Below are 71,183 nucleotides of genomic sequence, written 5' to 3' on the forward strand. Positions count from 1 at the left end.
CATCGCCGCATCACTGACCTCCAACAGCTCCATGGCCATCTCATAGCTTTCAATCCACGCCCCGGGCTGTAAATCAGCCGTATAATTTGGCACCTTTCGGGGTCCCTTGAAATCCTTGGGCAGACGCTCATTACGCAAAGCCGGCACCAAACAAGGAACGTCGCCGGTTCTAGTGGCCACTCCTGCCTCAATAGCAGTCGTTGGATAATCCGGGAAGGTTTGGTGAGCCGCCTGCTGAGCCGCCTGCTCATCCTCTCGACGTATCCTGTCCTGTACTGGATTATACCCACCGGGCTGGTTACGGCGCTGGGCGTTGCTTGACAAGGCCTCCGAATCCATATGTCTGCTGTAACTTGGGCTCCGGCTTGGGCGAGGAGTCGAATGAATCCTGTCTCGACTATAGGAATAAGCCTCCTGCTGAGCCAGAGCCGTCTGAAGAAGTTCTCTGACCCTTCGCGTCTCAACTGCTGTTGGAGAGTTGCCATCCACCGGGAGAGCCGCCAAACGTGCCGATGCAGCGATCAGGTTCTCCAAGGGGTTGGGAAAATGACCCGGTGGTGTTGGTACGTAGCGAGGCGGGGCCGTATTCACGTGAGGAGGTTCCATCACCCGGGGCTGAACCGGTGCCCCTGCTCCGGATGTTACAAACTGATTTGCCTCCGGCGAGTTACTAGGGCCGGCTCCGGGCGTGCAGAAGAGATCCCGAGGATCATAAACCGGAGGCAAACGGGATTGAGCCTTCTGGTGCCTCCTCCTCATCACCTCGTTAGATGCGTTCAGGCTCATCGTAAGCTGGAAAGCCTCTGACTGGATCTGTTGAGCCCGAGCATCCAAAGCCGCCCGCTCCGCGGCCAATCTGGTGTCCTCAGCTGCTAGGGCTTCTTTGGCTCGGGCTATCTCCTCAAGTACCTGTGCCACCTCTGCATCATGCTCAGCTTGACTCGCCGGAATAACTGTGGCGGTTAACAGGGTCATCAATTTGTCCATGAGATCAATCAACACCTGAGCCGGCGGGCGCACAGGGCCTCCTGCCCCGGCCGCTCCTGACCCGGAAGTTATTGTTGCCGCAGCCGTAGAGTTTTGGCCGGGTTGAGTGCCAGCCATGAAGATCCCTACTCTACTCGGCGGCTCAAAGGGGTCCGGAATACTGTTGCCATCGGAACAGCCCCCAAGCCCGCCATCTTGCAATTGGTATAACGAATCCGTCTCACCAATGGACGACTCACCATCGGAGTAGACGGCCGTCTCACCGCCGTCCGCGGATCCTTCAGAAAGTTCTCCTCCATGGATGCAACCCACGAAGGCACGCTTCACGACGAGCCCGGGCGGGTCTCGCATGCTGAGCCGTCTCGATGATGTCGGTGCAGATGTCCGGCTCAGGGCCCGGCTCGCCAATCCGGCCGATGAAGACGTGGATTCTGCCGAAGGGGACCCGGTACCCGTACTCAATTGAGCCGGCGTCGGGACCCAGCCGACGTCGTCGATGTAGAGCTTGCCGCGACGACTCTTGGTCATCCGGCCCACAGTGTATCCCTTGAGCCCTTCGAAGCTGCCCTTCAAGAACTCAAATCCACCGTGCGCTGGCCCCACGGTGGGTGCCAACTATCGTGGAATTGTCACGGCAGATGTCCTTGTGAAAGGACTTAGTCGTGGAGCCATCGCAACTAGGAAGCTTAAAGGGGTTAAAGTGGGACAAAGAACACGAGGGTTTATACTGGTTCGGCCCCTTGCGGTGAAGGTAAAAGCCTAATCCAGTTGAGGTGGAATTGCTAGGGTTTCGATGACCAGGGAGCCAAATCTGCTATGCCTGGCTCTCGATTTGATGTTACTTGCCCTAAGCCGCCGGCGGGTCGTCCCCTTATATACACGGGTTGACGCCCCGCGGCCTACAGAGTCCCGGCCGGCTCGTAAACAGTGTCCGGCTCAGTGACTAGTTAATCTTGCCTTACAACACAAGTCATGCCATTACGGCGGTTTATCACTACGGGCCTTAAGTCGCCAGCGGGCTTTAGGCCCTTTATTGAACCGCCATCTTAAAGCTTGATATTGGGCTTCATATGATAAATCGTCATAGCGTAACCCGGCCCCTCCTGGGCGGGTTACACTAGTAGTTATATCCCCAACACCACGCGAGGTAGAAGGTATGCATGCCGTATTTAGCATGTTCGACCGCGGTTCGTGCAGATCCGGGACCGAGCCGCTTCCGCTTGCCGACTCCGAAGACGACCTCCTCTATGACATCATCTGCTAGTCCTTCACCTCGGCAAAAGCGAACGCCTGCCGCCGGCACAAAAATGCCAAGGTATTGCGGCTCGGCATCGAAGAGTCCAAGCGGCTAGCCCGACAGAGGGCGGTCAACCAGGCGAAGGCTCAGCGCCTCGTCAAGGAGGAGGTCGCGCCGCCGGGCGTCTGGCCAGGCTCCTTTGCTCATCTTTATCCTCCTCCAACGACATCAGCACCACTACTGACGAGGACGACACCCCTCCAACCACCGACGCCTACACTGCGGAGTACTACTTCTGATCCAGAGACCGCAAGGGGAAGGGATTGGCGAGGAAGTGGTGAAGCCCAGCGCCCCCTCTCACTATCTTATATATATCACTAGTACAAATGCCCGTGCGTTGCAACGGGCGAAATTGCTCAAAAAGTGCAACGGGCGAAAAACACTTTAAACCTGTTCGGTGTGCCATTATGCGCCATTTCCTATATTGATTTCTGATAAACATCGGTAATAAGGTTACACTATTATCGTTTTTCGGAGCACGAATTGTGGACATGAAGAAGCCACCTAAATATCTTTCATTCGGTTTTATTTTTTGCTTTTTGGAAAAACACAAATATTTCTTTGTTTTCTTAAAAAATGAACAAATTTGAATTTATGTGTTTTTGTTAGAACTGAAACATATTTTGAAGACGAACATTTTGAACAAATGATTTTTTTGAAACACAATTAATATGGATCGGGGGAGTATTAAGATTTTAAATTTTGTGAACAATTTTGAATGTACTTTTAAAAATGGACTATCTTTTTGAAATTTTGAGAATTTTTTTAAAAGCATGAACATGTTGAAAAATGTGAATATTTTTTGAAAGCAAGAACAAATTGAAACACTCTTTTTTTTAAATGCACTCTCGGTGTCCGTAGTTAAAAAAGGATTTTTGGTGTCCACTTGATCACAAACCAGTCCGAAGATGGCAATCCAAAGACAATGAGCTCGGCGAGAAAAATGTAAAACTAATTTGTAATTCCACAGAAATGACCCTTGCAGAATCCATACAAAACGCAATCCAGCCAACCATTTTATAATGATATATTTAAAAGAAACTGAATGACGCTGCATGTTGTTTCAGAATCACGTTTATATTCTCTCCCATAGAAGAATTACTTCAGTTCTTTCAAGACAGAACCATACAACAAAATGTTTCAGATGTCAGAATACTCTGAATCAGTTTATACACTCGAAATATAAATTCAGGCCATATACATCCCGCTTCTGCAGCTAACCTAGCAAGTATTACACTTCTAGAACCAAAAACTTGAAAGTGGAATAGCACAGAATTAGTAAAGAACTAACCTCCATTTGAAGGCAATTGCATGCATTTGTGAATCCAAGCATAGTTATCTTGAAGAAATAATTCTGCAAATACAATATGGATCAAAAATTCAGAGATCTCATGAGAGGTGGACTGATGCCCAATATATCGGGAAACAATATGCGTGTTTCACCATGTAGCTAGAAATGAAGCAAATTATCTAGAAGGAATAGAAAGAGAAATTAGTTCATGATCCAGGGACCAAATTGGTAAACAATACTATTATATTGAAAAGAAACATCAACATCCGTAAATTTCACAATGACACAACTACAGTCTTGTGCCATATTCGGTTACACGCCATGAAATGGAAGAGAACTGCACATAGTGGTGAGCAGCTGGCTTTGCCTGACCGAGCAGCGGGAAACAAAATTTGCAATTTTTTGCTAATTTCTATTTTTTTAAGTAAACATCGGAGCTTGAAAAACATAGTACAATGAAAAGGATAGAAGAAGATTGCCAGCTAACTTTAAGGATCTTGTCAACTGCAGCATAAAACCACAGTTGCAATAAGCTAAATTACGTAAAATAAAGATAAAAGTAACCAAAGTAACATGTTTCTTTCTAATCCCTATTTATAAATTTAGTCACATCTTGCTACTGGCAAGGAGGGTGGGATTTCCAGAACTCAGCTGCACTACTGCTTATAAGACAATTAAGCAGAGACCATATGTGGCTTCGGTCCAGGATTTGGTTTAGCGCCAAAACAACGCTTGGATCCGTGAAACAAACAATTCATCTCAGCCAAAGCAGCTACAAATATTGTATTGGGTCATGTAAAGAGAATGGGCAGATAACACCAATCAGTTCAAGATTGATCCAAGGCCACACAGAACTGTCCCGAGACTCACAGCTGCCAGAATGGAGCAGATGCATTTAGTTAACCATGAATATTTGCCATGTGCTTCCACAGTATGCACTGTACGTACTTTAGTTAAGTATGGATATATATCTGAACTTGCAAAATATACATTGGTCAGTGCTATTCTTTTCGATTCAAATTGTGTGTTCCACCATGATATAGAAATTGCATATAAAATACAGTTCAAAACAGGTGATGTAAATGAAATTACATATATTTATCACCGTTGTATGTTCAGTAAGTGTTCATAAATATATTTTATTTACCATATATTTTTACACAAACACAACACGGCAACATCCGGTTGGTGCGGCCCGGTGGCGAGGAGGCAGCGTTTTCCTTAGCACCAATAACTGGAGATGCACACTACGGCGTGGATTGAGCTACAATGGGTGTGGGATCCAGGAGAGATGATGAATGGGAGCAGTAAGGAGGGAGCGTGTGGGAGTGGGGGACCCGTGAGGGGCGATGGAATAGAGGAAGAAAATCCTTTTAATATAACCACTGCTGCTCCTTATATAGGTGCAGCTACGACCCATGCACACCTAACGCTAGGTTACAGACAAAATCATGGTATAAGCACAGGGGTTCTTATAGAGCAGACATGTCCAGTTCCTAAAGATTGCTTCTATTTTATCCTTAAGATGTTTAGTGCCATTGGAATTTAGAGCATATCTATTCTGTGACATAAAGAAAAGCATGATCTTTGGTATACTATAGAACAAACATAATCACTATTCAGAGCTTGAAAAACATCATCTTGAAGAATGATTTTTTTTCTTCAGGAATTCGCCACAAGAATCCTGTACAAAACACTGCGATCCAATATGAGGTCGGTGGAACTACATACATGACATGACAAAGAACATATCACTCACCTAGGATTGTTTTTAAGTAGCCTCGCTCATGAGCAGGATAAGTGGCCTTCAGTGGGATGTAGTCCAATTCGTCACCAAAGAATCTAAAATCGACACAACACAGGTTGTTATCGTGGTGGACGGCAACAACACCCTCCCTAACGTAGATATCGCCGCAAGGTGCATTGGTTTGTCCGCTGCCGCCGCCCATCGTGGCAACATCAGGATGATGGTGAGACACAACACAGGTTGTTATCGTGGTGGACGGCAACAACACCCTCCCTAACGTAGATATCGCCGCAAGGTGCATTGGTTTGTCCGCTGCCGCCGCCCATCGTGGCAACATCAGGATGATGGTGACTCGGGCCTGGTTGCCCCTGGACTGGAAGAGCCTGATGGCTTGCGCCTAGAAAAATATCAAACTACATCTTAAGCAATGTCTACATTCCACCAAAATGGAAAAAGGATGCAAACAGAAATTTAGTATAATTGCAAGGAAATATGTGCTAATGAATTTTATGCAGAGTAAGTGCACAATTAGGAAATAAAAAATATAAGCAGTCAAATACATGACCAAATAGCCGTAAAGTTCATTGACAAGAAAATTTCACCACTCGTAATAATAGTGATCTTATATTTGTATTGCAAAATGAAGTTGTAGAAATGAAGATAAATTTTAGAAAATCTAAGCAGCGTGGACTCCATATCTAATACATGAAAGAAGAGCAAGCCCATGTAAGTTCCTGACCCCTGAACCACTCAGGCAAGGTATTGCTGTAGCAAGACAAAATGGAGCTGCAAAGCAGGTTAAATTGCAACTCCACATCCAAACTTAGCATGGCACTACATCTTTCTTGTTCAGAAGTAATTGAAAGATATCCAAACATTGGCTAACATACTTTCAGAAAAGCGCAGTCCCGATCATACTCACAAATAGAAGTTTTGGTTTTCAACTGGCAGTGATTTTCCCCCTACCGCAAGCCTCTGCCTACAGCTTTAAACTGAACCAACAAGTTATCATGTCATTTATTTACGAAGTAATGCTTAGAAGACTAATTTCCCGAGGGCAAGAGCCCAATATACTTTCAGAATGTGCAGTTTAGATTATCTTTTCTAGTACCAATTCTGAACATAGCACAACAGTTTAGCTCCTGTTATTTAAGCTCGCAGTATTTAAACCGAGAATTGCTCGCATGTCATGAATTTTTTTTGTTAGCCGTAATCCCAGTAGTATTTACTCGCGCATTTAGGAATGTCATAGTTAAAGCTAAAGATGAATTGTCCTAGCATAATTTACATTTCAGAAGCTTACAGTAGTAATGTAAATACAGATGGTTGAGAAGGAAGGAAGGAGCTGATGCTGCTGCTCCAGACCGAATCAAATCAAGGTGGTGCATTGTAGACCCTGCAATCTATCCATCCATTCAATCCATATACAATCAGGTATTTGCACAGAAGGTGCAAACAGTCCACTGTAGACACTGCAGCAGAGAATAGATAGAGCTTCACCTGCAGAGCAGAGAATCCAATGGAATCCAACAGAGAGGGGAAGAAAAGAAGGAAGACCTGCAGATGGTGGAGGCCTCAAGGATGACGACCTGAAGATGGTGAGGGAACCCCATCACCATCAGGAAGAAGAATGCTTGAGCTACTGGTCCATGGCGATGTTGGGTGTGTGCCTGCGTGAGGGAGAGAATATCATCAGGGAAGGGGAGGAAAGAAGAGCAGAACCATGGCGTCGGCACTCCCCTCTCCTCACGGGATTCAAGCGGTCGCCGAGGGAGAAGAGAAGGGGCGGAGGGGTTTCTAAGTCATACCGCCGTCGTCGAGGTAGCCACCACCGTCATCATCGCCCTCGGTCACCATGGCCCGGCGGCTAGGTTATCCAGCGCGAGGAATGAGGGGGGGAGGGCGGATCTGACCGCTGCCTGAGCTGCCGTGGCCACGGAGAGAAGGGGAGGGGTCGCCGCGGCCATGGAGGCCCGCCTCCAACTACAAGGACTTCGCGCTGCCATGCCGGATCCTTCCGTCTCCCGCGCCCGTCTGCCATCACCCGGCTCCAGCGAGCATGCCTGGGTCGCCGCACCGCCCCTCTTTTCTCCCATCTTTTCTTCCTCACCACCCTGTCTCTTTTCTGCCATGGATCCGTCCGGGAAGCCGCACTCCGGCCTTCCTCATCGTCACCGGCGACCCCTGCCTCGCCGCTCGCCACCGGATCCGCCTCCCAGCCCCTGCCGTGCACAGATCCGCCGCTCCAACCGCCGCGCCCCCAGCAGCTCGAGCCACCGCGTTGACGTAAAAAATATCACGGGTTGAATATACCAAACTACAGGGTCCTTTTAGTAAAACCGAAACGTTTCCCCAAATTAGCCACTTAAAACGGGACTGCGGGTTGAATAAGCAAAACCTCAGGGATGTTTTTGCAAAACTGATGACGACGTCCGACCCGAAGCAACAGCCGGTTTATTAGTAGGTAAAGATAAAGGTAAAGATAAAGGTAAAGATAGGATGAGCTTTTATGAATTTGCTATGTCGTGTCCTGTATGCTATGGCTGGTTATAAATTAAACTTGCAATATCTGATCTATGTTATGTTTAATTTATATATGTGCTATTTTAATCACATTGCAAGGTTGCATGGATTTGGAGTTTCGGATATTAGGGGGGCGGCTCTGACGCGGCCAAATGAGAGGTGACCAGGCACTGTCTAGGGACGTGTCCATGGACGTTTTCATGTTTTAATTGAACACTTCCAATTTATGATATGATTAAACGAGAAGATTGCTTATTTACCAAACATATGCAGATCAAAATCACGTCTTATAATAACAAGAAATCTTTCTCCATATCAAACGGATCCTTTTCGAGTTTCCATTTCTTCATTTGGAATCTGGGTTCTTCTATCTTCGACTTATTTTTCTTGCTTTATATACAGAGGGTCAAATTAGGACATCGCGGTTGTAGATGCTCTCAAGTAGTCTAGTAAAAATCTTCTATCGGGTTTATATACGAAACAAGAGTTCCAACCCAACTGTTCAGAATTTGGAATTCAAATGCAAACAAAACAAGTTTTCTTCAACGGACCGAAAGTATATAAAATAGAAGCATGGTAATTAGGACTTTACACTGATGAATTTAGGGCAAGGTAATGATAAGTGTTTAAGTGAACTACTGAACATGAAAAAACGCAATGAACATCTCACGGAGGTCAAAACTTTGATTCCGATCGAACAAGGCACTGAAAAACGCAATAAAGTTTCCAAGAACATAAAATCTTTCTTGATTGCTGCCAACAAGCAAACAAACACGAACTGAACAAGGAAATTGCTAAAGTTTGAGTTGTTGATTACCAATGGGCAAGGAAATTACAAGTTCAGAATTACACTAACTTCAGACTTTCTTGATTGCCTAACCAACAAGCAAGATGATTACAGAAAATTCAGAGTTCTCTTGACACCAAGATCCACAGCTCACCCATTACAATGGCGTCCAAACTTTCTTGATCACGCCCTCATGCACAGCTCTACAAGTCAAATCCCACTAGGAAATTCCCCATGATCAGCAACAAGCAAGATGGAAGAACAACGAAGTCACGCAAGAAGACTAGAATGAATCTACATCCGGTAAGCCTGGAGCGGCATTACGTCGAACACCACTCTCGCCGCCGACCAGAGCCTCAGCTCGGTGAGCGGGTCGCCTACTCCGCAAGTCATGTCACTGGGCGGCGCCGCAGCAGCCGCATTGGCCCTGATATCCCCGGGCGCCAGAGGGAACATCTCGAGGCACTCCCTCGCCGTCGCACATGTCTCAGCCTCCGACACGTCCCCGGTCGAACGAGGGGACATCCTGACATCCCCGCTCGCCAGAGGAAACAATGGCAGACACCCAGGCGTGACCTCGGGGCTCACAGCCTGTCGGGCGGCGGAAGGAGCCCACGGGCGCGGGTGCCCCTGCACTGTTGGTAATCGTAGCATAATTTTAAAATTTTCCTACGCTCACCAAGATGCATCTATGGAGTATACTAGCAACGAGGAGAAAGGAGTGCATCTACATACCCTTGTAGATCGCGAGCGGAAGCGTTCCAATGAACGTGGATGACGGAGTCGTACTCGCCGTGATTCAAATCACCGATGACCGAGTGCCGAACGGACGGCGCCTCCGCGTTCAACACACGTACGGTGCAGCGACGTCTCCTCCTTCTTGATCCAGCAAGGGGGAAGGAGAGGTTGATGGAGATCCAGCAGCACGACGGCGTGGTGGTGGATGTAGCGGGATGCCGGCAGGGCTTCGCCGAGCTTCTACGAGAGAGAGAGGTGTAGCAGGGGAGGAGGGAGGCGCCCAAGGCTGTAATGCTACTGCCCTCCCTCCCCCCCCCCTTTATATAGGCCCCTGGGAGGGGGGCGCCGGCCAAGTCCCATCTAGGGTGGGGGGCGGCGGCCAAGGGGGGTAACTTACCCCCCAAGTCAAGTGGGGCGCCCCCCCACCCTAGGGTTTCCAACCCTAGGCGCAGGGGGGAGGCCCGGGGGGGGCGCCCAGCCCACTAGGGGCTGGTTCCCTTCCCACTTCAGCCCAGGGGGCCCTCCGGGATAGGTGGCCCCACCCGGTGGACCCCCGGGACCCTTCCGGTGGTCCCGGTACAATACCGGTAACCCCCGAAACTTTCCCGGTGGCCGAAACTTGACTTCCTATATATAATTCTTCACCTCCGGACCATTCCGGAACTCCTCGTGACGTCCGGGACTCCGAACAACTTTCGGGTTTCCGCATACTCATATCTCTACAACCTTAGCGTCACCGAACCTTAAGTGTGTAGACCCTACGGGTTCGGGAGACATGCAGACATGACCGAGACGCCTCTCCGGTCAATAACCAACAGCGGGATCTGGATACCCATGTTGGCTCCCACATGTTCCACGATGATCTCATCGGATGAACCACGATGTCGAGGATTCAATCAATCCCGTATGCAATTCCCTTTGTCAATCGGTATGTTACTTGCCCGAGATTCGATCGTCGGTATCCCAATACCTTGTTCAATCTCGTTACCGGCAAGTCTCTTTACTCGTACCGTAATGCATGATCCCGTGGCTAACTCCTTAGTCACACTGAGCTCATTATGATGATGCATCACCGAGTGGGCCCAGAGATACCTCTCCGTCATACGGAGTGACAAATCCAAGTCTCGATCCATGCCAACCCAACAGACACTTTCGGAGATACCCGTAGTGTACCTTTATAGTCACCCAGTTACGTTGTGACGTTTGGCACAACCAAAGCACTCCTACGGTATCCGGGAGTTGCACGATCTCATGGTCTAAGGAATAGATACTTGACATTGGAAAAGCTCTAGCAAACGAAACTACACGATCTTTTATGCTATGATTAGGATTGGGTCTTGTCCATCACATCATTCTCCTAATGATGTGATCCCGTTATCAATGACATCCAATGTCCATAGTCAGGAAACCATGACTATCTGTTGATCAACGAGCTAGTCAACTAGAGGCTTACTAGGGACACGTTGTGGTCTATGTATTCACACATGTATTACGATTTCCGGACAATACAATTATAGCATGAACAATAGACAATTACCATGAATAAAGAAATACAATAATAACCATTTATTATTGCCTCTAGGGCATATTTCCAACAGTCTCCCACTTGCACTAGAGTCAATAATCTAGTTACTTTGTGATGAATCGAACACCCATTGCGTCCTGGTGTTGATCATGTTTTGCTCTAGGGAGAGGTTTAGTCAACGGATCTGCTACATTCAGGTCCGTATGTACTTTACAAATATCTATGTCTCCATTTTGAACACTTTCACGAATGGAGTTGAAGCGACGCTTGATATGCCTGGTCTTCCTGTGAAACCTGGGCTCCTTCGCAAGTGCAATAGCTCCAGTGTTGTCACAGAAGAGAGTCATCGGGCCCGACGCATTGGGAATCACCCCTAGGTCGGTAATGAACTCCTTCATCCAGACTGCTTCCTGTGCTGCCTCCGAGGCTGCCATGTGCTCCGCTTCACATGTAGATCCCGCCACGACGCTTTGCTTGCAACTGCACCGGCTTACTGCTCCTCCATTCAAAATATACACATATCCGGTTTGTGACTTCGAGTCATCCAGATCTGTGTCGAAGCTAGCGTCGACGTAACCCTTTACGACGAGCTCTTCGTCACCTCCATAAACGAGAAACATATCCTTAGTCCTTTTCAGGTACTTTAGGATATTATTGACCGCTGTCTAGTGTTCCATGCCGGGATTACTTTGGTACCTTCCTACCAAACTTACGGCAAGGTTTACATCAGGTCTGGTACACAGCATGGCATACATAATAGACCCTATGGCCGAGGCATAGGGGATGACACTCATCTTTTCTCTATCTTCTGCCGTGGTCGGGCATTGAGCCGTGCTCAATTGCACACCTTGCAATACAGGCAAGAACCCCTTCTTGGACTGATCCATATTGAACTTCTTCAATATCTTGTCAAGGTATGTACTCTGTGAAAGACCAATGAGGCGTCTTGATCTATCTCTATAGATCTTGATGCCTAATATATAAGCAGCTTCTCCAAGGTCCTTCATTGAAAAACACTTATTCAAATAGGCCTTTATACTTTCCAAGAATTCTATATCATTTCCCATCAATAATATGTCATCCGCATATAGTATGAGAAATGCTACAGAGCTCCCACTCACTTTCTTGTAAACACAGGCTTCTCCATAAGTCTGTGTAAACCCAAACGCTTTGATCATCTCATCAAAGCGAATGTTCCAACTCCGAGATGCTTGCACCAGCCCATAGATTGAGCGCTGGAGCTTGCATACTTTGTTAGCATTCTTAGGATCGACAAAACCTTCCGGCTGCATCATATACAACTCTTCCTTAAGGAAGCCGTTAAGGAATGCCGTTTTGACGTCCATCTGCCATATCTCATAATCATAGTATGCGGCAATTGCTAACATGATTCGGACTGACTTCAGCTTCGCTACGGGTGAGAAAGTCTCATCGTAGTCAACCCCTTGAACTTGTCGGTAACCCTTAGCGACAAGTCGAGCCTTATAGATGGTCACATTACCATCCGCGTCTGTCTTCTTCTTAAAGATCCACTTGTTTTCTACGGCTCGCCGATCATCGGGCAAGTCAGTCAAAGTACATACTTCGTTTTCATACATGGATCCTATCTCGGATTTCATGGCTTCTAGCCATTTGTCGGAATCCGGGCCTGCCATCGCTTCTTCATAGTTCGAAGGTTCACCGTTGTCTAACAACATGATTTCCAGGACAGGGTTGCCGTACCACTCTGGTGCGGAACGTGTCCTTGTGGACCTACGAAGTTCAGTAGTGACTTGATCCGAAGCTTCATGATCATCATCATTAACTTCCTCCACAGTCGGTGTAGGCACCACAGGAACATTTTCCCGCGCTGCGCTACTTTCCGGTTCGGAAGGGGTGACTATCACCTCATCAAGTTCCACTTTCCTCCCACTCAATTCTTTCGAGGGAAACTCCTTCTCTAGAAAGGACCCGTTCTTGGCAACGAAGATCTTGCCTTCGGATCTGAGGCAGAAGGTATACCCAATGGTTTCCTTAGGGTATCCTATGAAGACGCATTTCTCCGACTTGGGTTCGAGCTTTTCAGGTTGAAGTTTCTTGACATAAGCATCGCATCCCCAAACTTTTAGAAACGACAGCTTAGGTTTCTTCCCAAACCATAATTCATACGGTGTCGTCTCAACGGATTTCGACAGAGCCCTATTTAAAGTGAATGCGACAGTCTCTAAAGCATAGCCCCAAAATGAGAGCGGTAGATCGGTAAGAGACATCATAGATCGCACCATATCCAATAGAGTGCGATTACGACGTTCGGACACACCATTTCGCTGAGGTGTTCCAGGCGGCGTGAGTTGTGAAACGATTCCACATTTCCTTAAGTGTGCACCAAATTCGTGACTCAAATATTCTCCTCCACGATCTGATCGTAAGAATTTTATTTTCCTGTCACGTTGATTCTCAACCTCACTCTGAAATTCCTTGAACTTTTCAAAGGTTTCAGACTTGTGTTTCATTAGGTAGACATACCCATATCTACTTAAGTCATCAGTGAGAGTGAGAACATAACGATATCCTCCGCGAGCCTCAACACTCATTGGACCGCACACATCGGTATGTATGATTTCCAATAAGTTGGTTGCTCGCTCCATTGTTCCGGAGAACGGAGTCTTGGTCATCTTACCCATGAGGCATGGTTCGCACGTGTCAAATGATTCGTAATCAAGAGACTCCAAAAGTCCATCTGCATGGAGCTTCTTCATGCGCTTGACACCAATGTGACCAAGGCGGCAGTGCCACAGGTATGTGGGACTATCGTTATCAACTTTACATCTTTTGGTATTCACATTATGAACATGTGTAACATCACGTTCGAGATTCATCAAGAATAAACCATTAACCAGCGGGGCATGACCATAAAACATATCTCTCAAATAAATAGAACAACCATTATTCTCGGATTTAAATGAGTAGCCATCTCGAATTAAACGAGATCCAGATACAATATTCATGCTCAAAGCTGGCACTAAATAACAATTATTGAGGTTTAAAACTAATCCCGTAGGTAGATGCAGAGGTAGCGTGCCGACGGCGATCACATCGACCTTGGAACCATTCCCGACGCGCATCGTCACCTCGTCCTTCGCCAGTCTCCGTTTATTCCGTAGTTCCTGTTTTGAGTTACAAATATGAGCAACCGCACCGGTATCAAATACCCAAGAGCTACTACGAGTACTGGTAAGGTACACATCAATTACATGTATATCACATATACCTTTGGTGTTGCCGGCCTTCTTGTCCGCTAAGTATTTGGGGCAGTTCCGCTTCCAGTGACCACTTCCCTTGCAATAAAAGCACTCAGTCTCGGGCTTGGGTCCATTCCTTGGCTTCTTCCCGGCAACTGGCTTACCGGGCGCGGCAACTCCCTTGCCGTCCTTCTTGAAGTTCTTCTTACCCTTGCCCTTCTTGAACTTAGTGGTTTTATTCACCATCAACACTTGATGTTCTTTTCTGATCTCCACCTCCGCTGATTTCAGCATTGAATATATCTCAGGAATGGTCTTTTCCATCCCCTGCATATTGAAGTTCATCACAAAGCTCTTGTAGCTTGGTGGAAGCGACTGAAGGATTCTGTCAATGACCGCGTCATCCGGGAGATTAACTCCTAGCTGAGTCAAGCGGTTGTGCAACCCAGACATTCTGAGTATGTGCTCACTTACAGAACTATTTTCCTCCATTTTACAGCTGAAGAACTTGTCGGAGACTTCATATCTCTCGACCCGGGCATGAGCTTGGAAAACCAATTTCAGCTCCTCGAACATCTCATATGCTCCATGTTTCTCAAAACGCTTTTGGAGACCCGGTTCTAAGCTGTAAAGCATGCCGCACTGAACGAGGGAGTAATCATCAGCACGCTGCTGCCAAGCGTTCATAACGTCTTGGTTTTCTGGGATTGGTGCTTCACCTAGCGGTGCTTCTAGGACATAATCTTTCTTGGCTACTATGAGGATGATCCTCAGGTTCCGGACCCAGTCCGTATAGTTGCTGCCAGCTTGGTTTTCTCTAGGAACGCATTGAAATTGAGGACAACGTTGGCCATTAGATCTACAAGACATAGTGTAAAGATTTTAGACTAAGTTCATGATAATTAAGTTCATCTAATCAAATTACTCAATGAACTCCCACTCAGATAGACATCCCTCCAGTCATCTAAGTGAAACATGATCCGAGTTAACTAGGCCGTGTCCGATCATCACGTGAGACGGACTAGTCAATATCGGTGAACATCTCCATGTTGATCGTATCTTCTATATGACTCATGCTCGACCTTTCGGTCCTCCGTGTTCCGAGGCCATGTCTGTACATGCTAGGCTCGTCAAGTCAACCTAAGTGTATTGCGTGTGTTCCGAGGCCATGTCTGTACATGCTAGGCTCGTCAACACCTGTTGTATTCGAACGTTAGAATCTATCACACCCGATCATCACGTGGTGCTTCGAAACAACGAACCTTCGCAACGGTGCACAGTTAGGGTGAACACTTTCTTGAAATTATTATAAGGGATCATCTTACTTACTACCGTCGTTCTAAGCAAATAAGATGCAAAAACATGATAAACATCACATGTAATCAAATAGTGACATGATATGGCCAATATCATTATGCTCCTTTGATCTCCATCTTCGGGGCACCATGATCATCTTCGTCACCGGCATGACACCATGATCTCCATCATCATGATCTCCATCATTGTGTCTTCATGAAGTCGTCACGCCAACGATTACTTCTACTTATATGGCTAACGCGTTTAGCAACAAAGTAAAGTAATTTACATGGCGTTATTAATGACACGCAGGTCATGCAAAATAATAAAGACAACTCCTATGGCTCCTGCCGGTTGTCATACTCATCGACATGCAAGTTGTGATTCCTATTACAAGAATATGATCAATCTCATACATCACATATATCATTCATCACATCTTCTGGCCATATCACATCACATAGCACTTGCTGCAAAAACAAGTTAGACGTCCTCTAATTGTTGTTGCAAGTTTTTACGTGGCTTGTATAGGTTTCTAGCAAGAACGTTTCTTACCTACGTAAAACCACAACGTGATTTGCCAATTTCTATTTACCCTTCATAAGGACCCTTTTCATCGAATCCGTTCCGACTAAAGTAGGAGAGACAGACACCCGCTAGCCACCTTATGCAACTAGTGCATGTCAGTCGGTGGAACCTGTCTCACATAAGCGTACGTGTAAGGTCGGTCCGGGCCGCTTCATCCTACAATGCCGCCGAAACAAGAAACGACTAGTAGCGGCAAGAAGAATTGGCAACATCAACGCCCACAACTTCTTTGTGTTCTACTCGTGCATAGTAACTACGCATAGGCCTTGCTCATGATGCCACTGTTGGTAATCGTAGCTTAATTTTAAAATTTTCCTACGCTCACCAAGATGCATCTATGGAGTATACTAGCAACAAGGAGAAAGGAGTGCATCTACATACCCTTGTAGATCGCGAGCGGAAGCGTTCCAATGAACGTGGATGACGGAGTCGCACTCGCCGTGATTCAAATCACCGATGACCGAGTGCCGAACGGACGGCGCCTCCGCGTTCAACACACGTACGGTGCAACGACGTCTCCTCCTTCTTGATCCAGCAAGGGGGAAGGAGAGGTTGATGGAGATCCAGCAGCACGACGGCGTGGTGGTGGATGTAGCGGGATGCCGGCAGGGCTTCGCCGAGCTTCTACGAGAGAGAGAGGTGTAGCAGGGGAGGAGGGAGGCGCCCAAGGCTGTAATGCTACTGCCCTCCCTCCCCCCCCTTTATATAGGCCCCTGGGAGGGGGGCGCCGGCCAAGTCCCATCTAGGGTGGGGGGCGGCGGCCAAGGGGGGTAACTTACCCCCCAAGTCAAGTGGGGCGCCCCCCCCCCACCCTAGGGTTTCCAACCCTAGGCGCAGGGGGGAGGCCCAGGGGGGGCGCCCAGCCCACTAGGGGCTGGTTCCCTTCCCACTTCAGCCCACGGGGCCCTCCGGGATAGGTGGCCCCACCCGGTGGACCCCCGGGACCCTTCCGGTGGTCCCGGTACAATACCGGTAACCCCCGAAACTTTCCCGGTGGCCGAAACTTGACTTCCTATATATAATTCTTCACCTCCGGACCATTCCAGAACTCCTCGTGACGTCCGGGACTCCGAACAACTTTCGGGTTTCCGCATACTCATATCTTTACAACCTTAGCGTCACCGAACCTTAAGTGTGTAGACCCTACGGGTTCGGGAGACATGCAGACATGACCGAGACGCCTCTCCGGTCAATAACCAACATCGGGATCTGGATACCCATGTTGGCTCCCACATGTTCCACGATGATCTCATCGGATGAACCACGATGTCGAGGATTCAATCAATCCCGTATGCAATTCCCTTTGTCAATCGGTATGTTACTTGCCCGAGATTCGATCGTCGGTATCCCAATACCTTGTTCAATCTCGTTACCGGCAAGTCTCTTTACTCGTACCGTAATGCATGATCCCGTGGCTAACTCCTTAGTCACATTGAGCTCATTATGATGATGCATCACCGAGTGGGCCCAGAGATACCTCTCCGTCATACGGAGTGACAAATCCAAGTCTCGATCCATGCCAACCCAACAGACACTTTCGGAGATACCCGTAGTGTACCTTTATAGTCACCCAGTTACGTTGTGACGTTTGGCACAACCAAAGCACTCCTACGGTATCCGGGAGTTGCACGATCTCATGGTCTAAGGAATAGATACTTGACATTGGAAAAGCTCTAGCAAACGAAACTACACGATCTTTTATGATATGCTTAGGATTGGGTCTTGTCCATCACATCATTCTCCTAATGATGTGATCCCGTTATCAATGACATCCAATGTCCATAGTCAGGAAACCATGACTATCTGTTGATCAACGAGCTAGTCAACTAGAGGCTTACTAGGGACACGTTGTGGTCTATGTATTCACACATGTATTACGATTTCCGGACAATACAATTATAGCATGAACAATAGACAATTACCATGAATAAAGAAATACAATAATAACCATTTATTATTGCCTCTAGGGCATATTCCAACATGCACCTGCAGGGAGGGCGCGTGCTTGTGGAGGACGGAGTTCCAGCGGTTCTTGATGGCATTGTCGGTGCGGCCGGAGAGGAACTCGGCGATGGTGGACCAGCGGTTGCCGTAGGTGGCCTGGTACTTGACGATGAGCATGTCCTCCTCATGGGTGAAGGGCTTGACGGCCTCCACCCTGGGGTCGAGGTGCTGGCACCAGCGGAGGCGGCACGACTTGGAGTTGTGGCCGGGCAGGCCTCGGCAGATGGAGTCCCAGTTGTGCGGGCCGCCGCACCGACACACCTGCTCCCGCAGCAGGTCGTCCTCTCTCTTGGTCCACATCTTCTTGGCCGCGTGCGGTAAGCCGTCGCCGTCGGAGGCGACGGCGTCGGAGACCGATGTGGCCGGGAAGGACGACGGCGACATCACCATCCCCCTAGCTTGGATCGCCTCTGATGGATGGTTTCTTGCGGGGTGGAGATGTTGCGTGCGTGCGGTGAACGCGATGCGGGTGGTCCGAGCAGGAGTCCAAACTGCGTCTTTTCTTTTTCTTTCGGCTTCCGAAACGACTCCTTGGCGATCGATTCCGATCGCGCTCGTCGCTCCGCCTATTCCCTTTCCCTTTCTAGCCTTTTTCCTTTTCTGGAAAACCCAGCCGTGCGCCAATTCCCTTTTCCTTTTCCATCCCCTCCTCCTCCACTGCAGCTACCTTGCTGCTTCCCCTCCCCCTCCTCGGCGAGGTCAGCGCGGGTGCCACGCCCGCACGAGCGCCGCGAGGGAGGTGGCCAATACGGCGAGGCGCCGCGCCCGCACGAGCGCCGTGAGGTCAAAGTGCAGCAGCGGCCAATACGGCGAGCCGCAGCGACCGCACGGGCTCCGCGAGGTCCAGGGGCGGAAGCAGCCAATACGGCGAGGCGGTGCCTGTCCGGTGACCGTAGGGCCTCCGCGGCGTGCTCGACCTTGCTCCTACGCCTCCTACCCGGGCTGGACCTCCCCCCGTGCGTCGTCCCCACCCGCATCACCAAGCTTCCCAATGGCGTCCGCGACTCCGCGTCGCCTCCGAGGATGTCCGGGTACTACCTACCTCCCCCTACCCTCTTCCTTCCGATGAGTCCATGGCTGACAGCGGCCACCGTCTCCGAGCTCACGAACACCCAGATTTGACAGGGAGCAGCACAGGGATGGCGATTTTGGCAGCTCTGCTCTGATGATGCCGTCAAAGCACAGATTGCTCGTTTTCAGCATGAGGAAGAAGATGATTTAAAGGTTTTGGAAGGACTAATCCAGTGAGGATGGTGGACAAGAAAATAGAAGGAATGTGTATGTCAAAACTGAAGAAAAGCATACCACCTTGGTGGCTCTGTTCTCACAAAAGAAGATTGTTTACTGTTTCACACAAAATCAGATTTTTGCCAGCAACTCATCCACCTTGGTCTCATCTTTCGTTGACGGCCGAGCATCAAGTAGCAGTATCTCTGCGAAAATCCATAGAAGTATCGGAACCGGCTGTGGATATGGGAAAAAGAAAATGCTTAAATGCATCTCTGAAACAATGGCATTTTTTCAGTGAATGAACTGAGACTAGCAGTTCATTTTTATTCTGTTGGGGGAATCTATTTTGGACGAAATTCTGAACACTTTTCAAAGAGATGGCAGCTGCCACTGTTCAAGAATTTACTAATTCTCTGAAAATTGATTTGTTTTTCTGTAGCAAGTTGTCGTATGGGGACGCACGGCGGGAGGTCGACGGCGGCCATCGTCTCCGAGCTCATGAACACCCAGATTTGATAGGGAGCAGAACATGGATCTCGATTTTTGGCAGCTCTGTTCTGCTAGCATGGTTAGGTAGTTCCCGTCACGCACAGCTTTCTCGTTTTCAGCATGAGGAGGAGGAAGATTATTTAGTTTTTTTGTATGGACTAATCCAGTGAGGATGCTGGGCAAGAAAATAGAAGGAATGTGGATCTCAGGACTGAAGAAAAGCAGGCCTCCTTGGTGGCTCTGTGCTCAGAAAAGCAGATTCGCAAAACTCTGATTTTTCGACAGAAACTCATCCGCCTCAGTCTCGTCTTTCGTTGACGGCAGAGCACCACGTAGCAGTGTTCGGGAGCGCATCTTTGCAAAAATCTATACAAGTATCAGAACCGGTTGTGGAGATGGGAAAAAGGAAATCCCTAATTGCATATCTGAAACCATGACATTTTTCGTGGAAGGGCTGGGCGTTTCGGCACCAAGGGGATCACCATAACTTTTGTTTCGCCAGCCTCGGACTCAGATGTCCTTAACCAAGCAGGTCTATCTGTCTGTCTGACTCTGTTTTTTGGTATACCTGATTTTGATCAAGTGGAGTAACAAGAAGATTGTTGTATGAATGAAGGTGCAAGAACGGTTTGAGGTGGACATCAAGGAGCTGCATGAGCAGATTGACACTTCAACATACAGTAAGTGCCGCATACAGAGCTGGTGGGTTGTTTGAAATGTAATATGTCTCTGATTTGTTTTTTGTCCATGACATGATATTACAGTGGCTTCATAGACGACGACCCGGACATTGCAAGGACGACAGAAGGAGAAGATGGAAGATGGGATCCTTGAAAGTTTGCTTCAAGTGATGTTGTTTTTTGCCTGCCTGCCTGCCTACTCTGCTGCCAGCAGCGCCGGTCCTGGAGTTTTGGTGGCCCCGGGGCGAACTCAAATGAATGGGCCCAGTGACAGCATTGGAGGAAAAAATTGATTCCATACATTGATTAAAAAAAATTGCAAAGCTATAATAAACAACAGTAATTTTCCTTGGTAAATAACACTCCAAGTCATAAATAATAATTTCATACTTTAGGTGTAAATCAAACATCATAGAAGTCACAGAGCATAACAAAAAAAGAAATGACACACTAGCGAACCTCCAAGCCTTCAGTAATCATGAGAAACGGCTCCGTGCATTTTTTGATGCAAAATCATTAAATGAAAACGTCAAGATAAATGTAGTCCGTTTCAAACAAAAGATGTTGTTCCCTTGTAGGCCTTTTTCAATCAGAATATCTCTTGATTTATTGTCAAGAGCGTCCCAGTTTATAGGGTCATAGATATCAAAAGGAGAAGATCCTTGTTCATCTACACTTTGCAGGATTCTCACGGCCACTCAAATATTTAGGAGTCTCATATGGGCATTGTGTTCCTCAATTGTGGTCTCATTCTCAGCAGGTTGTTGTTTTTCAGCACCATTGACATCTAATTCCTCAAAATTGTCAGTAGTGTCATTCCTCACAACAATTTATGCATAGCTCCCTTCTGATTTCCAATAAACTTATCTGTTCTTTTCCTCTTTCTTCTTTTCTTGGAACCAGATACATGTTTTTTAGGCAGCATGTTTGGAAGAAAAAAGGAGTGAAGGTACCTGAAGGCCGCTGTAAATCAGTGACAATCTGTATTCTTCAGGCTGCAGCTATCCAAAATCAATCAAGGAATCAAGAAGTCCAGGACCAAGCCGGCAACAACATACGATCCAACCCTACTCCAAGGCCACTACTGTTGTAAAAACAAGAATATAAATTAATAAGTGGATTAAGATTGAGGGCTCAGATAAATGCATCAGATTTACCTTTGTCTCCTGCTGTTCCTCGTGAACGTGCCCTATGCGGCAGCCGGTGTCGCAGATCTCTGGGAGACGAACATGCGAGAAAAACGAACCGGCGTTGTAGACTGAGGAGGAACAGAGTCGCTGGCCTTGTGCCCCTTTTTTCTTGAGCAACTTTTTTTTTTGAGACAACCTCGCGAAGCTTTTATTAAGACGTCACAATGTTTATAGGGACGAACGAAAGTTCTGCGGGTTGCCCTAACCAAACATGGCGGCCAACCCCGAGAGATAAAGCATGCTTCCCTAAGTTGTGAGCTTCGAAATTCGAGCTCCTAAACTCATGACTAAATTTACATATCTCAAAATCATTCGATCGGCGGACTATCTCATGTATAATGGCACCATAACCCGATGAATTTTCCTTCTTCAGATCGTCGACCACCACCTTGCAGTCAGATGCAACATGTATTCTCCTTTGATATAAATCCTCTGACAAAGCTTTTTTTTAGGCTAAAACACACGCTTTATTACTCAAGAATGTTCTGAGGAATACATCTCAAGTTTGGAGGTTGAAGCAGCCAAACATGGCGACCAATAGACAGACTAAGCGTGTATTTAGCGAGGCTATGTGCCTCAATATTTGTGATTCTACGTTCAAAAATAACAGAACAAGATTGAAATTCAGACTCCATTTGCTTGATCTCCCGGATAATATGTGCATGTGTTCCTCCATTGCCTTCAGAAATATTGGAGACCACTTCCTTGCAGTCCCATGCGACCACCACTTGTGTTTGCATTAGATCAGATGCTAAAGCCAAAGCCTCCCTGCAAACTAGGGCTTCAAGAGACGCCGGGTCAGAGACACCCGCAAAACATATAGCTGAAGCTCCCATGAACGAGCCATCAATGGCTCGACAGATGACACCGACTGATCCGCGTCTTGCTGATTTGGTTGTAGCCCCATCCACTTTGATCTTGCAGTGGCCCGATGGCGGAGGAAGCCAGCGTTGAAACAACGTTGGAGCTCGCACCTGGTTTTGTTGCGTAGGCCTCGATGCTGATATCTCTGAGATGAAGCGATCAACAAAGATGTGCGTACCCGCTGGACTTTGAAATATATTTTCATGGATTGCCTTCCGACGAGCATGCCAAATAGCCCATAGAGTGACTAGAGCTCTGATAAAATCTGACGATGATAATTTCTCCATTATAGTGAAGATCCATCTGCGTGCATCAGGTTCTGTTACCTCACTTAAAGCCGACAGCATATGCTCTTCCTCCAGCGCCCACACGCACCTCGACATGGTGCACTCCAACAACGAGTGACGCCACGAATCCTCATTGCCGCAAATTCTGCACCGGCTTGTCGTCGCCATTTTCCGATGGTGGAGCAAGTCTGCAGAAGGTATAGACTGTTGTGCTAATCTCCAAAGAAACACTCGGATTTTTGAAGGAACCTGGATCTTCCAGAGTTGGCACCACGACCGTTCCTCTGAATCCATATTCGACGTGTCGCTCCGTCCTTCCAGCCAAGCTTCCCTCCTGATTTTGGTTGCTACCAACATGCGGTAGGCTGATCTTACTGTAAATATACCCTTACGCTCATGGCTCCAAACCCAGAAGTCATCAACAGATCTTGTACACACCGGAATGGATAGGATAGCATCAGCGTCGAACTTGATAAAAACGCTTCGGACTAGTCCCCTGTTCCAGTCGCCCACATTATGCAAAATGAGCTCGTTCACCATCTGTGGAGGATTCTGTATCAAACTTGTGATTGGCCTCATGTTATGCTCCCGGGGTAGCCAATTATCCCGCCGTATGTTGGTAGTAACTCCATTACCAACTCTTCGGATTAGACCCTGAGATAAAACTCCCTTGCCTTCATATATCGCTCGCCACACTTGAGAGGGCGAACTCCCCAACTCAGCTTGTAAAAAATCTGTGTTCGGAAAATATTTTGCTTTCAAGATTCTTGCACTAAGGGAAGTGGGTTCCTGAAGAATACGCCAAGCCTGCCTCGCCAACAGAGCAAGGTTAAAAAGTTCTATATCACGGAAACCCAAACCTCCCATGTATTTTGGTCTTATCATGACTTCCCAAGACACCCAAGCAGCCTTTCTTTCCCCCTCCTTACTTCCCCACCAAAATTTCCTGATAAGAGAATTTATATGTTGGCAAAGGCCTCTAGGGAGTAAGAAGCAGGACATTGAGTAAACAGGAACAGCCTGAGCCACACTTCTAATGAGCACCTCCTTTCCACCAGCAGATAATAACTTTTCCATCCACCCTTTCACTTTGCTCCAGACTCTGTCCCTCAGATATTTGAAAGCCCCATTTTTTGAGCTTCCCACATCACTAGGCATACCCAAATACTTCTCAGAAAGTGTTTCATTTGGGACTTCCAGCACATCTTTAATCTCATTCCTTAGAGTAGTAGGGCACCCCTTGCTGAAAAAGATAGATGATTTTGACCGATTTATTTTCTGCCCCGACGCTTTACAATATTTGTCCAAAACTGAGGATAACTCTCTAGCTCCATCACCATGTGCCTTGAAGAACAGCAGGCTGTCATCTGCAAAGAGTAAGTGGCTTACCGGCGGAGCCGTTTGGGCCACTTCAATACCACTGAGGTGCGATGACTCATTATTTTTTAGGAGGCACGAAAGGCCCTCCGCTGCCAGCAAGAACAGGTAAGGAGATATCGGGTCCCCCTGCCGGATACCTCGGGTAGGTTTAAAATTCTCAAGCTTATTACCATTCATCAACACTGAGAAATTAACTGAGCTTACCATACCCATGATCAAAGATACCCAAGATGGTGCAAAACCCAGCTTGGTCATTATGGCTTGCAAATAGCTCCATTCAACTCTATCGTAAGCCTTCATCATGTCTAATTTTAGTGCAGCAAATCTGTTTTTCTTTGCCTTGTTGCGCTTCATAAAATGTAAGCACTCATAAGCCGAGATTATATTGTCTGTAATAAGACGTCCGGGAACAAAAGCAGATTACTCTTCTGATATAATGTCAGGTAAGATTAGCTTTAACCGATTTGAGACAACCTTGGAGGCTATCTTGTAGAGGACGTTGCACAGACTTATAGGACGAAATTGAGACAGTGAGTTTGGATTGGCTACCTTTGGGATCAGCACTAGGACAGTCTCATTGAGCACTTCCACGCTTTCCTCCCCTCGAAGGATTCTTAACACAATATTTGTCACCTCGTTTCCAACAAGGTCCCAATGCCTCTGGAAAAAATGTGCAGGATATCCATCCGGCCCCGACGCTTTGGTTGGAAACATTTGAAAAAGTGCCTTTTTAACCTCTTCAGGTGAATAGGGAGCAAGGAGTTGCTGGTTCATACCTGGTGTTACTTTGACTGGAACTGTATTAAGCACCTCATCCATTCCAGACGTGCCCTCTGCCGTGAATAAATCCTTGTAGAAGGAAGTCGCCAATTGCTCCATCTCGGCTGGATCATCTGTTACAGTACCATCGGCACGCATTAGTTCCTTTATTTTATTTTTTCGCCGTCGCATGCTAGCACGCTGTTGAAAGAACTTGGTGTTCCGATCTCCCTCCGAAAGCCAATCAATACGTGATCTCTGCCGCTGCATGATCTCTTCCATGTGGTATAACTCAATGAGTTTATCACGTATTTTAGTCTCTGCATGTGATGGCATAGTTCTGGAGGGTGAATTCTGTAAAACGTCCAACTCCTTTTTAAGCTTCTTTATTTCTCGCCGGACATTGCCGATGTGACTGGCTGACCAGGAGACCAGTGCGCCGGATAAATTACTCAGCTTTGTCGCTAGCCCGGTCGCTGACATCGCTACAGGTTCCGCGTCCCATCTCGATCCTAGAGAGTCTCTGAATTGCTCGTGTCTCTCCCAGAATATTTCATACCTGAACTGTCTCCTTCCCCTCTTCCCCCGGGATTCCGGAGTAAATTCCAGACAGATCGGAGCATGATCCGAAGAAGCTGCAGTTAGATGTTGCAGATTTGCATTAGGAAACAGGTTCGTCTAGTCAGCATTTGCTAGAGCCCGATCAAGTCTCACTCTGCAATAGGCACCGCCCGATATTTTCTTTTCAAAAGTCCAACTCCTGCCTGTGTACCCCAGGTCAGCCAGCCCACAAACATCAACTGTGTCCCGAAACCCTGCTATCTGCGCTGGACGACTGACAAAGCTAAAGCCTCCCTGATGGCCAGGGCCTCGAGTGTCTGGGGATGGGCCTCCCTGCCTTCAGGCCTCTTGGCAGTTGGGCTTCTGCTAGAGATGGGCCTCCCTGCCTACAGAATCTTTCGTTTTTATTTAGCATTTCATCAAGGCCCATATCTATATATACACTGCAGCACACTAGGTCGGGGCCCCTAATTTGGCTGGGCCCCGGGCCGTCGCCCCTGCTGCCCTGGCCCAGGGCCGGCCCTGGGAAAACAATCTCAAAGAAGAAGCGCCGCCATTTTCTCGGGCGCCGCACATGCAAGGACTAAAAAACCCTAACTGGAGCGGAGGCACCGGGTTTCCCCTCCTCGCTGCTGGAGCGACATGCAAAGGGGAGGCGAATCCACGGGCTTGGTGGTGAAATTTGGAGGCATGACTAGTTTTTTAATGCCGCATACATTTTTTAAATGGTACGGAACATTTTTTTGAATCTTGTGATTTTTTTACATTGTATAAACATTTTTCTGAATGTTATCAACATTTTCTAAAAGTTGCATGAATATTTTTTAACACCGCATTAACATTTTTTATCGTGCTATTTTGACTTTTGAAAATTCAGTAAGTAAATTTGGAATATATATTTACTTTTGGGAAATATAAAGAAAAGTTTAAAATAAAAAATAAAAAAGTACATAACGTGGCTGGTGTGTGGCAGTGTGTACTGTCCCGCACTGGGGCCTAGCTCATTTACATGGGGCGCTGAGGCGAGGCACTCTTCCAAAAAAACAAACTCGCTACAGGCGAGGTATAGGCGTGCCCAACAAATGGCACAGGTACCCCTAAAAAAAATGGCACAGGTTTGGGAGGGTCGGAGAGATTTCGAATAAACGGACCTGATCATCAAGCTCAAAAAAGAAGAAGAATAAACGGATCTGATCTTCTTCAGGACAAATTATACCATTGCTCTAACCTGTACCTGATCCGAGTCCAGTTCCCCTGCTTCACCCCCTATTCCATGGCGATGCCGCCGCCGCTCCTCCGACTCCATCCTCACCGCCTCCTCCCTCGCCTCCGCCGCTTCACCTCTGGCCCCGTCCTTCTCCGCCTCAACCCCAAATCCCTCTACGCCACTGCCTCCACCTCACAAGCCGCCCCTACCCCGCCTCCCCAACCTCCTCCCCACGGCCCCTCGCTCCGCCGCGGCCGCCCAACGACCGGCCATCCTCCCGAAGCGCCCCTCTCCTTCTCGCGCACATTCGACCTCGCGGCCCTCCGCGTTCCCGCCGCCGCCTGCGCGTCCCTCGAGCGCCGCCTTCGCGGACACTTGCTCAACTGGCCCCGGGTCCGCAACATCGCCCGTCTCCCCAACGACGACGGCGACGGCCTCGTATCTCTCCCCACGTCACCCGGGTCCTCCTCCGCCCTCCCGCCGACCGCGGTGGCGCGCCGCGAGAAGCTGGCCCGCGAGTTCAATGCCCGCGGCTTCGTGGAGTTCCCCATCCTCGCCAAGATGTCACGGCCCGCCGGGCGGACGCGAAGGGAGATGAAGGGGAGAGCAGCCGGCGGCAAGGAGACCAAGCACGAGAAAGACAAGGTCTATGTCGTGGAGGTGCTGGAGCAGGGAGGGGAGGACGACGAAGACGAATGGAAGGGGTTAGTCGGGGAGGAAGGGTTCGGGAAGGGCGCGTGGCGAGGGGAGCCCACCCGGCTGCTGCTGCTGGATGAGGGTCACGCCAATAGGAGAGTTGATGAGCTCCCGGAGGCCGTCAAGGTGATGATATCTGGTGCCTTTGTAACAGTATCTGTTCAGTGTAGAAACACATCTTAGGGAAGTTCCTATTGAATGTTATTGTGGAGATTGAACAATGGCTGAATGAAGACTGGGGCAATATGCGCTGGTGCTCAGCAGTCAGCACATTGTACATCCTTATACATTATTCAACTGCAGATATGTTACTGGTTTTAGTTACCACTTTTGCAGGTTGTGTTAGAACACGAAGCCAACCAGGGTGGACCTTTTGCCTATGAGCTTGTGCAATGTCAGCTAACCCTGTTCTATGATTACTGGCCAATGAATGAGGTACCATAACTTTTTTTTACATCAGATCTGTACTTCTATATTTTTTTCTTTTGGAAGTCAGAAATATATTTGTTCCCTTTAAGCAACAACAACAACAACAACAAAGCCTTTAGTCCCAAACAAGTTGGGGTAGGCTAGAGGTGAAACCCATAAGATCTCGCAACCAACTCATGGCTCTGGCACATGGATAGCAAGCTTCTACGCACCCCTGTCCATAGCTAGCTCTTTGGTGATACTCCAATCCTTCAGGTCTCTCTTAACGGACTCCTCCCATGTCAAATTCGGTCTACCCCGCCCTCTCTTGACATTCTCCGCACGCTTTATCCATCCGCTATGCACTGGAGCTTCTGGAGGCCTGCGCTGAATATGCCCAAACCATCTCAGACGATGTTGGACAAGCTTCTCTTCAATTGGTGCTACCCCAACTCTATCTCGTATATCATCATTCCGGACTCGATCCTTCCTCGTGTGGCCACACATCCATCTCAACATACGCATCTCCGCCACACCTAACTGTTGAACATGTCGCCTTTTAGTCGGCCAACACTCAGCGCCATACAACATTGCGGGTCGAACCGCCGTCCTGTAGAACTTGCCTTTTACCTTTTGTGGCACTCTCTTGTCACAGAGAATGCCAGAAGCTTGGCGCCACTTCATCCATCCGGCTTTGATTCGATGGTTCACATCTTCATCAATCCCCCCATCCCCCTGCAGCATTGACCCCAAATACCGAAAGGTGTCCTTCTGGGGAACCACCTGGCCATCAAGGCTAACCTCCTCCTCCTCACACCTAGTAGTACTGAAACCGCACATCATGTACTCGGTTTTAGTTCTACTAAGCCTAGACCCTTTCGATTCCAAGGTTTGTCTCCATAACTCTAACTTCCTACTTACCCCTGTCTGACTATCGTCAGCTAGCACCACATCATCCGCAAAGAGCATACACCATGGGATATCTCCTTGTATCCCTTGTGACCTCATCCATCACCAATGCAAAAAGATAAGGGCTCAAAGCTGACCCTTGATGCAGTCCTATCTTAATCGGGAAGTCGTCAGTGTCGACATCACTTGTTCAAACACTTGTCACAACATTATCGTACATGTCCTTGATGAGGGTAATGTACTTTGCTGGGACGTGTTTCTCCAAGGCCCACCACATGACATTCCGTGGTATCTTATCATAGGCCTTCTCCAAGTCAATGAACACCATATGCAAGTCCTTCTTTTGCTCCCTATACCTCTCCATAAGTTGTCGTACCAAGAAAATGGCTTCCATGGTCGACCTCCCAGGCATGAAACCAAACTGATTTTTGGTCACGCTTGTCATTCTTCTTAAGCGGTGCTCAATGACTCTCTCCCATAGCTTCATTGTATGGCTCATCAGCTTAATTCCACGGTAATTAGTACAACTCTGAACATCCCCCTTGTTCTTGAAGATTGGTACTAATATACTCCGTCTCCATTCTTCTGGCATCTTGTTTGCCCGAAAAATGAGGTTGAAAAGCTTGGTTAGCCATACTATCGCTATGTCCCCGAGACCTTTCCACACCTCAATGGGGATACAATCAGGGCCCATCGCCTTGCCTCCTTTCATCCTTTTCAAAGCCTCCTTGACCTCAGACTCCTGGATTCGCCGCACAAAACGCATGCTGGTCTCATCAAAGGAGTCGTCCAGTTCAATGGTAGAACTCTCATTCTCCCCATTGAACAGCTTGTCGAAGTACTCCCGCCATCTATGCTTAATCTCCTCGTCCTTCACCAAGAGTTGGCCTGCTCCGTCCTTGATGCATTTGCTCCCTTTAAGCAATTGAGAAAAATTATTTTTACAATCTAAATCCCCCCCCCCCCCCCCCCCCCCCCTTTACAAAAACTTGAGCATGATTTGTGTTGAGGGTTTAAACTCCTGAAACTGGCTTCATGTTGCGTCTTATTTCCAACAGAATTCACAAGTACATTGAAGCTGATGTACAAACTTGCTCCAGCATCAAACAAAGATAGTTATACATTTTGTTTCTTTGGGCAGTGTTACCTAGGCATGGCAAGACTACTCAGCTTCTGTAACAAACATTAAGATTCACAAGGAACTGACAGTTTCCTAGGATCCACAGTTTACTAATGAAGGAAAAAAATTGCCATTGTAAAGCTCTTTTCATTCTATTTTGTAAATGTTTTTCCTCTTCGAGCTGTTACTTAATAGGAAAACTGATACATCAGTAACGCGCACACACCGGCCCCAAGGCTGTGCACAAGTCACCCAAGCTAGCAGATCCGACATCCTACAACACCACGTCGGTTGAGCTGCTGCTCTGGCTTCTGAAACATTGCGGTTTCGGAAGCCGCTGCCCTGGTTTCCTCCCATCGCATCCACCATCCCCACCGGCAAACTGACAATGGGAGGAGACCTGAGGCCCTTCCAACCATGGGGAGGCTGTCGCCTGCTTCTTTAGAACCAGAGCTTGGATCTTCACCCAGGGAGCTAAGATCCCATCAGAAGGAGCGAGATCATAGCTCTGCGATGATGCCTCCAAGGAGGGGAACAACACCTAAGGCGCTGTCATCGCTAGGGCCGACTAAGGTCAGAGCTATGTTTTCACACCAAGTTCGGATACATTTGCTAAAATAGCCGCACCAGCCTGGCCGTACAACTTACAATGAGCCATCGGCATCATCGACCACTCCGTCAATCCCAGGAAGCAACCACCATGGCACCTCATGCCCCAATGTACCACCGCCATGCCCTCGAAGGCGCGTGCTGGCACACCTCCATCTGGATCTGTAGGTCTCTCCGGCCGCTACATATAAGCAGTCGACATCATCTGTGGACCACAGCGATGCACTGACCTAGGGCTGCTGCTCTGGCTTACAACGCACCCTCAACAACCATTCCTCGCAGGCCCCAGCCCACAACACCACACCGGCGCTGCCGAGCCTAGGATCTGGGTCACCAGCACGCCCACACAGCTCTGCGTTCCCGTCGTGCGCCCACAACAGCCACCACTGCAAGCCCAGCCTGCCCACGCGCGGCTGCAGAGCCTCCGCCACCGCACGCTAACCATGCCGCTAGTCTAACTCCGTCGTTTCTCCACTGAGTTCAATAGAACGACGTGGCGTCTCCTCTGTGAGCTCTGCTGCCCACAAGCGCGCAGCGCCGCTGCAACAAGCTGACCAAGCCCCGCTGCCGCTGTAGCTGCATGGGTTTTGCCTGGGGGCGTCTTCGCCAGCGGCGATGGGAAGGAGTAGGTCGGGGGGGGGGGGGGGGGGGGGGGGGGGCAGCTGTGGGGATTGGTTCACGGCCCGAGTCCCCTAGGTTAGAGCAACACAGGGGCCGGTGTCGTGAGAGTATTCCCCAGGTTAAAGGAAAATATCAACTGGACACTGATGGAAATTTAGCATAATAGCCTTTTTTATTAATTCTAGTATATTGGCTTTTTTTTTTAAGTTTGTGGGTGTTCTAGAACCCTAACTTGTGGAAATTGAATTGTTGGGCTTCTATTTTGTATTTGCATCTGATGCTTGTGTTGTCCAGGTAACACTGCCTTTGCAAATTCAGGATTCAGGAAAAACATCAACCTGTTCAGGTAGATTTAACTGTCATTACACTGGGTCAGTTTCTAGTTGTGGTAATGTTCAGTTCTTAGTTCAGAGATGTGTTCACAGAAAATGCGATCAATATATCTTTTTGCGTCATCGTATTGGCAAGAAAAAAGATATGGTCAGATAGTTGCCACTTGCCACCTATGAAGTGTTGTCTGACTAATATTTCTCTACTGATATGGCAAGTCTGCGGCATTTGTTTTCTGTCCAGAAGCTAATGCATCATGACAGAAATATCTATAAATTCAGATATTCACGTGAATGTTCTGGAAATATGAGACTAAAACTATCATGTTCTCGCATCATTATTTGTCCATTCCATGATCTATGTGATCCACATGAAGAATTTGCATTATTTTCTCCCTTGTTCTGCACCTTGTATATTGTTTAAATAATTTGATTTCAGTTTATGTTGTGTAGGTCTTGGAGGCATTACTTCCTGAAGGGATAATCATTCCTGCAGGCTTTGAGACAGTAGGACATATTGCCCACTTGAACTTGAGGGATGAACACTTACCTTATAAGACACTTATAGCTCAGGTAATTTCTGAGTACATAATGGTATGTTGTTTCTTAACCATATTTTGGATCTTCTTTTTTAATTCGAACACAACTTGATTCGACATGCAGGTCGTTCTAGACAAAAACAAGCCAAAGATCCAAACTGTTGTCAATAAGATTGATGCTATTCAAAATGATTACAGAACTATGCAACTTGAAATCTTAGCTGGCCACGATTCCCTTGTTACAACAGTTATTGAGAGTGGCCTTCGTTTTCAAGTTGATCTTGCAACAGTGTATGTTCTTATCCATACCTCTTTTGTTTGTTCTGGCCACATTTCGAATTTTTTGTCATTCTTAAATCACAATAAAGTTAGTGAATTGTTAGCATAAAAAGATGCAAGTTCACTAATGTGAAGCCTTCGTTTTTTATGATGTGTTGCTGTGAATAGAGATTGAGAGTGGCCTTTGTTTTCAAGTTGATCTTTTTACAGTGTATGTTCTTATCCGCACCTGTTCTGTTTGTTCTGTCCACATTTCGGAATTTATGTCATTCTTAAATCTTAAATCACAATAACATTAGTTTCATTGTTAGCATAAAAGGATACAAGTTCATTTGCAATTAATGCGAAGCTTTCAGTTTTTATGATGTGCTACTGTGCCATAGTTTAGTGGCTAAGAAGCTACTTTTTTCTAGTCACGATTGTTAAAAAACCCTAATTTTCCTTTTTTATTCATAAGCTATTAAGAAGTCAAGCCTTTGTCAAATTCATCCTAATCTAGATAACCTTGGGTATGCCTAGCGTCTAAAACTGTAAATAGGTCAATTGAAAATGTAGTGCATTCTCATGTCCATCATGAGGATTTACTGCTTCTGTTAAAAAACATGACATAACATGTACTAGTTAATTATTCTAACTTTTACCACCAATAAAAGCTACATAAGATGGGTATGTGAAACTGGTAATACTTTTTGTCGGACATACATTTTTGTTTACTAGTTAACTATTTTTTCCTAGGGTATAAATATAAAAGTGATGCTCAAGTTACATGTTGGAGAACATTCCAATGTCCAGTATGTTGTTTTCTGAACGGAAGGAGTAGCATGCAGATAGGCATGAAATGATTTGCTAACGCATGGTGCAAAATCAGGCAAGTTCTAATGCCTCAGGAGCAAAAACAATAATGGTTCTTTTTTCCACACTTCGCCAATACGAAAGGATTAGACTTAATTAATATGTCTGGCTTCCTAGGCTTGATTTGGTCAGTACCAGACTACCATGCATTGCTGGGCCAAACTGGGCTGTTAACAAACAAAATTTATCTAGAGCGTCATAAATTGCAACAGTAGTAAAAGATGCTTTGGTGGGTCAGTAATTTTCACAAAATGACATATTGCTTGGTTAAGGATCCTAATTCATCAAGCGTGATACAGGCAAATAGTGGCTTATAAAAGTTTTTTCCGGATGAAAGAAGCAGCTTACTTTTAGATTGTTGTCATTGGAGCAAAATTGCCTTCAATATTATTGAGGAAAACTGGGAGACGGTGTCTGGTTCAAAGTATACTTGTTTCTGAAGTGTGAATTCCATTTGCTTGGGCCTTGGAGAGTGGAGAACTGGAGACGGCAGCACTGAATACACAATACTCTATGCTGTTGACACAATGTCTGAACCTGAAAACCTGTTACTATAATCTTGTGTCTTGCTCGTGCCTGGTTTCTAAAATTAAGTAGTCCCTCCGATCCAAATTACTTGTCCCTGAAATAGATGTATCTAGATGTATTTCTGTGCTAGATACATCCCTTTGAGCGACAAGTAATATGGATCGGAGGGAGTATGTTTTTATCTTCCTTAAGTAGTAGCGCTGATTAAGTGTTAATTTTTTTGTTTGTTTTCCAATTTTATAATGTTTTTCTTTCCAATATTAATGACTTATGATGGCTGGTACAGCTATTGGAATTCTAGATTATCAACAGAAAGGCAGAGGCTTGTCAACAATATCTTTCAAAATTCTGATGTTGTATGTAAGTTCCAGCTCTGCTTGTTTTGAGTATATATAGTTTTGGTGAATGCTGGTGTTAGTTTACTGAACTTAGTTTTCGTAGTCCCACAATATAACATGATGGAACTCCGCTCAGGCTACATTGCCCATATTGGCCCTAATTCATGCATCATTAAGTTGTAGAATAATTGTCAATAAACTATAGAACTTAATGTTGCTAATGTCGTGTTGAAACTGACCATTTCGCTAAACTGAGCTTTTCGCTTAACCTTGCTTCCCCTTGCACAACTAACTATTTGATGTTTTATCCTCATGCAGGTGATGTATTCTCTGGTGTTGGGCCAATAGCAATTTCAGCTGCAAAAAAAGTCAAATATGTTTATGCAAATGACCTAAACCCAGCTGCAGTCGAGTACCTTGAGCAAAACATTGTTCTTAACAAACTTGAGAGAAAAATTGAGGTAATTGCCACAATTGTACTTCAAAATATGCTAGGGTAGCACCAGTGCATTTATTTTGTTTGTCTAGATCTATGTGGGAGATGTAGGCCACTTATTAGCATTAGCTGTGCTAGTCGTTATAGTTAGCTGCAGTATTTATTTGGATAAAATTATATTATCTATTAGATATATACTATTGAGTTCTATCAGGGCTAATATAACTATCTATTTGGTAGTTGACCTACCTTTCAGAATTAAGCAATAAAATAGATCAATCTGGTTTTTCCCAAGGCTCTTCCTCATAGTCCATGATCTCCTCCCTTCAAGCCAAGCAGGCCATCTTCTGTATGGTACCTACCATGCTGACTAGTGTTGATAAATATTGTTCCTAGCTTTTAGTTATACATCCCATAGAAGAATTGAAGATACTGTCCAAGGGGATAAGATCAGAATCCGTATATAAAGGAGGACGTATACTCCATTATCAATGAAGCGATGAATGAATCTAAGTTATTTTCAGTCTTCTTTCTTAGCATAATTAGCATTAGTATTCTGGTATGGACGAGAGTATATGCCAGGTATAATTCAATGTTTAGTATTTTTTGCGTCTTCATGAGTTTGAGGTGAAAGTTGCTAGTAATCTTCTGTTAACCAGGTATATAACATGGATGCCAGAAGGTTTGTTAATGCGATGTACTCAAGCCAACATGTGCATCCAGTCACACAAGTAGTAATGAATTTGCCCAAGGATGCTGCAGAATTTTTAGGTGATTGTACTTTCCTGAGTAGTTACCTATTTTCTTTTTAATGGTGTAAGCCGGATTGGCTTTACTATTAATAATTTTCCTGGGTGAAACCTCGTTCAACATGCTGTGTGGGATTTTGGAAATTATACTGCAAAGGATCATATGCACTGAGTTAACCTATGTCTCCTCCGTTGCTCACTCTTTCTCATCACCTTAGGTATTTATGTTTTATTAAGATATACGAGAAAAACAAAAGTGCGCTTGTTTGGACTGTTTGGAGTTGCTCTAGTCTGCAAGCCACAGCTCTGGCACATGAGCAGCTTTCTGCGTAGCCAGCTTGACCTAAGGGAAAATTAACATGTGAAATGAAGAACACGCTGCTCTAGATTGAACTTCTATAGTTGAGGAAACATGTTGTAAACACAAATTTGTAAAATCTATCAGAGTAGAAGCATAAATACTTTTGTTTGTGATGTGACAAAGAAAGGCCCTTGCTCTGGTGGTCCTAGTACTGGATTCGACTTCCTTTGAGACCTAAAGTTCATGGCCTAGTTGCTGTCGGCGGGGTCAAAGACGGGGTTCCCTCGGGTCCTTCCTGGGGAAGCCACCATGGTGCCACCGTACTTGAGGTCTGGCCCAACGGACTCTGAAGGGGTGCTCGGGGGATCCCCGTCAGGCGTTCTCCCCTTGAGGAGCAAGGACCACCCGTCATGTCCAATCATCCCCGAGGACAAAGGGAGGACATTGTTGAAGAAGGCCATGCTATGGCAGGTGCGACGTCAGGATGCGTGTCGGAGTAGGCAAGTGTATGAAATGTGTCCTGACCTTTGTGAGTAGACGATTGATGGGAGGTCTCGAAGGCCAGGTGAGCCTGCAGTGGTGCACATCATGGTATGGCCTCCTTTCTGACCGTCTGGACTCCGAATCGCTAGGGCCCTCCAAGTACAAAAGGGGCAGATGCCATTTGTAGCAGTGTAATAGGCTAGCTGAAATTCTACCAGATCAATAGACACAAAGAACACAAGGGCAAGAGTAGGGTGTTACACCTCGCCGGTGGCCCGAACCCGAGTAAATTGCCTTCCCGTGTTGCGCGGAGTGAGGGAGTGTTTTAACCCCTAACCGGACGATCTAAGAGTTGCATCATAGCTCCGATATCGACGATCACCCGTCGACATCTGGCGCGCTAGGTGGGGGGTTAAGGCTCCAATCTTCTCCAGCAAACATGCCAGCTTGAGAACCACGCGTGTAGCGATGCCGACGCCTAGTGCCGACAACCCGCTGGGGCATCTCTAAGGGTGGAGCAACATCACGGCGCGCGTGGCAACTCGCGTGCGGGGTGCGCCCCCCGCTCGTGGCGACTGTCGTCGCCTTGGCGCGACGGCTCACAAGCGCAATACGGCGGTGGCACTTCAAAGCTCGTTGGCATAGGCCCCGGGGGCTCCCTTGACTCTTGTGTCCCTGCAAGGGACCCTGTGCGTCTCAGGGACGACCGTGACACCAGGCATGGCAGCTTCGACTCTTGAGGACAAAGAACGTGGTCCTGAAGGGTCGCTTCGGGCAGAAGTACCATGTGTGCACCCATATGTTTCTCCTTCGATTATGCATTGCATTAGTTTTGGGGTCTTCACCTATCGGCAGATCATTGTCTATGGCCAGCTGTAGGCCCTGGTCTCAACAAAAGGCTCGCCATGATCAAGCTAGCATGAGAAATGCATGGCCTTTCCCCATAACATGGCAACAAGGTGACTGTGCTTGGGGTTGACCTCGGGCACCACTGCGCTCTCTCGGGCAGTGTCGCGACGTGTTAAAGGAACCTGGTGTTCTCTATGATAGTTTGATCGGTCAGCCCAAGTGATGGCCGACCTCACAGCGGCATAATAGCCGCCGTTAGGGCACTTTCTGCATGTGTAGGAACACATGAGAAGGTGCAGAAGGCGACCTAGGCTGAGCCGCGACAACGTCGGGGCCTGATCCGAAAGCAGAAACCTCACAGGACAAAATCTTGCAGTTTTTTCCCTCGCCCAAGTTTGCTTGTTTGATGTCATTCCGCTCACTGCCGTACGCTACCTGTCAGAAAGGGCGCCCTTGGACAGGCGCGTCCGGGGGTGCAACACCCCTGAGAAGCGATGCTCTCCTCGGTTTTGCTTTCAAGTCTGGCTTAGGCATCTCGCGGCAGGCACACGTGCTCGGGGCCCAAAGAGATGTGGGGGGAAAAGTGACATAAGATACCGCAGAGGATGGATGTCAATGGCTGTTTGTAATAACAGCCGAACCTCCACGTTCATTACAGATAAAAGAGAAAATGCACACTAACCATGAAGTAGCGAAGAGTCGCGCGATAAGTTTTTTTTACACAAGCTCTCTGGCCCGAGAAGCAAGAAGAAAGAGTGAGGGAGGTGGTGCGCACTAGCGCACTCAGGAGTGCCCCTGGGCACTATCGTCAGCCTCGACAGTGGCTCCACCCGACCCCGCAGATTCACAACGACAGAAGCGGCGGGCAACCTCCGTGGCGACGGCCCAGACTGCTTCACGATCACGAGTTGCCGCCTCGTGTACCGGCCCCAGGTGCGTTGGCTCCACCGTAAATTGGGAGTCGCGATCGTGGTAACTGGCTAGCACGTGCTCAACCACCGTGGCGGCCAGGCCGCGACACTCCTTGTCCGTCACCTGTCGGATGGTCGTGAAGAAGGCACGAAGACCAGTTGCAAATCTCTCAAGGCCGTCTGCGATCCCCACAATGCCCTCCATTGTTGTGCGTATGACGATGAGCTCGAACTCAGCCCCCATCACGTCGGCATCCACGCGGCTAAAGGAGAGGCGCAACGCGACAAGACTCTCCGTCCTCGCCGTGCTAAGCTCCCGGTACAACCGTTGGTGGGTGTCAGCCCTCTCCTTGTGCCCCTCCGCTTCGGTACGCTGGCTCAACCTCCTTGTACAGGTCTTGCTTGGCGTGGTCGCTGATCGACAGGAGGGCACCAAGGTCATCCCGAGCTTTCTTGGTTGCCACCAGCTTCTTCTCCAGGGTCTCGGTGTAGCGGCTCTTCTTTGCCTGCCCCTTCTCTATGCGACAAACCTTCTCCTGGTGTCAAAGCTCCTGGCTCTCGAGTTTTGAATCGAAGGAGCGGCACACGTCGGTAATACGAGCTTCGACAAAGCCCTCGAGCTCGAGCTCCCGTGCCTTGAGGCTTCTCTCCTTGGAGAGTTGTACCGATTACTGGGCTAGCTCTTCCTCGTTCGGATGGCAGCCTCACGAAGGGATATCAGATCCTCCCGTTGGGACGCCCACTGCTCACGCTCAAGTACACAGGCGTTGCATTGGGCAATCACTTCATCCCACACACATGGACATCTGCCTCGAAAGCAGTCAGGCGCTGCGCCTCAGAGAGAATCTCCTGCTCCTGCTCGACGACCTCCTGGATCCTCTGGGAAAAGGCCTTCTGCCTGGAGTTTTTCAGAGTCCGCAGAGAGACGAGCATGGGTGGCGGCCAGGCGTTTTTGGAACTCTGCCTCAAGGGCAGCCACCTCGGCGAAGAACCGTTCAAGCTCCCACACAGCTTTGTGGCCTCGATCGAAAAGCTCGTTGGGGGGAGGCGGCGGCCATGCACCACCAGATGGTGCGTGCCTGGTATTGCTGGGCATGCACAAATCAAGCAAGGATGGATCCGCGACAACCCCAGGCGGCGTCGCCATCGAGGCTCCTGATGGTCAGGGCGGCGTCCCAACCCTGCTCCCGTCCACGGCGGCGGGCATAGTCATCACCCTGCCCCTGACAGCGCTCGGTCAATTCCTTGGAGGGGCTTTGATCCTGCCATCTCCATCGCCGAAGCCTTGGCCGTAACGTCCTCTGGGGATGGCGCTGACGCCGCTGCTGTGGCCTCAACACCAATCCGCTGCAACCTTCTCAAGGTTCCCATCCTCCTCGACTCCTACCCCCGCGGCGACCATGGAGAAGTCTCCGATCGGGGCCACAAGAGGGGATCATCCTCAGGTTCGGCCTTGGCGTTTTCCCCCATACCGATAGTTTCCGCACCCCCAGTTGATAGGATCACTCTGCGGGTCTCCACCGCCTTTTTCCTCGTGTCCGTGGCATCGAGGGTGGTGCTCGTCAACACCGAGGAGGTTAGGAGGGCGCATCATCTCCCACACCGGTCGCGTCCGCGACTCCGACCACCGTCGCGATCTTCGGCGACCCAGGCGGCGCGGAGGCTTCCTCCGTCACTTTCTCCTGAGTCGCGTCGTCTAGGGGCATCGCCATGGGCCCAGGGGTCTTGTTTCCTTCATGGTGCGTCGAGAGTGAAGGGGTCTGTTCGGGTCCATTGGCCTCTGCAAGTGGTACCTTTGGCCCCAAGGATGCCTCGGTTTTCACTGCCGGCTCCAAGGCCTCCCCACGTGCCCTCTCTACCTCGTTGTCCCCAGCCCCTGGGTGCTCGGGCTCCATGTCAGGCGCGGGGACATGCTGTCAGGACTAGGAAGTCTGGGATCCCCGACAGGCAAGGGGACCTCCGGGAACTCCGTGTTCGCGTCATTCGCGGGGGTGTTCAGGGGCTCAGGGGCTGTGACGGTCCCGGATGTGGCTTCCCCGGGCTAAAGAGCCCTCACCCTCTTGGCCAGCCTGGGTGGTATGACGAATGTCAGCAGCTCCTCGACGTAAGTTCCAAGTCACAGAAAAGAGAAAGGATCGGAAAGCTCCTGCGACCAGGCGATGAACCCATCGAGAAGCATTGCCGCTCTGACCATCTTCTCCCTCCAGACCCTCGGTTGGGGCGGGTGGCGACGGGGAGGGAGCTGTCGTCGGAACTTGTTGGTGTGGTCTCTTCGGGTGGCCCAGGCGAGCGGCAGGGTCATGCTGGCCCTACACCGTTGGCCCCGTCGCCGGCGGGTCACAAGATTTTGGTCTGCTAGTGCTCGTATTCCGCGAGTGTCGAGGAAGTCCTCGACGAATCATGGTGCTGGTGGGATCGTCGCAAAGGGGCAAGACATTGGCCAGAAGGGTGGCGCTCTTGTGCGAGCTGAGCAACTGCCAGTGGTAAAGCTGTTGCCTTGTGATTATGAGGTCACGGGTTCAAGTCCTGGAAACAGCCTCTTACAGAAATGTAGGGAAAGGCTGCGTACAATAGACCCAAAGTGGTCGGTCCCTTCCCCGGACCATGCGCAAGCGGGAGCTACATGCACCGGGCTGCCCAAGGTCGAGCACACTGTCGGGCCCTAGAGGGGAATGTGACCGACATCCTCGATTCTGGTTTACTACCGCGCGGGGCAGTTACTGTCCTGCAGCAACATCAAATGGCGGTGGAGGAAATCCGCCACCACCATCTCACAGTGCACCCGCGCCTTTTGAGCTCCATGATCCGCGTCGTGATCGGGCTCAGCTGCTCGTCGTCCGAGGACTCAGCAAGCGGAAGCGCCAGGCGAGGTTGCCGCAGGCGGGGGGGGGGGGGGGGGGCTTGATGTAGCACCATTCCTCAGCCAAGGTCTCCTCCCATTTGCTCCGGAGTGTCTGATCGATGTATTGGGCGTCGAGCTTATTACGGAAGCGGAAATAGCAGCAACCAACGGCGCTCTCCCCGCTTGACATGCGGAGAGTGAAGTAGTGGCGGAAGAGCGCCACGAAGGGCATAACCCTGACGAACATCTCGCACAGATGGGCGAAGGCGGACAAGATCACGGCGGAATTGGACAGAATTGGGGGTGAGGTGAAGAGTAGATGTTGTAGCTCTCCAAGATGGCAATGAAGAAAAAGAGGGGAGAAGGCCGGCCACAATATGGCCCATGAATATCATGGTCTCATTGGCGTCCGGGCGGGGTGGGAGAGTCGTTGGTAGAACCCCCATTGCTCGAGGGCGGCCGGTAGAAACAATCATCAGCCGCATCCCATCTCGCGCTTCCTAATTCGGGAAGCGAGATTTGGGGAGGAGAGCGTCCCCAAACCGCGGCGAAGGTGGCGGAGAGGGGGGAACACTGCCGGTGGACGACGGCGAGGCACCGAGAGCCTTGCCTTTGCCGCTTTGGAGGAAGGTTTTGCAGGGGCCATGACCCTAGTAGGGAGAGATGAAGACCAAAGGCGCGTTCGGATGTGCTGGTTTGGGCTAAAGTTTGGAACCAATGGATGACCCGCGAGATTGGAGCGCCTGGTTATATGCAACAGAGGGGCGGGGGGGGGGGGGGGGGTTCTCGTACTAGAAGTCCCTCCCCCATTATTGCTTCCACGTCCGCTTTTCGTGGAGGTGGATGGCGGTTCAACGGTGCGTGCCCAAGGATCGAGGAGACGCCTCGTTTAAGGTAGCACCCACTGTTGGTGTGAACTGGATGGCGCCGGCATCGGCTTCCCCCTTATGGTGGGCCCACCCACCCTTCCACAACAACCGTTGTCTATGCAATCATGCCCGAGTGGTGGGGCCGGGGGCTACTGTCGGCGGGGTTCCCTTGGGTCCTTCCCGGGGAAGCCACCATGGTGCCACCGTACCTGAGGTCCAGCTAAACGGACTCTGAAGGGGTGCCCGAGAGATCCGTCATTGGGTGTTCTCCCCTCCTTGGGGAGCAAGGACCACCCGTGAAATCCAATCATCCCCGAGGACAAAGGGAGGACATGACTGAAGAAGACCATGCAGTGGCAGGTGCGACGTCAGGATGCGTGTCGGAGTGGGCAAGTGTATGGATGTGTCCTGACCTTGGTGAGGAGACAATTGATGGGAGGTCTTGGAGGGCAGGTGAGCCTACAGTGGCGCACGTCATGGTATGGCCTCCTTTTTGGCCATTCGGACTCCGGGTCGCTGGAGCCGTCGCCATTTGTAGTAGGCAGGTTGTAATAGGCTAGCTGAAATTCTATAAGATCAATAGACACCAAGAACACAAGAGCAGGAGTAGGATGTTTCACCTCGCGGTGGCCCGAACCCGGGTAAATTGCCTTGCCGTGTTGCATGGAATGAGTGGAGTATTTCAACCCTGGCCAAACAATCTAGGAGTTCATCGTAGTTCCGATATCGACAATCACCCGTCGACGGTTACTATGCCGATACAAACAACAACAGGGTGAGAGGTTGTTTAACTTCTGAAATGTCTGCGTCCTAAAAAAGCGGAGAGTTATGTGTGGTTGTTGGTTCTCTGAACATTTCTTAGGGATGACTCGTACTAGTACCCAATGATAGATGACGAAAATATCTGTTGAATTTCACCATCTGAAACATTTAGTGTGTGACCGGTGGCTAGGACCAAATGAGCCAGTTCCCGTGGGACAAGACAATAACAGGTTCATTTCATGCAAATACATACATATTGTTTAACAGGGATTGAAACACATTCTCTCCTGTCTTGTCTCTCTCCCCTCGTTTTCCTTCACCCAATTCCAGTTGCCTCTCTCTTCTTCTCTGCCAGCGCGTCTCGGCATTCCAGACCCCTGTGTTAATCCGCTTAGTTTGCTTCCTAAACGGCAGCTTTTCGGTGCTGATTGTGGATTGGAGGCGGCTCTGCGCACTGGTCATGGTTATTCTCGGCGTCGCCGCTCCTCAGATTCAGCTCTGCCATAGTTTGCCTGGTATCCCTTCAATAACCTCATCTGCTCTGCTGGATTCAATTCTTCTTCCTTCCTCTTGGCTTGCTGATGGGGATCGGAGCTTGGGCCTGTGCCAGCAGCCTGTGGTCATCCTCTCTCCCCCTTTTTGTGTCCATTAAACCCCCCTGTTTCTGTTCTTGCTTCTGTACCTGGTTGTCTGATCTTGAAATCCCACATCTTTTCCCCCGACGACCTGCTTACTTTGCTTCTAATTTGATTTCCAAGAGTTTAGTGCGGATTGATTTCAGGCCTCGGCACGTTTGCTCTGTTTAATCCATGCCTTTGGCTCCAGCCCTTGCCTCAGAAGGTTTCATCCTTATCTTCTGCATTGATGAGAAGTTGATCTGCGTTTCTCTGTTGAGAAATCCTAATCCGAGTCAGCGGACACTGGTGACCTGTGCTTGTACTTCTCTGTCATCTGTGGCGACATTGACTCGTTTGGATACTCAAAGCTTTTAATCTGCGGCGAGTTCTCTGTTCCTCGCTTAAGCTTCTGTCTGGTTTTGGAAGGTTTGTTCAGGAGAGAAGCATACTCTTCTATTCAGATCCACAGCCCCTTTCCTCTTTTCCCTGGCAATGCTTCTTATGCTTTCTCTTTGCGCTGGAGATGCCCTTCCTCTCCTTCGGGCTGGAAGTTCATGCCCAGTGCAGGTGCTTTTTCGATCTGCTGTTAGCTGTGGCTGTCTGAGCCCTTCTATCCTTCTCTTCCCAGTGGACGCGTTGACATCGGAAGGTCCAAGAGTATCATCCTTCATTTTGAGCGTCTCGGGTGCTCTTTTAGCCCTTTCGATCGCTATGGCATGGTGTTCAACAAATTCATTGGCAACAATGTATATCCCTTTCCCTCCTTGCTTGGAGACACTCTGTCCGTCATCATCCTCGTTTTGCCGGCGGTGACCAGGTCTGAAGCACGTGATCTCTGTTTCGCCAGTGGTGGCCAAGATATTGTTGCTGATCAATTTTCCTCGGTCGGCGGCCACGGGTTGCTTTTGGGCATATAGGCTAATAAGTGGCTGCCAGCGGCGAGACTTGGCGACGAGGAGCCTGTGTGGATGCGCGGAAGACAGGGAGTGTCGCGGTGGCAGTTGGCAGGAGCGGAGCCACGTTGGAGCCAACCTGGGCTGTGGCCTGCCCAGCCAGTTGACTGTAGCTCCACTGGCAGTTGGAGATATGTTTCTTGAGGCATGGTGTTCAATGCATATAGTCACAGTTTATGAGGGGCATACATGTAATTTCCTTTTTTCATGCTGCTCACTTTGTAATTCTGGATGTAACTCTGTAGTCTTTGTGCTCAATATAATCACAGTTGACGTTTGCCAAAAGAAAATTGTTTAATGCATCATTGTCCGGATAACAACTATTCAGTGAAAACTACGAAGCCAAATAGTTAAATGGGGGACAAAATATTGAACTGATAGGAAGGCATCATCTAATTACATTCTTCGATATGAATTATACTTTAATTATTTGGCACACAAGCTAATATCAACTGTTCTCTAGGATTTTAAATCCAAAGTTGTACATAGGGTCTCTTTTATTTGAAGGATTTCCAAAGGATTGTGGGAGGATTGAGGATTCCCAAACACCATTCGAGTCATGTACTCCCTCTATCCCATATATAAGATGTTATTGGTTGTAGTAACATATATTATGGGTTAGTATTCAAAATGGCATGGTGTTGGCTCAATCCTGTGTTTCGGTAATCCTGTGAATCATACAGGTCGGCCTGATTGAATGTCAAGCCCCCCCCCCTCGCGCCGCCTTCCCCACGGGCGACTTTGGAGGCGACGCAGCCCCCGAGCGCTCCCTCCCCTCCTGCTCCCCTTCCACCTGCCGCCGCCGGGCAAAGCCCTGGCGGATCCGGCGGCGGCAGGATTTCGCTCCCAGGCGGCCTCCCCCCTCGGAGCGTGGGGCTCGACGAGGCTGACGGAGCTGTGCTTCTTCGGGCCTAGGGTTTCGCGACGGCGGCCCCAGATCCAGAGGGTCGGGCCTCTGGACCTGGCATGGCGAGCACGTGGGCGGCGCGGTGCTACCCTTTGGAGGCGCGGCTGCGGCTGCTTGGCTGTGCCCCGGCGGATCCGGGCGGCGGAGGCTGTGGGCCGGTGCGGCGGCGGCCATGGACGGCGACGGCAAGGTGCATGTGGCAGGTCCCCGCGACGGTGCCACTAGCCCTGCTCGACGCGTCCCCCTGCGGTGGCTGGCCTTGTCTGGCAGCCATCCGGCAGTTGCTACTCTGCACTGGCTTGTGCCTCCCTACATTGACGGTGACGATACGTGGTTTCCCTTTCAGTGCTGGTGGTCCTCTCCGGTGATCTGCTTCCCCGTCTCCTGTCTGCTCTGCTTCGGCTGTTTGGGGTTCTGGTCTTGGCTGGGCAAAATCCCTGCGCGGCGATGGCCTGCGCTGACAACGGCGACACCTGAAGGTGCCGTTACCTCCATGGAGGCGCTGTCATGGCCCGGACTGGATCCTCTCCTCGAGCACTAGGGGAAACCCTTGGTCCGGTTCTCTGGACAAGGCAGCGGCGGCGTCGCAGCGCCGTTCCCTTCTTGAAGGCGCTGCTTGGGTCGCACTTGGAGTCCCTGACGCGGCAGCTGGAGATGGTGGCCTCCCTGGTCTTTCCGGCGAGGTTTGCTGGTAATGCGATGCTGTGATGAGGGTTGCAGCATAGAGCGTGGGCGTCCGGGGCGCAATGTACGCCTGCGCCGGCATGTCCAAGACGATGGCTTCGCTAGTTTTGGCTGGGTCCTGCCATCCACCTGCCATCTCCTAGGCACATATGGGTGGAAGGTACGTTGGCTCGGACAGCCCTGGAGATGCGGTCTTCTTCGGAGGCGCCTGGCAACAGCTGTGACGCGGCCTTGAGGCTCTGTGTCTAGCTTCCTCGCCATTCATGGTTGGAGGCTGGACAAGGCAAGACCTTTCGTCATTGCGGTCTGTAGTTGGTAGCACCTCCTCACCTGCTCGTCGGTGAGGACGATGGTGTGTGTGCGTGTGTCCCTCCTCCTGGGAGGTTGTACCTGTACTGCTGTTCTCTTCCTGTTCAATGAAATGAAACGCAAACTCTTTTGTGTTTTCTCGAAAAATAGAGGCCGGCCTCTTTGGTTCATAGGATTTTATAGGAATTGCAGAGGATCTATTCATGAGGATTTTTTCCTCTGATGCTTGTCTGGCTTGTAGGATTATGAACTGCAGGGATTTTCCTATTGTCTACCTTGTACGCAATTTTGAAGGAATATTTCCATTGGCGCAACCTCATGGAAGATTTGCTTTGTTCCTATGACATGAAAGTTCCTGTGCTTTTTTTTGCGACGACATCGAACAATTTTGATGACCCATATGTGTTTCAATTCATGTAGGATTTCAACATGCATGACATCTGAATCTCACACTTTCCTTATTCCCGCGTTTTCAGAATCCTGTAAACCAAAGGTGCAAATTTGGAACTCGCTGTCCATTATCATGTTATTGCTACTAGCACCGTACCATTTCTTTTTGTAAAGGGATTTAATTAACTAGATGTTGATTTACACCGAATATGTTTGACGAGCCTATTCCAAATTAGTTGTCCTGGGACAAGGCATTCCAAGTCCATATATCCATATAAAGCAGGGACAGCAGACGCATAAGTCCTTGTTTTAGAACACTGGCAATATGGCTTTTGAAGTCGAAGAAAGAAGAGGCATTGTTGAAAATACTCTCACAAGGAAATAATTACCTGCCTCTTATTATTATTTTCGCAGGCCAATGTGTTTCCAAAAACATGTACTTTGTTCATTCTAATCAATATATGTTCTTGAAAAATTGGAGGAAAATGTTCTTATAATTTTGCTCTTGTTTTTGTAGATGTGTTCAGAGGAATCTTAAGAAACAGACAAACAGGACACATCGCCATGCCAAAGATCCATGTGTATGGATTCTCCAAAGCCGAGGATCCTGAATATGACTTTCATGAGGTAAATACAATGTTTAGCTCAAACAGTATTCGGTTCTACTGGAATCGGTTATTTCTTTATCTGTGTTACCAAATCAACACATATGCCCCAAATTGCAGAGGATAAATCTAGCATTGTGTGACAGTGTGATGGGCGTCGAAATGCACAGGGTACGGCTTGTTGCCCCTGGGAAATGGATGCTCTGTGCGTCTTTTACCCTTCCAGAATCTGTCGCATATGCAAAGGCGAATTACATTACCTGCTAAATATTTGTAATCAGATGGCTTGCTAGACTAGACTTGACATGAGACAATCCACAAAGCAATTGATCATGATCAAATTTGTAAGCCCACTTGGATATTGAGCATTTACCCATAAGAATAGGATTATTTTCAATGAGTAGTTGTAGGTGCAACTTCGGAAAAGAGAATCTGATAAAGCTTTTCTTGCCTAGAGTCATTGAGTCATTATAAACCTTAATTCTATTAAGGATCTTCCGCGGTCTTATTTCTTTCACTCTTGCTTGAGCCGGATGATGATAAATTCTCATGTCCGGTTCCTTTGGGGGATGGATCCTAAAGAGTTCACCTATCCCAATAACAAAGAAATCAGACTTAAATGATCCTGTATTAAGAGCTAACTTAGCTAAAGGGATGGGACATAAGACGAAGAGAAGTTGTGTGCTCGGCTCTAGTGAGCCATTTTTTTTCTAAAGAATGAAAAATCATATTCCAAAGTTCCAAATAATCTGATTTTTTCCGAACTATTCATATGGATGTATACCACATATGTGTAAAATTTCATGATGAAACACCATACACTGCCCCAAACCTTTCCCTTATCCCTGGTCGCTTTGGTATTGTCGGCCACTCCTATATGAATGACCCCAGCGGGAGTCCCTAGCTGACGCTCGCTAGCGTCAAAAGTACCAGCTTTCGCGCAGGCGCGAACTGAATTGGCCGGCCCATTCGGTGGCGTGATAGCGAAGCGCTACTAAAAATAGAAGTACAAAAAACCGCTCTAACACGTAATCTGGCGACGGCGAGTATGCGGTTTCCACCAGTTGAGCTGCTAAGCTTTTGTGGTTAGTTGATTGCGCAAACTTCTTTGAACACTACGCCGTGACAGATCCAGAAAAAAAAAATCAACCATTGAACATTTTTGTAAATATACGACGTTCAATTTTCGAATAGACAAAGAACATTTTTGGGTACATGCTGAATAATTTTGAAATACACATTGGATATTTTTGTGATGTATGCTGAATATTTTATTAAATATACATTCAATATTTTTTGTAAATATATGATGAACATTTTTTAATTACACATTGAACATTTTTGTGATATAAGCTGAACAATATTGAAATAGACATTGAACATTTTTGTGATATATGTTGAACAATTTTTATGTATACATTGCACATTTTTTTAATATACGCTGAACAATTGTGAATTTTGTATAAAAACTTCTTTTAAAATTGTGGACAAGTTTTGAAATCATGAACAAAATTTGGAATGTTGAACATTTGTTAAAACAAATAATAAAAAGGAAAAGGATAAAGGATAAACGAGAAAGAAAGGAAAAAATAAAAGAAATAGAAAACAGAAACAGAAGAAACAGAAAAAAAAAACCGAAAACCAGTAAAAGAAAAAAAACATGAAAAAACGGTCGAGGGAACCCTCTAGAAGGTTCCTAAAACCGTTTGCCTGGCCCTGCTTCAACGCCCGAAATGGGCCGGCCCGTTCGCACTGCTCGTTCGTGCGCTTCAGCGGAAGCGCAGCAGATGGACGCACGCGAGCGTCAAATAGGGTTCGCCGACCTCAGCCTGCGTCATATAGTTGAAGCATAGCTGAAAACTCCTCCAGATGGGCCGGCACATGTAACGGCTATTCTGTTTCGGTTTGTTTCTTCACTTCTTTCTTCTCCTTTTCTCTTTTCAGATCTTGAGTTTTTTTCTCTTTTTCTTTGGTATTCTCATTTTTAAAGGTTTTGCAATGTATGGTTTTTAATTACACATTGAACATTTTTGTGATATAAGCTGAACAATATTGAAATAGACATTGAACATTTTTGTGATATATGTTGAACAATTTTTATGTATACATTGCACATTTTTTTAATATACGCTGAACAATTGTGAATTTTGTATAAAAACTTCTTTTAAAATTGTGGACAAGTTTTGAAATGATGAACAAAATTTGGAATGTTGAACATTTGTTAAAACAAATAATAAAAAGGAAAAGGATAAAGGATAAACGAAAAAGAAAGGAAAAAATAAAAGAAATAGAAAACAGAAACAGAAGAAACAGAAAAAAAAACAAGAAAACCGAAAACCAGTAAAAGAAAAAAACATGAAAAAAAAAACGGTTGAGGGAACCCTCTAGAAGGTTCCTAAAACCGTTTGCCTGGCCCTGCTTCAACGCCCGAAATGGGCCGGCCCGTTCGCACTGCTCGTTCGTGCGCTTCAGCGGAAGCGCAGCAGATGGACGCACGCGAGCGTCAAATAGGGTTCGCCGACCCCAGCCTGCGTCATATAGTTGAAGCGTAGCTGAAAACTCCTCCAGATGGGCCGGCACATGTAACGGCTATTCTGTTTCGGTTTGTTTCTTCACTTCTTTCTTCTCCTTTTCTCTTTTCAGATCTTGAGTTTTTTTTCTCTTTTTCTTTGGTATTCTCATTTTTTAAAGGTTTTGCAATGTATGGTGAACTTTTTTTACCAATATATTGTGAACAGTTTTTCAAATATACATTGAACTATTTTAGTATATGGTGAAGTTTTCCAAATACACAATTAACATGTTTTAATATTCAATGAATATTTTTGTTATATACATTGAACATTTTATACGATGAACATTTCTTCATACACATTGTTTTTTAATATTATTAAACATATTGAACAGTTTCCTATTTTTAAATTTTAAATATGTTCTAAAAAAATATATAGCTCGTAAAAACTAATTTCTGTTTTTTAGAAAACCTAACTGAAAAACCGAGGAGGAAAAAAATAAACAAAATAGCTTGTGGGTAAAGTGGGCCTGCCCATTTGCCTTTGCTTCAGCGAAGCCACCCCTAGTTGATGCACACGGGCGGTGAGTAGGAGGTCTCGGTATTGTCGCGCCTTTGGCATGCGAGGGAAGTTGGTAATTACTACGCTGATAGGCCGAAGGATTGAGGCTTGGTAAGAGAGGCAAGCCCTGTTAATTTGGGCTTTTTCACTTTGGCAAAAAAGCCACAAAAACTCCTAAAACTGAAGAAAAAAGCACCTATTTAGGTGCTTTCTTGTTTTTTTTTTTGCCAAAGTGGAAAAACTACAAAGGCAGAAAGGAAGGCCCAAACAAACAGGGCATTAATCTGAATTCTAAGGTCTCTTTCATTCTAGCTGTTCACTCACTGTGAGAATTAAATCTCGCTTGTAGTAAGATGGAAGAATGTCCCGCGCCGACAGATTTACTCTCTCTTCGTTTACTAGGTCGGGCCAGTCCTTCTCATCCCTGCCCGCTCACGCCCTACAGCTCAAGCGCTCGCTTGTTCGGGAGGGTTGCCTACAGTTAGTTTGTTCCGGTTTTCTTTCTGTTTTTTATTTCCTTTCCGTTTTACAATTGGTTTTCTTTGTTTCATCAATGTTTTCTTCTTCTTTTCTATTTTCTCTGATTCTTCACGGGCTTTCTTTGTTTTTCTCGGTTTTCACTAGGTTTTTTCTTTTCTTTTGTTTATTTTATTCTCTTGTTTTTTCTTTCGTTCTGGGTTTTCTTTGTTTTTTCTTGTTTTCTTTTTTCCCAATGTTTTCTGGGTTTTAAGTACAAATTCAATATCTTTCGTAAATATAAAAAACAATGTTTATACAGACCTTAAACATTTTAAAGTACATTGATAACATTTTTTAAATCTTATATTTTTTGTCTAATTTTTTCGTATACATTTTAATTTTTTGGCATATGTCTAATACATTTTCCTAATACATGTTTAATATTTTTCAAATACAAACTTAACATTTTTCTGAAAAACATACATGGTCAACATTTTTTGCATACACATTAAATATTTTTCAAATGCTTTATTAACAAATTTTAAATAAGATTTATTTTTAATACATGGTCAACTTCTTTGCTATACACATTTAAGATTATTTTCAAATGCTTGATTAACATTTTCCAAGTACAAGATTAATATTTTTAATACATGTTCAACATTTTCCTAGACACATTTAATTTTTTTTCAAATCCTTGATTAACATCTTTTCAAATGCAAGATTAACATTTTATGAATACATGGTAAAATTCTTTTCTATACACATTCAATATTTTTCAAATGCTGGATTAACATTTTTCAAATACTTGTTTAGTATTTGTTTTTCAAATGCTTGATGAGCATTTTTTAAATATACATGATCAACTTTTTCAGACATTGTATATTTTTTGTATAGAATTTTCGTATACATGGTAAAAAAAATCCATGCACATTTAATTTTTTTTCAAACATTATGTAAAACAGATTCGTATAGTTTTAGATTTGTGTAAGTGTAAAAAATTAAAAAACAAAAACAAAAATTTTAAAAGGGCTTCGGCCTCCAGCAGAATTGGCTGGCACATCTTACGCTGGCCTTACACTTCACCGTCTAGTCTTTCTTAAACCTGTTCATGGACAACCCAGCCCGGCGGCCCGAACCCGAAGCCCGACATTCGGGCCGGGCTCGGGCTCCAATTTCTTGCCTAAAGCCTCGCCAGAAATAACCCGAAATGCCTATATATATTTTATTCAAAACATAGGTATAATAAATTATATAATACCCTGAATATGATTAATTTAATTAAAAAACGCCACTGTTAACGTGTTTTGGGCCGGGCTGAGCGGGCTTGGGCTTGGGATTTTTTCATCGGGCTTTGCCAAGCCTGGCCCGAACTCGACCCGGCCCGGCCCGGGGAATAATCAGGTTACCGATGACAATAAAAGGATTCCTGTTAAAGGTCAGGCCTCACCCTGACTAGTTTAATAGTGTTCACACGTTTAAAAAATGTTATTGTAATTTTAGAAGGGTTTTAAGCATTTGTTCTAATTGGTCACATAAAAAAGAGTGTTCACCTATTTATTATAAATATTCGTGTTTTAAAAAGTTCTCACACCTTTTGGAAAATCTTCCATGTAGTTTTATAAAGTCATCACACAATTTATGTTATGTTTGTATAATTTTAAAAAATCACATAAAAAGGGTCATCATGTGTTTCAAAAATGGTCACCGTGTAACTAAAAAAATGTTCATCCTTTATTTAAAAGATAGTCATCCCGTATCTTCAAAAGTGTTGTCATGTATTTGAAAAGTGTTTATCATGTATTTAAATAATAATATTTTTTATAACAAAAATGAAATGAAAGTAGAAAAATGTTCATGTGGTTTAGAAAAATGTTTTCGCACCTAAAATAATATTCATATATTTTTGAAAAAGTATTAGTCCGTTCTTTAATATAAAATTTAAAAGTAAGAGAAAAATGCTCATATGACTAAAAAATGTTTGCGCACTTCAAATAATGTTCTGTATTTTCTAAAACTATCCATGTTTGTTTTTACAAAATGTTCATTTATTTTCATCAAATTACTTTACATATTTCTTTAATATCCTTTTTTATATAAAACATATGGTTGGAGGACGAAAAGAATGAAAAACGCAAGAAAAAAATAAAAAAAATCAAGGATAAAAAAGAAAAATCTAATAGATAGAAAGAAAAATCTAATAGATAGAAAAAAAAGAAACTGACATGAAACTTGCCTAAACACGTGAAAACCTACTGAACGAAAGTCTGACATACGGGGAAAAAATGCTCACTCCTAGCCTGACATACGATGCAGGCGAGCGCTTCCTATTATCTTATAGTCCATCCATTCCAAAATATAGTGCGCGCGCGCTTCCCGAGGTCCAACTTGACCATAAATTTAACCAACGAGACAGACTGCGGTGGGAGAAAAAATTATATAATTTAAAACTTCTTTTGAATACGAATTCACTGGTATAACTTTTGCTCCCGCGCAGTCAGTCTCGTTGGTTAAATTTATGGTCAAAGTTGAAGCACGAGAATAGAGGAAGCACTATATATTCTAGAACGGAGGGAGTATATGCAAGATATATCTTTTGCCTCAGTAGGTGGTATATATGATTCATGGTGAGGAGCTCCCACTGGAGGAATCTAAATTAAAATGGGCGGCACCAATACTAATACTTGATCTACCTTGATTTGGGCTGAGCAATTGTGACGGATAGACACTCTTGACAGCGTAACACTAGAGTGGTGGGCTGTATCGTATTTCCCCCAAATTCCCAGGTTGCATTTCCTGTCGGTGATTCTGCAGCTACTGCTTTAAAGGAGGTCAACCTGAATGTGGTTGTATTTATTCAGGTTTGATTTGATGTTGTCCATGCCCCCCTTCAGTTTGAGTTGATACTTCTCCATGATCCCCTTCTTCAGGTTGATTTGATGTTCTCCATGCTTGTGCGCTCCACCACAGTGCTCTCCCTGGCCCAGCTTCAATTAGCATATGCTAACAGATTGTGCTAGCTTTGCACCACTCCCCGATGTCCCCCCCTTCCATCTCCCATGATTTTGACCAAGGCCGGGCGGTCATTGTTTTTGGCAAAGGCCGGCCATTCTGCATGCATGACATACATGGCAGGCCTTCAAGTAATCATGGCCAGTTCTCCCTGTGCTAGCTCGAGATATCATGGGCTGGGCTGAGCTGTGCACCAGCTCTGGACGCAGATAACCTTTAGAATGACGAACACTCGGTGATGTGATTGGCGTGGGCACTGTGATGTCCAAGTGAAGAAGCATGTCTGACTGATCCTGATCAGAAATGGAGCCGCGGAGTGGACTTGCAGGCCGCTTTGAAGACAAAGGTAGTGATACGTTTTCATCGCAAGATAATCTGCAGCGGCGAAGTGGGACTGAAGCACTTGGTATGATCGTTGAGCGATGGAGCCCAGCCCATAGGCCAGCGCTACAATTTCCAAGGCCATCAGTACTCCCCCATTCCATTCCTCAGATCGACAAATATTACTACGACATGTTGCTGAAAATCCTGATGAATGAACAAAAACATCAATGGAGATGGACTGCCACTGACTTCGAGCGTGCTACTCGACAGCCTTTGCCACTGTTGGTGCTCTGCTAGCTCGGTGGGAAGTGGCGCTCGTCATGATCCATTGATGAGCATGGTAGTTACTGTTCAGTACAATTTCATGTACACTACTGCTGCTGTGTCACGTGACCTGCTAATCGTCGGTGGTGATTTTTGTAAGTGAAAACAAACAGGCGAGCATGGGAGGCCGTGGGTGGCGATCGAGCATGCATCAGCTGCGGCTGCATGGCCGGTGTCTGTCAGCCTGTTGCTTTCTCCCCGTGCCCCAGGCATGCGTGCGAAACGCAGACCAGGGGAGCGGATCCGGCTCGCGATTCGTTGGACCGGACCGGCCGTTCCGAAACGAAACCTAGAAGGAAGCGAGGGTCCGTCGAGTCGTGAGATGCTGCTGCTACCGATGCACGACGAGTCCGTGATTATTACGGCCTGTGGTGTGGTGGTTTCGCCCTTCTTTTCATTGCGGGAGAGCCTTCTTCTTTTCCTGTGTCGAGACTGACTGGAGGGAGGGATGATCGCTGGATCCCTGAAAAGATGGAATGCAAGGCCGGCTCTGCCCTGCTTCTTTGGGCAAAGGATCATGTTTCCTAGAAATGTCATGTTTAACGCTGCGAGGAGCGTACGTAGAACTGTTGGTCTCGTCCTCCGAGGCTCTGTGTCTCTGGGGGGTGTGTGTGTGTGGCGTGTGGGTGTGTGTCGCCGGCCGTGGTCAAATTCTTCTTCCTTCCCGTCGGCCGGACCAAAGATGGCAAGCGAGATCCGGCTGGTTGGTCCACTGACATACAGCGGCGACGGAGCGGTCACCGGGTCACGTGTACCGGTGCACAGGACGTGCCAAGCGAAAACATACGGACGGACGGCCACTGCTCGCAAGCTGGACCAGCAGCAGGAGTACGAACGAACCAACTAACGAACGAGCGGCTAGATGTCGGAGAAGATAGTTTTTACAGTTACAGTGGCAAGTTGCAACTGAAGTTTCAGATACCGTTGCTGCATTTTCGTCCATGGTTTACTGGCATCCATGCTCGGATGCGAGCGGAGCGGCGGCAATGCCATCTTTTCTAAAAACAGGGGCTGCTGCCTGCCGGCCGTCCGGTGCATGCATGGAGATGCGCGCCGCGCGCCGCGCGCCGTCTATCTTGCAGCAGGGCGGCCAGGCCGCCTGCGTCTGCCTGCCCGTGTCCCTGTATCGCTACGCATATGGTTGCTGCGCTCTGCTCTGGGGTCGTAGAAAGGAGGGAGCGCCCAGTGCATGGCAGCGCTGCCGCTGGTCGTGCATTGGCCGCTTGCCTGTTGCTCATGTTTTCTTGGCTTGGACCGGTTGCCGCGTAAGCTGCTTAATTACCTCTCTCCAGCGGCCAACCTGTTTGTTGATGGAGTAAATGTCTGAATGCACTGTTGTGACTTTGTGATTTCATTTTCTGTGGCAAATAATAAATGGAGCAAATTTAGACATGGAATGGAAAATGTATAGAGAATAATGGAAGACATCCTAGTATTATTGAGCTGCTTTTGTGTGTGAGTTCTTGTTGGCTCTTTTCATTATTTGTTCCTTTTACCGGCTGCATAATTGTGCCCGACTGACCAGGCCAGTTTCCAGCTCACACGAGCTGCTAAGCCTGCAGGCATGTGCACTGTAAAGGCCAGCAACTTCTGCATATATTGATTGTCTCTGCAGAAAAGCATTTTTGGCCTCTACGGTTCTACCAAAAGACTAATTTGCTTGAACTTTTGCCTGAATCTGAATGTGCAAATAACAAACCATTACAATGCAGATTCCTTAACAAACTGCACGTACTACTAATTACTAGCGTCTGAAGACGACGCTATGCAAAATGCAACGGCCAGATACTCTTAGTTTCATATGCAGATATTCAGCCACAAGTGATGCAGAAGCTGCCTATTGATAACCCAGGTCAATTGGTTGACCCCGGCCTGGTGCGTGCATGTTGTGCTCTTGGAAAACTGGGCGGTGTTCTTCAGTCATTAATTGCGCTGGACATCACTTCGATTGCCACGAGTGCTTCCTCGTGTCTGATGCAGAATCTTGGCTCTAAGAACGGTCTTAGAGCCAGGCTAATCTGGAGTTTGACCTAAATGATCTCTGCTAGCACAATATTCTGCAGGCATTAGCGCTGCACAATCGCACCACTTCTTTCAAACTACATGCCTGGGGAGTATCCTAGCTATAGTACTAGCGGGCTGATCTGACGGACCACTGTGTATGCATCTTGGTTCACGATTTTGGTCTTGGATCCACCCCAATGACAGTGACCAAACCAATTCTCTCTTTCTCTCTTTAGAATTAGATTAGAAGCGTAGTTAAATAAGGTACAAGCTATCTGGCAATGCGTGTACTAAATTCAGCATATATTCTTGTTTCAAAAAAAAAATTCAGCATATATTGCGTATGACTACTGTTGAAGAAAACTGGAGATGAGTCGTGGTATTAACAACTTAGGTTGAGGTCGAGTACTGGCCTGATCAGCAAGAACAATTAAGTCTATGTAAAAATGGTGTTTGCAAGGGAAGAGAAAACCGCACGAGTGCCACAAGAACACTCATTAGTGACAAACAAGCTTCCTCTTAATTTACATAACTAGTGTGCCGCAAATGAAAAAAAAAACGCCACGGGTTCAGTACAGATAGGACGCGTTTGGTAGGCTCCATATACCTCCGCCAGGCCCGCGCGGGAAGAAAATTATCCGTTTGGTTACCCGCATTCACTGTTGGGATTGCATAGCACGAATATTAAAAGCACATCTGGGACTGCATCCAGAGGAACGCCCAAATCGACCTTTTTGTGGAGCTAGGTCTGCGGGTGCAACCCTAGGCACTTGGGCGTGGGCAGTTGCACGCGTGGGTGCGGTCCCGAGACGCCGCGTTGTTTTCAGACGCGTCGTCATAAATTACCCTCACCTCCCTTCCTCACCGCTCTCTCCCCTCTTCCCCACTCACACCGGTGGCGGCGACCACCTGAGCTCTAGTGCGAATCGAGCCAAGACGGCGGCAGCAACCACTGGAGCGACTGCCGACCTCCACCAGAGCGCATCGGCCATGGCGGTAAGATCTCGTCCTCTCTGTACATTCACTACATTCGACTCGGGCTAGATTAGATTAGAGCACGCGATTGAACAGTTAGGGAGGGGATTGAACACATCGGGGGTGGAGGATTGCCATCAATCGATTCTGCATCGACGGCTACAAACTTTCTTGTCTAGCCGCGGCGACCCTGGAGTCGCGTTGAGCGGCGAGGGGCGTAGCCATCTTCTTTTCTTCCTCACCGTCTTCGTCAAGAACGATGGGTCTTGCACGGTCGCCTACCGCCAGCGCCCTGGCCACCATCTGCACCTCGTCGTTCTCGGCGTCCGGCGACCCGAACGTGCTACTCTAGTACACCGCGGCACGCTGGTCTTGAGGTGCCTTGTACTGATTGTACTTGGCCCATCTTGCCCGTTGTCCAGCATCGCCGGAGTCTGCCTGATTCATGGCCCAGCGCAGGATGTCCACTGACATCGCGCCCTTGGCTGGGTCCGGAATCAGTGTCTTCAACTCGTCTAGCGTAGCCTTCTTCATCAAAGCATCGACCTCCTTGTGCATGTCATCGATGCTGCTGAAGTTCGAGCACACTTCTTGCGGTCACCGAGCGAGCACTCAAGGAAGAAGGCCCTCCATCCAATGCCCTAGGGGAAAGGGTTGGGGTTGGAGTTCATGGTGAGGGGGAGGTGGTGAAACAGAGGGGGTTTGAGTGTGGTGCTGGGTTAGTGGGATGGGTTAGTATAGGAGCGTTAGGCCGATATGAATGAATGCTGACCATTGAACCGCGTGTTGTTCATAATGCAGATGAACAAGGGCAAGGAGGTTGCTCCCATTGGAGAAGGGCAATGAGGTTGTGCCTCCATTGGTCGAAGTGCCGGTGCAGGATCACCCAAGCCCCAAGCGGAGGAACTATGGCCACTACCATCAGGAGTCAGGACCAAACCACTTCTACAAGGTTATCCTTGCTCCAAAGCTGGAGAGTATGACATTGCCTCTGGACTTCACGAAGTACTTCCTCGCCATCCCTACAGAGTTCAAGCTCAAGACGAACACTGACTGCGCATGGAGGGTGACGGTGAGGGTGATCAATGGCAGGGTCACCCTTGATTAGGGTTGGGCCACCATCGCCGTCGTTCATCAGATCATGATCAGGTACATGCTGACGTTCAAGCTGCTCACCCCCGACACCATGAAGGTGACCATCTTCAACGAAGAGGGCGTGGAGGTGGTCACCAAGTGCAAGGAGCATGACAACGCCTTCGCCGCGACCGCTTGAGCTCCCATTGCCCGTTCCTTGTTGGTTCTTGCTTTAAGACTTGGGTTTCCTTTAAAATTTATCACACTATGTTGGTTTAAAACTTGTGATGCGTGGTTAAGACTTGTGTTTGTGCCTAAGATTGTTCTGTTGCTTCTAGTTTAGTTGTTAGTAGTTCATGTGTGCCTTTGGTAACCGCACCACATCAAGGAGGAGGTTACCACACAACTGTCCTGGATGTAACCAAACAACCAGACTTGTGTTTCCCCTCAAACAAGTCCGCAACCAAACAGCAGGCCATCCGTTTTGCACATGCAGGCTAGAGGGGATGCAGGCAACCAATCAACATGCAGATATTGGTTTTTTTGCTTGCATATGCTCAGCGAGGCCCAACTGGGACAAGTATGCAAAGTGGCAAAAAACGATGCAGGTAACCAAACGCGTCCATAGAGTTTCGATGCTTCATGAATATAGGTCTTGAATGGACATACGTAGGATGAAAACCTCTACTTTAGCCCAATTAACATTATGGCTCCCACCAAACATAAAAGTAGGTGGTGCGCAGCGAGAGTCGCATGCGAGAGTTCCAGCTTCCCATTCAGCTCTAACTAGAGCCGACAATTGAACTTTTCAGACGACTTGAAATAAGAACCGTTTGCTATAACCCCTTGCACAGTCGGATGTTTGCTTATTATGCAGTAGTGGTGCATCTATAAGGATATAAATACAGGAAGGATTAATCATCCTTTTTGAAGAAAAAAAGGCCAATGTGTCAATAATATTTGTTGCATAGGCCTCGTTAGGAAATGTACGTCACCCAAAGAGAAAAATAAAAAATAATCCTTGAATCCATAACATCGGCCGAAATCGAACATTGACCTCATGGTCCCTCAAACTAGAATCCTTTATTTCCTGATCTTGGTTCTCGACAACTTTTGAGTGAAAGCTCATTCGGGTCGCGAGGTTGCTGATGTGGCATATGTTGGGTGTCGGGGGGTTACAAGCTGCGTTGGAGAAGCTGTAGGCCCCATTCAAGATTCACTTCGTTTAGGCCTAGGAAGGGAATGCCATTAGGTCTTTGGGTAGGATGGGGGGACTCGATTGGGGTAGGACGGGAGGACTTGAGGTGGTCAACGAAGGTGAATCAAGGACGAGAGGCAGCACGCGGGCTGCAAATTGAGGATTTCATCATCCTTCGATGCATCTTATTCACACGAAGGGTGCGATTAGGGGATGGCACAATCATTATAATGTGTTCCTTAACGGGAGAACCTGACGGCCTACCATCTGTCGAAGGATTGCCGCTACAGTAAGAAGGCCCCCATAGGATATTGTGGAGTGGAGACAAACCAGGAAGAATATATTAGTGATGTATGGATGAATAGGTAAGCTTCTATGGGGTTGGGCTAAACCTACTAGCGGTGAGTACAAGAAAGAAAAAGATTGTCATCTCTCAATTGTTGGTGCTTTGGGCATTAAGGCGGAATCTGCTCCCCTCTTCACAGTAGATCTTGAGGCTAAGCAAGATGCAACGAATTCTTGGTCAAGCTTTTGCGCAAGGAAGAAATCGAATGGGCTCAGGGGAAAAAGTAAGATTGTCCGGGGAGGTGATAATAATACAAAGTTATTCATTTGATTGCAAATGGAAAACATTAAAAAGGGTATTACTATTTGCATGCCCCTTCTTCCTTAGTTCTGCTTAGTTTTGCCCCGCCCATCTAACATTGCTCACTTTTCCCCTCTACTCACCTCCGCCTCACAAAAGGCCAAAGTCTGTCGGGTCAAAGCCATTGACCATTACAACGCCCGGTACCAATGCATGCGACCATTGAAATGGTGACAGGTAGGACCTCCCCCAGTATTCCAAGGGTGATCTACATGCAACCTCCCCCTGTATGTCTCTAGACATAATTATGCCTGATAATGTGGAGGGGTTTCTAAGGACCATCAAAAGGCCTACGCCGACGACGAGAAAATGGTGGAGGAGGATGAGGACAAGGATTGGTTGTCAAAGCCTTCTTGAAAGTGCAACTAATCCCTGGGTGGTTTTGGTAATTCTTAACAACATATAGTTCATTGAACTAATATTCTTTCAAGATAATCATTTTAGAAAGTTCAATGATTAGCATGGCATGGACTAGAGATGTGGACCCCTCAAAATGCTAAGCACACATATTGGCACAAGCTCAAGACTCTACATTTTCATTTTAGTGATCCAAGATCACATTGAGTCCATAGGAAAAGCCAATACTATTAAAAGGGGATGAGGTGTTGCTTAATGGCTTGCTTGCTCAAAATGCTTAGTGATATGCTCCAAAAGCTCTCAACCACTTTCTCATGTCCACATATGTCCTAAACCTAAAGTCAAACTCGGCCCCACCGATTTGATCTATCCGGCGCCACCGAGTTCATTTGACATAGCCATAGCCAGAAACCCTAATCAGTTCGGTCTCACCGATAGGGATCTTGGTCTCACCGAGATGGGATTGCAAACTCTCGGTTTCCCTTCGTAACGTTTCGGTCTAACCGATATGAGCGGTCAGTCCCATCGAGTTCGCAATGCAAACTCTCTGTTTCCTTTTCGTAACGTTTTGGTCTCACCGCAATGAGCGTTCGGTCCCACCGAGTTTGCCTGACCAACTCTCTATTTGCCTATTACTGAAATCGGCCTCACCGAGTTCATGTGATCGGTCTCACCGAGATTAAGTTATGCCCTAACCCTAACGCATCGGTCCCACCGAGTTGATCATGTTGGTCCCACCGAAAATCGTAACGTGCACATTTTGAACTGAATCGGTCTGACCGAGAACCAAGTTTGGTAAATTGTGTGTAACGGTTAGATTTTGTGTGGAGGCTATATATACCCCTCCACCCTTCCTCCATTCGTGGAGAGAGCTATCAGAACGTGCCTACACTTCCAGCATTCATTTTCTGAGAGAGAACCACCTACTCATGTGTTGAGACCAAGACATTCCAATCCAACCACAAGAATCTTGATCTCTAGCCTTCCCTAAGTTGCTTTCCACTCAAATCATCTTTCCACCATATACAAATCTATGAGAGAGAGTTGAGTGTTGGGGAGACTATCATTTGAAGCACAAGAGCAAGGAGTTCATCATCAACACACCATCTATTACCTTTTGGAGAGTGGTGTCTTCTAGATTGGTTAGGTGTCACTTGGGAACCTCCGTCAAGATTGTGGAGTTGAACCAAGGAGTTTGTAAGGGCAAGGAGATCGCCTACTTTGTGAAGATCTACCTAAGTGAGGCAAGTCCTTCATGGGCGATGGCCATGGTGGGATAGACAAGGTTGCTTCTTCGTGGACCCTTCATGGGTGGAGCCCTCCGTGGACTCGCGCAGCCGTTTCCCTTCGTGGGTGCAAGTCTCCATCAACGTGGATGTACGATAGCACCACCTATCGGAACCACGCCAAAAATCTCCGTGTCTACATTGCGTTTGCTCCCTCCAAACTCCTCCCTTTACCTTCATATGCAATGATTTACATCCCACTGCTATACTCTTAGAATTGCATGTGTAGGTTGATTGCTTGACTAGTGATAAGTTGCTAAAATCTGCCAAGACTTAAAATTGAGAAAAGGCTAGATTTTTATTTGGTCAAGTAGTCTAATCACCCCCCTCTAGACATACTTTCGATCCTACAAGTGGTATCAGAGCTTTGGTATCCATTTTCCTTGATTTCCATAGCTTTGGTGATCATAGCCTTGGTTTGACAACCTAGGAGAGTATGGCGTCTAGCGAGGGAAATTACCACCGTAGAGGTCCTTACTTTGATGGTACTAATTTTGCTAGTTGGAAGCATAATATGAAAATGCATATTCTTGGACATAACCCCGCCGTTTGGGGCCAATAGCTCCTGTGCGACGTTTTTGAGGTGAATTGGCAAGAGTGCAACGTTGTTCGAGCGAATGGCTGTGGTGCGACACATTTGAGCGTGTAAATAGCCCAGGGCCACATGGGGTGTTAAATGTGGTTAAATTGGTCGTCAACCAAGCCCGCCCGTTTATGTTAGGACATGTGGGTCCAACTTAATTGTTCCTCAAAACAGCTGACCGTGCCCTGCCGCCCGACCGTGCCGGGCCCGCCACTCTGCCCCCCTTCTTCTCTGGTGGCGGCGGATCTTGCGTTCTCGGTGGCGGCGGCGGAGCCCTCGTTCTCAACGGCAGCGGAGCCTTCATCATAAGAAAATGGTGAGTGAATTCAAACCCTAGTCGCCCTCCCGTTCCTCTCTCGGGCCCGTGGATCTCAGCTCGTTTCCTCTGTTTTCGCTTGCGGAATCGATAGGTTGTGAGGGGAGCCCGTGGGCATACTGAGATGGAGCCGCCAGATTCAACTTCGAATAGGTAATGCGCCTCTCTCCGATCCAACTTTGAATGCAATTAGGGGGTGGCCTCGTCTGCTCTTTCTCATGGGCTCACACTGTCCGCCACTGACAGAGGGGATGCTGCCGCTCGGACCTTCGAATTGATAGTCAATTTCTTTCCATCAAAGGCAAAATTAGTTGATGATAGCATACAGAACATTGAGAGAGACACAATTGTTAAATGGGAGGTTGAGTTTACAGAGATTAATCCACAAGTTCTACAGAACATGGGAGAGACGGCAGTGAAGAAATGGGTGGAAAAAATTGGGGAGAATATTGTTTGGGGTCCAGAGCAAGAAGTATCACTGTTGCGGTTTGATGATTGGAAAGGAGAGTATGTGAGAATAGAAGATGGTGAACAGATTGTTGAAGAAATCGATCAGCAAAACAGCTGGACAAGCAAACGGGCTAATTTTTTTGCTGAGCTCGTTGATCTGAACATTTTTTCGAAGGTTGGATATGTGCCATCACAATTGGCTGCGCAGATGGTAGATGATGATTGGGCTACACAGAGGCCATTGATTCCCATGTGTACTGAACTTACAGTAATAGCCGAAGAGGGACAGGTGACTGGAACTGAAACTGAAACTGCAGCAACTGTTGATTGGAATGTAGTTGAATTAGATGAGCCTACTGATTTGGTCATTGCACCAATGCCTGACATTGAGATGGCCAAACTTTTTGGCATTCCAGTCGATGACAGAGATAAGCAGGAGAGGGGCGAATCTAGTTTGCCTGCTAATGCTGATGAAGAAGTAGATGGACAGTTGATGGAACAAGCTGCGGATGAAGTAGATGATGCACATGATGATGAGCTGGTGCATGTGTATGACAAAGAAAACCCTGTCATTGAAGTAGGCAAGTTGTTCCCAAGCATGAAGGAGTTTAGGATGTGTTTCAAGACTTATGCAGTGAAACATGAGTTTGATGCCAAGACTGTTTGGACTGATAGAAAGAAGTTTTATGCGAGGTGCAGAGGATTTGATGGTAGTGTGAAGCCTTGCAAGTGGTACATATTTGCTAGACTGCAACCTGATGGAAGTACTGTCAGGGTTAACCAAATCCCCAATCAACATACTTGTATTACAAGTTCACAGAGAGTATCAACCATGACATCACAACTTTGGGTTGCAGAAAAGATCACCCCAATTTTAGCCAAAACACCAAACACTACTGCCAAGAAACTCAAAATAGACTTGGAAAAGATGTACCCCATTAAACTGAAATATACCACAGTGTGGAAGGCAAAACAAAGGGCAATGAAAAATTTATATGGTGATTGGGCAAATACATTTAGGATGCTTTACAACTTCAAAATAGAGGTGGAAAAGAGGTCACCTGGCAGTGTTGTGGAGATAGATACAGAGGTATCAGCCGAAGGTGAAGTCAAGTTCTCCAAGTTTTTTATGGCTTTGAAGCCTTGCATCGATGGGTTCAAAGCATGGTGCCGTCCATATTTGAGCATAGACTCATCATTTTTGACAGGCAAGTGGAATGGTCAGTTGGCAGCATGCACTGCTCTAGATGGACACAACTGGATGTTTCCTATTGCTGTTGGCTTGTTTCAGTCAGAAACAGAGGCTTCATGGACATGGTTCATGATCCAGTTGAAAAGATGCCTAGGGCCAGTGTCACCTTTGGCTATACACACAGATGCATGTAAGGGGCTTGAAAATTCAGTGAAAAATGTTTTCCCACATGCTGAGCAGAGGGAGTGCTTCGGTCATTTGTGGATGAATTTTATCAAAAAATTTAGAGGAGAAGAATTTGGGCGCATGTGGCCAGCAGCAAGATCTTACACTAGACAGACACACAAATATCATCTTGATAAGATAATGGCAACATGTGATGAGTTTGGTCCATGGCTGAACACCTACCATTCTTTGTTATGGTACAGGTCAGCATTCAACACTGCCATCAAGTGTGACCACATCAACAACAATTTGGCAGAGAGTTTCAACAACAAGGTGAAGGAGTTAAAAGATTTGCCTGTGCATGACATGGTTGACCAAATCAGGATCATGCTCATGCGGTTGTGGGAATTGAGAAGAAGGATAGGTGATTGTCTGCAAGATGATAAGCTTCCAGCAGTGGTACAACAGGTGGTCAATAGGAGCAGATGTCTTTCACATTTGTTTGTTGAAAAATCTTCACCTTGGGGTGCTGAAGTTAGAGATAACAAAACTGGAAGGAGACATGTTGTTAACACTGAATTGCATGATTGCACTTGCCTGGAGTGACAACACACTGGTAAACCATGTGAGCATGCCATTCTCTTCTTAGCATCCCAACCGAAGATAAACATGCACCCATATTTGCATGAATATTATTTGGTAGCAAGATTCAAAGCTGCATATGCTACTCCAATTCCAGCACTTACAGATCAGTCTCAGTGGCCTGAAGTGGACATTGAATTTTCCATGTGTCCTCCCTTGACGAAAAGAAAGGCTGGCAGGCCTAAACAGAGTAGATTCAAGGCATGGTTTGAGAAAGGTGGGAGTAGTAAGAAGGGAAAGAAAGATGGAAAGCCAAAAAGGGCCCAAAAAGGTAACAAAAACATATGCAAGTTGTGCCAGGAACTTGGGCACAGAGTGGGATCTGTCAAATGCCGTTACACTCCTGATAAGCCAAAGTATGTTCTTGTGTATTTGTTTGTGTTTTGATTTGGTGCTTTTTTCCAATTACTATATCTATAACATTTTCCCAATGGCCAGGAGGAAGCGAGCAAGTCAGCCCCTTGTTGTTGAACAGTGTTGGCCAACAAAAAAGCAAGAGTTAATGGCGGTAGAAAGAAGAGAAGTGTGCCTGAGCCTGAGCAGACTGAAGAAAATCTTGCTGCAGTCAACATTCAGACTGAAGAAACTGCTCTCGAGGTTGAAACTGAACCTGAGCGTGTCGAGGTTCAGACTGAAGAAACCCATGTTGAGGTACACACCGAAGAAACTGAAACTGCTGTCAACATTGAGACTGAAGACACTGACCACGAGGGTGTTGGCGAGGTGTTAAAAAGACCAGTGAAGAAAACCAAGATGATCAGTGAACTTGTGTGTGTAGTAGAACCAAAAACAAGAAGTGCTAAGGCGAAGAAGGGCACGCGGCGTGGTAGGAAGAGGTAGAACAGAGAACAGTTTGAAAATTTGGGGCATGTAATAATATTTGTAACTTGGTGCGTACTGGTAGTCACTATGTATCCCCGTATTTCTATTCGAACTTGTTTGTTGGTACCTTGTCTAAACCAGCCAAATAAAATTCAAATTTAAATTCAAATTTGGGCTCAAATTTGAATTAGGGATGGGGTATTGATGTTTTAATGCTATCTAAAGTACCTCAACTAAAATATGTTTGCTTGCTGATCATTCCAAGCCCTTTTGGTAAGTTGAACTCATAGTCATGAAAAGTGTGTCTCAAATGACCTCCAGAGGTAGGATAAACGGCCTCATATTTAAGCAAGTTTTTTTGGCACCTTGTCTAAACCAGCCAAATAATTTTTCTACACATCTATTCTACCTATATAGTGTAAATCTAAAGTCTCACTATTTATTGAATTAATTTTCTATTATTTTCTCTTTTTTTGAAAAAACAAGGTTTAATAGAAAATTATATATAAAACAAGTTTAAAACATGAAAATGAGAAATGTAAGTTAAGATCTTTCTTAGTCAATCCAAAATGAAGTTTTGGTGAGGTTTTCACACTTTTCATTTTCAAAACCCCACCTACTCTCGGGTGCCCACTACTCTCTCCCTTGAACTCCATACTACATTGTTCGAGGAATGACAATTTTGGGAAGGATTTTTCGTAAAAATGTATGTAAACCATATTTATATTTTTTTCTCATTACTATACGACATAATAAGACTATGTGCGCAAGTTTTATATATTTTTGATTTTTTTTGAATTAGTTATGCTCAACCCTAATCAGTAAAAACCCCTCAAAACCCATCTCAAAACCCCTCAAAACCCCACACACTACCGGGTCGTCGATCGTTGTGCGTGGACGGTTGAGATCAGGCGCTAGGGTTAGCTACAGTGTGCATCGATCCGCATGAGACGCGCTGATTGGTTGAATCAGTGTGCATCGATCCGCATGAGACGCGCTGATTGGTTGAATTAGTGGGGTTTGGATCAGCCTCTCTCGTTGGGGCATCAGGACCGTTCATTTGAATCCAACGGCAAGAGTTGACGCGGTGCATGGACCAAGCCTACGCAGTGCCCTTTCCATCGTTGCATGCGTGCCCGTGCCTACCCGCAGCATGCATGCCCACCCGCAGAACTGCGCCCGTGCGTTGCATGCATGCCCTCGACGTAGCCCTGCTCCGCCACCCCTATCGACGCAGTAACCTGTCGCATGCCTACCATTAGAACTGATGCATCGTCGCATGAAAGCATGCACCCGGCCACAATGCAGCAGCCCGATGAAGACAACCAAAAAGCCAACGCTGCATTGCGTGCTGTACATGGCGTGCTCCTCTTTGAGGACGCAATACTGGCATGGGGTATCGATGTGGGTATCGATGCAGTTCAAACGGCGTGCTGCCCGTTACAAGATGGGCAAATGAAGGCGTCCATTATTATCACGTCTCCCATCGACCAAACGTTGCCCTCTAGCCAGGCCCTAGCAAGATGTGCAAATTAATGGGCTACGACATGAATGCACGGGCGGCACACGCAGAGAACCCGGGGCAGGCGTGTCCCCTTGATCCATGACGGCACAGATGCGTGCGTGAGCCCGTCCCCCTTGACCCGCGACCGGTGGCATAGAAGGATCGCAGCCCGTTTCCCACGCTCGTGTACACACTTTCATGGGGCGCCACGAGACGCTGCCCGCCCATTAATTCTACGGGGTGAAACCATGTCGCACTTGGGCTATTTAAGCCGGGCACTATCGTCTTCCTCTCCCTCCTCATCCACACCCCATCCTCTGCCTCCTCTGCCCTCCTTCTTCCTTCTTCTCCATCAAACCCGATCGAGCCCTCGAGCCACCCCGCCACCATGCAGTACAACGGCCCCACCTACCGCTTCCCCCCAACCGTGCCGGAAAGGCTCTACCCGGCCGGAGTGTATGTAGAGAGAACCCTTAGGGTTTGGGCGATCTCGAGGTGGAGGGGCGCAAGGGAGTTAACGGAGTTCTTCCTTGCGGCCGGCTTCCGCCAACTCCCCCGCGGCTCTCCTCGGATGTACCATCTTGAGGAGGTCAACCACAATGGCGTTGTGGTTGGGCTCCTCGCCACGTTCACTAACCCTTTCGATGCTTTCCATCTCCTCGGGAGAGCGTATTGGGTTGGTTGTGAGTTCATAGCTTTCACAACCTACAATATCTTCACCGACTTCAACGGCATCTTCCCCAACAACGGCGTTATGCACACGCTCCCGTACCCCATCAACAACGGGGAGGAGTGAAGGGCGGCGCCCGGAGGAGCGAGGTGGCCCCGGAGGAGGAGGAGAAGAAGAACCCGAAGAACCCGCATTTGGTGCCCCCCTATCTATCTAGCTTGCTATAGATCTGTCGTATTAGTTTTTTTAAGTTGTAATCGTTATGCTACTATTATTAAGTTTTATTAGTACTTTAAGTTGTAAGGCTATCATGGAGTTGTAAGCTATCGTGGAACTATGGGTTGCAATCGTTATGCTTCTATATAATCGTTATGCTACTATATATATTGTGTGTTTTGTGCTATTATTTGTGGATTGCTATGGGTTGTTTTTGCTTATTATTCGTGTATTGCTATGGGTTGCTACGGGCCCGGGTTTCTACACCACAATCACCACACACACCATCTTCAAAATATTGGCCAAACCATGGACATGCAACTAGGAGCCCCATGCAAACCCACTATGGACATGGGTGCAACTAGGAAATGCAAACTAATTTACTTCGGGCACTTCATGCAAGCATCAACTCATTTAGTTCATGGAACCGTAGACATGCATAAAAATAATTAACATTTAGTTTTAGTGCATCAAAAATGATCGATCACAAAATTTAGTGCAAGAAAAAGGCCAAAATAAAAACAAGTAACATTTTATTGGGCCCCATTTTATTTGCCGAAGTTAGAGGTGGGCTGGTGCCCCTACGCGGGTGGGCTGGTCATGGCCCAACATCTATTCGGCAGCCCAATTTTGTTTTTTACTAGAAATTGAATTTGAGTGTGTACTGTGTTAACTGAAGAACAAAAACAGAGGAAACAGAGCATGCATGAACACTGAATAATTTGTGTTCCGAATTGCTGCTTCAATTCAGATACATAACTTGGCATGGCGCACAGATCACATCCTCTACCCTGATAGGCCTAAATGCCCATTCTAATGACGGATGAACAACAAATAAAACAAAAACAGAGCAATGATACAACAATAGAACCCCCCCTGCCATGATATTTGCTTGCTTCTGCAAATCGATCATCTGCATTAGATGTTTCTTGATCTTCTTCAGTTCCTCGGTCAGTTCGGACTCCGCATGCAGTTCAGCATTGCGCGCATACATCGCCATCGACACGACTCTGCCCGCCCCTCCGCCCGAGCTCCCCGTATTCTCCATAGCAATCGGCGGCACCCCGCCCAAATTGAGCTCCCAGGTTGCGGCCACGCTCGAATCAACGTAGCCCTCAAACTGAATCCTACCAACATATTCATCAATCCACTCGAAATGGTAACATTTCTTCAAGATCTGAAAAGAACAACATGAACCCTAAATCCCAAATTCGAGGAGAAAAAACAAAATATGGAGAAATCAGAGCAAAAGACAGCGAAAGAACGGGCTAAGAACTGAGATCTAACCTTGCCATCCCTTCCTGCCATTGGTTTGCTCAAGCATTTCACAAATTCCCGCCCAAGATTGCCATTGTCATCCCTCTTAGTGACCAACCATTTAAGAGGGTCTGGGCGTGGGCAGTCAGGGCACCTTGTGAGCAGCACTGGTCCATACTGTCGCCATTTTGAGTGCGTGGCGGAGGAGGTAGACATTTGCGCTAGGTCGCCGGAGAAGAGAAAGATTGGGGAAAGGGGATGAATGGGCGGCGGCGGGCGGACGGGCACGGGCGCTCGTCTCTTCTAGCTGCGAGGAGGTGGGTCCCGCGAATAGACAAGTGGTGGGTCCCGCGCTTACGTGGATAAGTGGTGAGTCCAGCCCCCAACAGCTAACGAGGGCAACAGTTGAGTTTAACAGCCATGTCGTGCGTGGGCTATTTACCTGCTCAAAACTGTCGCACCACAGCCATTCGCTTGAACAACGTCGCACTCTTGCCAATTCACCTCAAATGTGTCGCACAGGAGCTATTGGCCCCGCCATTTGGGTTATTGTGTTTATTGGTTTGCAAGGTGAATTCTTCGATGGGAGAGAACCAAATCGTGAAGCAACTACGGAAGAGTTGAAAAAGCTGCAATACAACACTCAAGCTTGCGATATCCTCTTCAATGGATTGTGCCCTGAAGAATTCAACAAAATCATCTGTCTTGAGAATGCAAAGGAAATTTGGGATACTTTCATTTATATGCACGAAGGTACCGACTCCGTCAAGGAATCCAAATTGGATGTGCTTCAAAGTCAACTTGACAAGTTCAAAATGAAGGATGGTGAAGGTGTCGCTGAAATGTACTCTAGGCTTGCTCTCATCACAAATGAGATTGCCGGCTTAGGAAGTGAAGAGATGACTGACAGATTCATCATCAAGAAGATCCTAAGAGCCTTGGATGGAAAATTTGATACCGTGTGCACATTGATCCAAATGATGCCCAATTACAAAGATCTCAAGCCAACGAAAGTCATTGGTAGAATTGTTGCTCATGAGATGTTACTCAAGGATAAAGAAGAGCTTCACAACAAGTCTGGTGGTTCTTACAAAGCCTCATGTGATGCTCCTACATCATCAAGTGAGAAACAAGCTTTCAATGAAGAATTGAGCTTAATGGTGAAGAACTTCAACAAGTTCTACAAGAGTAGAAGCAAAGAAAGAAGTTCCAAGTCAAGGTCCTACAATGACAAAAGATCTTCTAGTCGTGAACGTAATTGCTACAATTGTGGATGACCCGAACACTATTTCAATGAGTGTACGGCTCCCTACAAAAGAAGAGAAGACTCACCTAAAAGGAGAAGTAGAAGAGAAGAATCACCTCCAAGAGAGAGAAGGAGTAGAGATGATCTTTATGAACGAAGAACCTCTCGCAGAAGCAAGGATTCGGAAAGAAAGGACAAGTCATCAAGGAGCTACACAAAACGAAGACATCAAGCTCATGTTGGTGAATGGGTATCCGGTTCTGACTTCGACCACCACTCCGAGAGAAGTTATCACTCCGACTCCGAATATAATCAAGATGAAGGTGTTGCCAGTCTAGCACTTGTGTCAACCAACTCCTATGACATATTTGACTCACCAAATGAAGGAATTGGAAGATGCTTCATGGATAAAGGCCCAAAGGTATCACACCCTGAGTATGTTGATTTCAATAGTGATGAAGATGATTCGCTAGGTGATGATGATTTACTTATTGACAACTCTAGTGATGAAAACTATGATGAACTTGCTATTAACCATGGTAATCAAGATGAAACGAATGACAATGATAAGAAGGAGATTGAGCGTCTAACTAAAGAACTAAACACTCTTAAGTTAGCTCATGAAACTACTTTAGAAGATCATCCAGAACTTTTAAAAACTCATGAGAAGCTACACTTCGAGAAGCTCAACCTAGAGCAAGAGCATGGGTTCTTAAAAGCCATCAATGATGATCTTCGGAAGAAAAGTTCTTCTTACATTGCCAAGCGTTTGCTCTTGTCTACTTACATGCCACAAGTAAAATCTAGAAACAAGAGTAAGAAAGATTATTCCTCTAGTAGT

The 71,183-nt window shown here is 47.0% G+C and overlaps 2 protein-coding genes, 2 long non-coding RNA genes and 1 pseudogene across 11 annotated transcripts; 2 read left to right on the plus strand and 3 right to left on the minus strand.

Moving 5' to 3' along the window:
- Window positions 1–3,342: 3,342 nt before the first annotated feature.
- On the minus strand, window positions 3,343–7,856 carry LOC109784806 (uncharacterized). Of its 4 annotated transcripts, none has more exons than XR_006671854.2 (4): window positions 7,131–7,856; window positions 6,880–6,992; window positions 6,626–6,794; window positions 3,343–5,719 (listed from the first exon to the last, which is right to left on the minus strand). It is a non-coding gene; the product is annotated as an uncharacterized lncRNA (long non-coding RNA). The 4 variants fall into 4 exon arrangements; XR_005772228.2 differs by having other exon boundaries at window positions 3,343–3,638; window positions 5,335–6,794; window positions 7,131–7,848; XR_006671852.2 differs by having other exon boundaries at window positions 3,343–6,794; window positions 7,131–7,848.
- Window positions 7,857–8,926: 1,070 nt separating this feature from the next.
- LOC109784803 (transcription factor MYB44-like) lies at window positions 8,927–18,304 on the minus strand. The gene is made up of 2 exons (XM_073495913.1): window positions 17,981–18,304; window positions 8,927–9,262 (listed from the first exon to the last, which is right to left on the minus strand). The coding sequence occupies exons 1-2, from the start codon at window positions 18,302–18,304 to the stop codon at window positions 8,927–8,929; spliced, it is 660 nt and encodes a 219-aa protein (XP_073352014.1).
- Window positions 18,305–18,519: 215 nt separating this feature from the next.
- Window positions 18,520–21,553, plus strand: LOC109784805 (uncharacterized). Of its 4 annotated transcripts, XR_005772234.3 has the most exons (5): window positions 18,524–19,035; window positions 19,130–19,807; window positions 19,891–20,255; window positions 20,340–20,403; window positions 20,488–21,553. It is a non-coding gene; the product is annotated as an uncharacterized lncRNA (long non-coding RNA). The 4 variants fall into 4 exon arrangements; XR_005772235.3 differs by having other exon boundaries at window positions 18,520–19,035; window positions 19,121–20,255; XR_012204440.1 differs by having other exon boundaries at window positions 18,522–19,035; window positions 19,130–20,255.
- Window positions 21,554–26,653: 5,100 nt separating this feature from the next.
- On the plus strand, window positions 26,654–47,054 carry LOC109784804 (tRNA (guanine(37)-N(1))-methyltransferase 1). Of its 2 annotated transcripts, XR_012204441.1 has the most exons (10): window positions 26,654–27,473; window positions 27,684–27,782; window positions 31,797–31,916; window positions 32,007–32,173; window positions 33,828–33,901; window positions 34,198–34,340; window positions 34,975–35,086; window positions 45,972–46,044; window positions 46,459–46,568; window positions 46,667–47,054. XR_012204441.1 is itself a non-coding variant. In XM_020343407.4 (9 exons), the coding sequence occupies exons 1-9, from the start codon at window positions 26,718–26,720 to the stop codon at window positions 46,811–46,813; spliced, it is 1,728 nt and encodes a 575-aa protein (XP_020198996.1). In that variant the 5' UTR covers window positions 26,654–26,717; the 3' UTR covers window positions 46,814–47,054. The 2 variants fall into 2 exon arrangements, 1 of the variants encoding a protein (XP_020198996.1); XM_020343407.4 differs by lacking the exon at window positions 45,972–46,044.
- LOC141042302 (uncharacterized) lies at window positions 44,181–45,193 on the minus strand (annotated as a pseudogene).
- Window positions 47,055–71,183: the final 24,129 nt, after the last annotated feature.

This window comes from Aegilops tauschii, chromosome 3 (genome assembly GCF_002575655.3).
Source record: "Aegilops tauschii subsp. strangulata cultivar AL8/78 chromosome 3, Aet v6.0, whole genome shotgun sequence".
In the NCBI taxonomy this organism is placed as follows: Eukaryota; Viridiplantae; Streptophyta; class Magnoliopsida; order Poales; family Poaceae; genus Aegilops; species Aegilops tauschii.

What these genes read in the sequence shown, in the direction of transcription:
- LOC109784803 (XM_073495913.1), bottom strand. Translation starts at nt 18,304, where the DNA reads ATGTGGACCAAGAGAGAGGACGACCTGCTGCGGGAGCAGGTGTGTCGG. An exon ending in CGCCCTCCCTGCAGGTGCAT is followed by an intron (nt 9,263 to 17,980) that starts GTTGGAATATGC and finishes CCAACAGTGCAG; the next exon opens with GGGCACCCGCGCCCGTGGGC.
- LOC109784804 (XM_020343407.4), top strand. Translation starts at nt 26,718, where the DNA reads ATGGCGATGCCGCCGCCGCTCCTCCGACTCCATCCTCACCGCCTCCTC. An exon ending in CAAGTTGATCTTGCAACAGT is followed by an intron (nt 32,174 to 33,827) that starts GTATGTTCTTAT and finishes TGGCTGGTACAG; the next exon opens with CTATTGGAATTCTAGATTAT. An exon ending in AACTTGAGAGAAAAATTGAG is followed by an intron (nt 34,341 to 34,974) that starts GTAATTGCCACA and finishes TCTGTTAACCAG; the next exon opens with GTATATAACATGGATGCCAG.